Raw genomic sequence first — 72,089 nt, 5'->3', positions numbered from 1 at the left:
TATTAATGTGTTTTTAGGGGCATAAGATTCAAAACTAATGGGGTATCCATTAGTTGGGAATGACTGAAAAAATCATGACATATGAATGTAACAGAATAATACTGTATTGAAAGAAATTATAAAAGATACACTTTCAGATAAAAATAGGGGAAGACTGCAGTGTACTCAGGGGAATAGTTTATACGATAAAAACAACATTGTATATAATGACTTAAAAACTAATCAATGCAATAATCTATGATTATTCCAAAACATGTGTGTGGGATAGAGACCACTTCTAAATTAAAATATCCAGAGGCTAAGGTACTTAGAAGCAGAAAGGAGTTTATTACTTTCTCATGAGAAAGGACACTCCCCTCACGGCTCAGAGTAGCCAACAGATAGGGAGTGCCAATTAGTTACAGCAATCATAATCCTTTTATATCCTAACTCAAAGCCCCTGCCCCACACTCCTTATCCTCCTTGTGTGGAGTTCGGAGTTTATAATCTATTGTGGAAATCTCCAGTAGCCAAGGGTAATGGGAAATTACAAAACTTTACCCAGAGTCAAGGAAAAGGATGTCTTTTAAGAATCTTTCTGTTACATTCTAAAAAAAGACAGGAGGGGATGTGAGTGAGGTGAGAGGGTGAGGATGTCTGGGTGTGCAGTTTTTTCCACAATGTCAGTTATCTGCAGATGCAGTTTTGCAAGAATGTGCAGTTTCAGCAATTGTCTGGGGACACACAGGTAATCATTAATCCCCCGAGGAGACTTCATCCTTTAGAAATTATTCCTCACACATGCTAACCACTTTCTAGGAATAAGGTAATGAACTCCAAGTGCATAATGAAACACATATTCTCAACATGGCCAATGGAGATTTGTTTCTTTAACTCTGTGTATTTCATATAGGGGTTCTCACAATGGAGTTAGCAAAATGGGGAAAAAGAGGAAAAGAGGGTCACTGATACATTTTCAAGATGCACAGAGGAGAACAGAAGTACAGACAGTAGGAATCAAATAAATCATTTGAAGATCTTTGAAAATAGCTTATTAAATTTGTTTTATACCCAGAAGTATTCAAGGTATGGATGGAGGTTGCATGTGCAATCCTCTTTTTTTTTCTATTGTGCTTTTTATATCAAATGCTCATCTTATTTGGTGTTTGTTAAGTTGAGTTTAATGGGATTTTGGTGCATGTGCACATTACCTAAGATGGCATTGCCTGCATGGAAGACACTGGAGACATGCTTCCAGGAGATTGGAGGACTGAAGTATTTGTAGACATTCTGCATTGACCTATCATATAGTTGAGGATGCCTCTTCTGTTGTCCATATAACTGGAAAAGTTAACATCTTTAATGTCTCCGAGTCAGCAGTTCAGGTGGCTTTTTCCTGAATTCCCATTTGAGGGTGAAGGACTCCTTCACTTATATCACATGGTAAGGGAAGAGGTCCTGGGGGCTGTTTCCTTCTTATCCTTCCCTTTAGTCCAAGTGGCTCAAATAAATTGGTACAGGGTTATATTCTTTTCTGCATTTTTTTTTCTATTTTGTGTACAAGGAGTGGAATCTCCAACACAGGAGCTAGAGTCATGGGATTATAGGAATACAGGCTTTGTGTTACAGCCATCCCAAAAGGAATCTCCAAGAAGCAAGGGTCCTGAAATGCTAGGCCAATGAAACTTTGAACTTGAACTTGGTGGAATTAATACTATGAAGGAACTCAGTTAAAACATAAACCCTCTCTCCCCCAGAAACTAAGGAATAGGAGGCATTATGTCCCCAAGGTTATGGGAGAAATGTTTATACATTATTACTATACCTTTGAGGTAAATATTCTTTTATAAAAATGAATACAGTGTTGAATATTTAAATGAAACTGAGGTGTTAGTCACTTAACCCCTAAAATGGGGTGGGGGGAGGAATACAGTCAATGGAATTTTATATAATGGCAGAGAAAAGAGTCTCCAACTCCCCTTAAGCTATCAGAGAACATCAGGGAGGGGTAAAAAATTGGGGTGTGGGTAAAATGTAGAAGGCCCATCCCTCAGAAAGTACATCAGAATTAACCATGTTATAGCACAATAAAAATGATTTATAAAGCCTAAAATTTAGAGAAATTTAAATTATTTCTTTCATGTAATTTTATGCTCTGTTTTACAGCTGTGACTATCTTTCCCCCATAAATTTCAACCACCTTGAGGACAGCTGTATGTCCTTTATTTTCTTTCCTGTTTCCCCATACTTTACTCAGGCTTTTCTTTACAAGTAGCAGTATTTCCCCAAAGAACTCCTATTCTCTGAAGAAGAAAGAAAAGTGAGAAACTAGGACAGACCTTAAAGGTCCCTTGGCCAAGAAGAATGGGTGGGCTTTCTAAGACCACAGTTTGCACACCAGACACTAAACTCTATGACATTCAGATGGAATTCAGGATTAAAGAGGACCTTCTATAACTTTGGCCTTGCCTATTGGCAGGGGTGTTGAGTTTTTAATATAAACATTTTAGAATTAGAGATATAAAAATTAAGAAGGTGAGTTATAAAGGGGTGTAGCTTTAAGACGCCATTGCTGATACCATCTTTCCTAGATTACCATTGCAAGGAGGAAAATTCCTTTCTTGATTTTATGAGATTTAATTTTTCACCCTTTTATCAATCATTCAGCCAGCTAACCCTCGTGCATTATAAAAGTACCAGAAACTCTGAAGTACAGTTCAGATCCCTGAGCCAGCCACGTGGAAACCCCTGCTCCCAACAAGATGTGGCTGCTTTGTTTGGTCCTGTGCTCCATCAGCTCCATCACTGCTTTCCTAGTTGAGGGTAATGTATTTTATTCTCTTTCCAAAGAAATAATAGACATTAAAAGCTTTCTTCTTAGTATTTTTGGAGAAAATTAGTATTTTATTATGAACTTAATTTTAAATAAACGAAAGTACTTCAAAGAACAAATAACAAAACACAAACAAAAAAAGATTGTGTGTGAAACTGGGAACTTCTGTTTCATGAGGACTAGTCTGTGACAGAGTTGAAAATACCTAGTCATTTTCCTGTGGCTTTCTATGGGAAGAAGTGTTTTTGTGTGTGTATGTGTGTGCATGTTTGTGTGCATGTGTGTGTGTGTGTGTGTTTGTGTATGTGTGTGTTTTAATGCAGGATCAGGAGGAAGCTGACCCAGGCTGATGGATATCTTACTTAAAACAATCTTAAATGATTCTGTTTTTTTTTTTTTGAGTCCAATGAAGAGGTTCTTAACCAGAAGTCTGTTAACTAACTGGTTTTTAAAAAAATTTCAATAATTACACTTCAGTATATTTGGCTTCCTTTGTAATCTTGTGCATTTTATTTATATGCTTAAAAACACTATTCTGAGAAGGATTTCAGCTTTACCAGATTGCCAGAGGGGTCTAGGACACAAAATGGGCTAAGAACCATAGTTTAGCATACCCTGGGGAATGAGTCACTTAAAATGACACAGTAGTCTCCACTTAACATAATAGCAACATGATCCTCCTGGCAAAACAAACAAACAGGTAAATAAGTAAATAAATAAAGAAGATGGAACAACTATCTAGATAATGCAAGGCCAAAAGAAAAAAAAAAAACAAAGCAAACAAGCTTAAATTGCATAGTCTAAGTCCTGAAATGTCAGAGTTTGATGGAATCTTAAAAATAATTTATTTCACCACTCCCATTTTTTAGTGGAAACTTAGTTCAAAGGAGAAGGATAATTCAGTTGCAGAGACTGGGGGGCAGCTAGGTGGCACAGTGAGTAGAGCACTGGCCCTGGAGTCAGGAGGTATGTGAGTTCAAATCCAGTCTCAGACACTTGATACATGTACTAGCTGTGTGACCTTGGGCAAGGCACTTAACCCCAATTGCCGTGCCAAAAAAAAAAAAAAAAAAAAGGGAGACTGGACTAGAAACTAGGCAGCTTGTCTCATAGTTTTTTCATTATTATTCCATGCTGCTTCTCTGCAGAAATTATTTTAAGATTATACCTTTGGCCTATATTCCTAATGGATTGCAATGCTCAACTGTAGTAAAAAAAGTAGTGAGCTGAAAGCCATGGGGTCCTGCTGAGCTAGGCCAAGGAGTCCAGAGCAAAGAGAGAGTAAGTCTTAATAGAAAGCATGGGTGGGGTGTACAAGAGAGCTGGAGGAGGTTTCTTCTGCTAAACACTACATACTGTCTCGTGGGCAAAATAATTTACTCAATCAGAGTCAGAGTTGTATGTGAATGGAAAATTTAGGAAGTGAGCACAGCTGTTAGTACTAAAACTTCCCTGATAGATTAATCATGTGGGTAAGGTGGCAAAATGAGGTGACTTCCTAAACAACTCCGATTAAAAATAAGTTTGTAATTTGCTTACTTGGGTATTATCATTTCTGCATTTTCTATATGATTTAGTTCTTATTTGAAGTTTCAGCTCTTTCTTAATTATTCCCTTCCATCTTTTCTAATCTGAGGATCATTGTTGTGGGCAGAGAAGTTTTACCTTCTTAATATAGTCTATAATTGTCATCACATCCACACTGAGCAATGAATCTGTCCCTGCTTTCATATACATCTTTTTCTCCAATATAACTCAAAAGATCCTTTATGCTTTCCAAAGTGCATTCTTATTCATGATTTAATTTGACTTTTACCACAAGCCCAGAGTTGGAGTTAACATCCCATTTTACATACAAGCAAACAGTCTTAGAAATGTCAAGTGATTTGGCCAGGGTCACACAGCTACTTAGATGCAGAACAGACCATGAATTAAGGTATCCTTACAATTATTTACTATATTTTTTCCCACTTCACCACCACTAGTTTGAAGCAAGATTTCTCTCCCTTTTCCTATTGTCAATCTTACCCTGCTAAGCCACAATGTTGGATTACTCCTATCATTTCCTGTTCTTGCTTCTACATGAGTATTACTAAATGATGCTGGAGAAAATTTTAAAGGTTTGTTGACTGGATACACTACAAATTTTTGTTATGTAACCTCAAATGAGTCCTTACTGCAGCAAAGCAATCCTTTTAAACTTCTTCTAAGTTTGCAGCTACCTAGTGGAGAAGAAAGACCTAAAATTAAGGCCTTCTTATATGTAAGTAATATTTTCCCCTCAACTGCTGCACCACTTATTTCATGCAAGACCCCTCTCCCCACATATATGTAGAAAGAGACACTGGCAGAGTGGAAAGAATGTCAGAAATATAGTCAAAACTACGTGGGTTCAGAGCCTGGTGCTAATATTTACTAGCTATGTGACCATGACTAAGTCATTTAACCTTCCTGAGACTTAGGTAACATTCTAAAAGTATAAGTTAAAGAGTGTTGTGATCTATTCTGCATTTGGGTGAGAAAGATGCTGCACTGATGAGACCACAGAACAGGGGATGGGGGGAGAGTGAGAGAAGAAGATGCAGAAGAAGCAGCAGCAGCAGCAGCAGCAGGAGGAGGAGGAGGAGGAGGAAGAGGAGGAGGAGGAGGAGAAGAAGAAGAAGGAGGAGGAGGAGAAGGAGGAGGAGGAGGAGGAGGAGAAGAAGAAGAAGAAGAAGAAGAAGAAGAAGAAGAAGAAGAAGAAGAAGAAGAAGAAGAAGAAGAAGAAGAAGAAGAAGAAGAAGAAGAAGAAGAAGAAGAAGGAGGAGGAGGAGGAGGAGGAGGAGGAGGAGGAAGAGGAGGAGGAGGAGGAAGAGGAGGAGGAGGAGGAGGAGGAGGAAGAGGAGGAGGAGAGAAGGAGAAGAAAGAAAGAAAAAAGGATAGAAGAAAAAGGAGACAGAAGAAGAAGGAAGAAGAAGCAGTAGAGAAGGAGAAGAGAGAAGAGGAGGGAGGAAAAGACAGAAGAAGAGAGAAAGAAGAGAGAGGTTGATGGTGAGAAAGAGTGAGAGATCAAGATGAAGGGGGAAGGTGAGGGAGAGAGAGATAGACAAAGAGAGACAAAAAGAGAAGCAATGCCCCCTTAATTTTAGCAAACCCAGGAATTATACTCATCTACTAGCTATCCTCTTACCAAACCTTACTAACTCACTGTATTTTGCTCTTTTAATGCACTTGATGGAAATGAAGACAGGTAATATTATATTTTATGTCAAGAATTCTCTAAAAGTGGACTAGGCCAGGATTGAGTGGTTCCACTCCAGTGGAGCTCTTCAAGCAGTGGTTGAGTAAATACTTGTCAGCTAAGTTGTAGTGAGGATTCCTTTAAGGGATATAAATTGTACTGTATAGTTTTTGGAATCCCTTCAAACATTGAACTAATATGATTCTGGTATTTCTTAGTGTCTGTCATGAATATGGAAAGAAAAGGAAGAAGAGGGAGGAAAAAAGATACAGCAGAGTGATAATGGTAAAAGTACAATCCTGGAAAAAATATAAATAGAATGTGATAGTTTGGCTTAAGTCCTCCAAAAGATGACCAGATGGGATCCCACCCTCTTTCTTATTCATTCATTCATTTATCCATTGATTTAGTCAGTCAACAACCATTTTTAAGGGCCTACTATGAGCCAGGCACTTTGATAAGCACTGGGGATAAAGACAAAAGTGATACAGTGTTTGTCCTCAAGAATCCTTCAATCTAGCCTGGGTAGATAAATATCATGTACATGTATGCATGTATGCATGTGTGTATATGTATAGCAAGGGGGTACAGTGGATAAAGATACAGGCCTGGAGTCAGGAAGACTCACCTTCTTGAGTTTAAATCTGGCCTCAAACACTTAGTAGCTGTGTGAGCCTGGGAAAGACACTTAACCTTGTTTGCCTCTGTTTCCTCATCTCTAAAATGAGTTGGAGAAGTCAATCTAAACCACTCCAGCATCTTTGCCAAAAATATCCAAATTGGGCCATGAAGAGTCAGACATGACTGAAACGACTGAAAAACAATGATAACTGGGGGGGAGAAGGAGGAGACAGGAAAAGCCTTCATGTAGAAGGTGGCACCTGAATTCAGCCTTAAAAGAAACTAGGGATTCTTAGAGGTAGAGGCTAGGAAGGTGTGCATTCCAGTCATGAGGGGAATAGTCAGTGAAAAGGCCTGGAGAAGGACTATCAAAAATAAGAAGGCCAATTTGGCTTAACTCTAAAATGTGTCTATTTTAATGTCAGAAAGTTAGGTTGGGTCTAGGATTTAAATGCCAAACAGAGAATTCATATTTGATTATAGAGGTAATGGTGACTGGATCATTCTTTCAATCCTTATGTATATATTAAATACCAAATATGTATAATGCACTATGCTAGCTTCTAGGGGTGATAGTAAAATAAAAATCCATCCTTGGGAACTTAGGGTCTAGTAGGGGGAAAATAATTCTGTTAAAAAGGCAGAGTACAAGAAACACATAGGAAGGGAACTTGATGGTCATCTAGTCCAACTCATAACTGAAAATGAATCCCTGCTTCAATATACCCAACAACTGGTTAGGTAGGATAGGAAGTAGAAGAGAGAAGGAATCATATTAGTCTTAGCCCAGTGCCCAAGGATTCGCATCTCTGTTCATAAATAGTGAAATATTTGAGAATCTTGTACAGTATGTACTCTAATATTCCTTGTTCCCTGTCCTCTACTTCCACTTTTCCAGAGTATTCCTCGGAGTCCTCACAATTCGAGTCAAGTACTATTCCAAGGTAATGATTATTTCTTTTACCAGGCCAGACCTACTTATGGATACAGGTGAATTCTGAAAGCTAGGGCAGCGAGTCTTCATTCTGTCTGTGCCTATTGGATTTCTTTCACTCTTATCTTAGGGTTCTCTCATTCTCCTAAACAAGAGATCTAATATTACTTCTCCATTGTATCTCAAATAGCTACTAATATAGTAACAATTTTAATAGTTAATTGAACCAGAAATTTTAAAAAAATGTTAATAAAACTACAATGGAGTGCAATGGCTTTAGAAACTAAAGCCTTCCTACAATGATTTGTAGAAATAAGTTACAATCACAGTTTACACTTACATTCAAGTTGTGTCATGGACTTCCAAAAAGACATCTTAGAGAGGAGAGATTAGCATTACTCACATATGAATGAGATTTCTAAGTAAATGACTCATGAAGAAGCTTTATGAAAAGTTATGTTTGAGAATTATTATTCATAATGTACATGTATTGAAAGACTAGGTCCTGATTCCTTGCTGGGTAAAGTGAAGTAACAATTACCAGGCTTTTTGTCCTTCTCTAAACAGCCTTGGCTGTGTTATTTACAAAAACAAAAGAACAGAGGAATATAGTGGAGCAAGGTCAAAATCAGTTTCTTCCCTATAATTTCATTCTGGTACTTTTCAATTTGAGGAAATTGAAATAATTGGAAGTAAACTAGAAATAATTGCTATAGCTGGGGCAGGATGATAAAAAAAAGTAAGCAGCAAATTGGTTTCTGATCATAAATCAGATGAGAGCAAAACTGTGGGAATCAGAGGAGACCGTGCAGGAGGGTGAGTTCAAAGACATGATCTTAGCATAGGTAGTTTTCTGCTTTCTATGAGCAGTCTAGCCAACCAATTGATTAAAATTAAATTTGAAAATTAAAATTACTGAGTAGAGTAAACTGAAGCCCTGAAGTGGAAAGGCTCACTAACCCTAATACCTGTAGTGTGTGGTCCAGAAGGTTTAAAGATTTGGTTGACATTGGTTGTTTGAACCAATGCAGAAGGATGTGAGGAGAATTTATGTTATAATCATATTATTGAGAGATGAATAACTTTGAAAGACTTTGTAACTCTGATTAAAACAGTGACAAACCACAATTTCAGAGCACTGGTGATGAAGCTTGTTGCTCACCTCCTGGCAGAGAGGTGATGAACTCAAAGAGTAGATTCAGAATTTTTTTTACTCAAGGCCAATAGGAGAAATTTCCCCCGTACTTATACATATTTATAATGGATTTTGTTTTTCTTTCAGTCTCAATCAGGGCAGAGAGAGAAGATGGAAGAGAGAGAAGGCAGATTCCTAGTAATTTAAAAATTAAAATTTAATTAAAAACTTCTAGGGATTAGGAAAATTTTGAAGAGCTGGTTGCCAGAGCTGTTGCCTTCTGCTTTAGTGGAGAAGCTCAGGAACCACAGTAGGAAATAACAAAGTATCAGGCGACTCTAAAGATATCTGCCTAAATAAAGACTAGTGGCAGTGGAGAAGCTGCCCTTCATTGGCAAACAGCCTCAGAAGAGCAGGGTGATGATACCACCAAAATCATCAGTAGCTTTGTTTCATTAGGAGGGTAAGTTGCCCCTCCATGTGTGTGCTCTTTCTACATCTATTTTCTATGCACACTTCCTACACTTTCCATGGAGAACACGTGTATTTGTTTGAGAACAAACTCTAGGTTTATGGTGGAAAATATTCTCTTATTACATTTATTGCTACGCTATTTCATTAAATGCATTTACTTTGAACTTAGCATATTTTCTAGTTGACTAATGAAAGTCATGCACAAGTGCCTAAAACCTAGAGCAGTTTTCTAGGGGTTCATGTTTGAGTGGGACCATCAATCCCATATAAGGAACATAAACTAATGGAAAATCAGATAGCTATTTTTTTAAAAAAGCATTTTAAACATTGAGCTCATTGACTACCTGGATTTCTAAACACTGAACAAGGAAAATAAATCCATTCTTCCTCTATACTGTATTTGTTTTACCTCACTTACCCATCCAAAACCAGACTGATGTCGTTTTCAGCCAATCAGTATACCTGGTATATCTATAATTATACACGTCAAACTTCTCTTGGGTAGTTAAGGTCCTCACAAACAAGGGCTTCTTAGATCATTAGTGTATACTCCTCTATTGACTTCGTTCAATTTATTTCTCTGTAAAGAGCTGATAGGCAGAGTGTCACTTTTACACTCCAGAATTCTAACCTAAAGGGGAATTTGGTTTTGGAAATCCAATCATGAGTATGCTGGCATCCTGGGGAGATCTTTTTGGTTCAGCCAGTAACAAAGTGCATTATCTCCTTAGTTAGCAAATAGTAGTAAATAGTGGTATCCAAGTGTCACACACTTTCAGTTCCCTACAATAAGGAAATTTTATTTCTTTTTGATTGACTAATAAACCTTATTCTTGGTTTATCCCAGATTGTGGTTCCAGGTAGGGGCACACCCACATTTGCATATCACATGGGGCTACATCCTATCCTGAATGCTAGGACCTAGCTTCTCCCATGATATTGTATCCATCATTTCTTCCACTCTCTTCATGATTCCTTGTAATCTGACTTTCAGTCTCACTTTTAAACTGAAACGACTGTCTCTGGGATTTGAAATCAACTGTTAATTGGTAAATTAATGGTGTTTGTTAGCCTTTAGATTGCTTGAGTTATCTGCACCTTTGAAATGTCAAACACTTGCTTGTAGACATCTCCTCCCTTGGATTCTATCACATTGATTTATTGATTTTTCTTTCTTCTTATCATTATCCTTATATTTTAATTACAGATCCACAAATAGCCTTGAGTATTCATCAAATAATTCACTGGACATACTAGAAGTGAAGAATTTTCACAGAGAAATCTATTGGCCATGATCACACTGATCCATAAAAATTTAAGAAAAATATTTTAATATATATCACTGTATAAAATACTCATAGCTTCATAATTATTAAATTTAAAACTTTCAAAATGTAGAAGAGAAATTTACACAAATTTACATACATACATATATGTGTATGTCTATATCTCAATGCATAACCACATAAACACACAAAAATCGTGTGGGAATAAAATAAGGTACATATCATCCCTGTAGCAAAAGTCTGCTACTGGGAGACATCGCAAAGATGTTTCCAGTGAGCCTTTATAAGATCTTATATATCTTATATCCCCAATACTTTTATGAAAATACAAAAATCATTATAGTTTACCCTTGGATTCCTTGATATAGATGAATAATAACAGGATATCAATATCCCAGTGGAATTTGAATTTTGTTGGAAAGATGAGAATGATATAATTGTTTTCATTATTTTTGTTATAATTAGTACATTTGTATAGCCTTTTAAAGTTTGCAAAATCCTTTACAGTATATCAGCTCTCCTACCTGTTCAGACATTACTTAGTTTCCTTTACTAGATGTTACTTAGTTTCCTTTACTACAGTCTTCATACTGAGGATGAAAATTAACCCATGATTCTATCCTAGGCCGTCTACTCTTTTCTCTACCCTCATCAACAACTATGTATTAAATTCTTGTCTCTATTAAAAAGACTCTAATATTTGTCTCACTAGTCTTAACTTTAGTCTTGAACCTTGGTCTATAAAACCAACTACTTGTTGAACATATTTAAATGGATAACTTATGGGCATTTTTAACTTAATGCATCCTAAATGGAAGTTGATTCCTCAGCCAATATCCACAATTTAAAAATTTCCCCATTGCTGTTGAGGAACCCCCCATCTTTTTAGTTTTAGAATCCCCAGACCCAAAATTGAAACCATGATTCCAATGCTTGTACCTAGAACTGTATGGGTCAAATGAAACAGACCCAAACAAGCCTATTTCTTTGGGCCATTGGGCTTAAAAGGAGAGAGGTGAAGGTAGTCTTTCCTCTTAACATCCCTGTAAATGTAGATGAACTTGAACTTTCACCCTTTCTGGATGCAGCTGAAAAAGGTATCTAAAGTGTCCCCATATGGTTGTTTTAAAGAGGTACACTTTTTTAGCTAAGTATTCAATAGAAAGAGGCTCTGCCTATGCATGTAGTAAGGGAAGGCAGAATACTCTCCAAGAATCAGGTCCTTGCCATCTCCTATGTAGCTGCCTTCATATTAAGTGATCTGGGCATGCTCCAAAACTTTGTTACACTAGAAAAGGAAGCTAGGTAGTGTACAATGGATCAAGTAAATATGGTGCATATATTAAAGTGCCAGTAAGAGGATTTAGGTGACATAGTACTGTAGCCAATAGTTGTCTTATGTGAGGTTTCTGAACTTCTTAGCCCAGTCTATTACAATCTTTTCAGCCAGCATCTGAATTGTCCATAGATTGTGCTTCTTCCCTTCTTCACACCTTCTTAAAGACCCAGGGTACATGGGAGACTGGTCATCAATAAACAAAAATAGCATGTTTCAGGCAATCTATTTGGGAAAGCTCACCAAAACAAGTCACAGTGGTCCCTAGTGGAATTTAAAGTCTTTGGTCACAGCATCTTTATTATTATAATTATATAACCAATCAACCCCACTTTATTTTGACCAAATCTGCTACCCAGGAGTGGTTTTGAGAAGATTTGGCACCAGTGAAGATGTCAAGTGACTACATGACTGGAGGTTTATGCTTCTTGGCTCCATATCATAGCATAGTCTATGCTTCCCAATTTGAGGTGCATAACTCAGAATTCCAAAGCGAGAGAAAAATCCATCGCTAAGTCTCATTCATCTGGCACCCTTCAGTGCCAAGCACAATATAATGCTGACAATAGGTCCTCAATTAATGACTGTTGACTAAATGAACAAATCTACAGGTTTTCCGAAGAAGAAATAGAGGGTATGTGTATTAATATCAAACTATTTTCTTGTAGCACTTGTGGGATAGTGTAAAACGCACAGAACTTCTCTTTATCATACATTTACCAGCTATGCAGCCTTGGGCAGGTTACTTGACTCCTATGAGCCTACATTTGTCCGTCTATAAAATTCAAAGAACATCTACTACTTATTTTGACTAAGGGCTATGAGAAGAGTGTTTTGAAAACAGTAAAATCTTATAGAAATAGGACACACTTTTATTGTTACATCTTCTGAGCTATTTCATGCCCATTTTCTCCATTGAAATATGAATCAATCCAATAAATTGCCATTATTAACCTTAACTTAGAGGTGAGAAACATAAAGTCTAGAGAACTGAAGTCACTTTCCCAAGGTTGTCCTGCTAGAAGTGGGCAGAGTTGCCTGGGGCTCCTGATTCCTAGAGATTCAACTCAGTTCTGTTGCCTCCTCATCGAAACTAATTTCCCCTTTCTCATTGTGGCACAGGGCAACAGCAGCCTTCAATGCCGGTAGTGGACACTGAATATGGGAAAGTCCAAGGCAAACAAGTAACAGTGAAAGGACTTGACATACCTGTCAATGTTTTCTTGGGTGTTCCTTTTGCCAAACCTCCTCTTGGACCCCTGAGATTTCGACCACCCCAGCCTCCTGAGCCCTGGCACTATGTGAAGGACGCTACTACATTCCCACCTGGGTAAGCATCAGTCTTCAGCCTTTCTTTGGTGAAGAGACGGATGAAAATGGAGAAAAACATGAAGAATCATGTTCTTATTCCTGGATTAGTCAAACTAATTGTTTGAGAATCCTTCATTTTGCCCTCTCCTGGGAAATATTACTGTTTCTTCTAATTTTCAACCCCCTACCTCAATCCTTATCAGAGGCTGGAGGGTTTGTTGAAGAAGAGCTTCCCAGGTTTTCACATTGTGCTGCTCCTGAGATATGATGTGATTCACCAACTCTGGGAATTTAAGTCAAGTCAAAATGGATAAATGATGGACCTACTACATTATGCAAACTCAGATAGATGCTGTGTGCATTGGTTTCTTTGTTTCTTCATAGTCACATAAAGTCCTGGGCACATATTACCTGCAGAATGGCAAATGCGCTTTGCTTCCAGTTTTCAGTCCTGATAGGACCATCCCAAACTGAATGTTGTAAACTAAAAATAAAAATTCAATTTATAAAAAAAATAAAGAAAAAAAAACAGTCTCTTCATCGCCCTCAGGGTTCAGTGGATATGAATCAGGCAGTCTGGAACAAAAAGCCTTCAAATAAAGATGAGGATTCTAGCCCTGGCTCTGCTACTTTGTAGCTGTGATGCAGGGCCAATGACTGAACTTCTCTGTTTTTTTTCATTTCTACATTAGACATGAGAAAACTGCTCCAATTTTCCTACAAACTCACTGTGTAGATGAGACAAGGCACTGGCTTTTTTTTGTTAGAGTATAGCTAATAGTTACAATAAAGTATATAAGATGAAGGAAGTATGCATTTTGGTACAGTAGGGTGAGTATAGAGAGTGAGGGGCAGTCCACCTTGATTATGCCTAGGTACAACTTTGGAACCCTGATTTTGCATCTGGCTGCCCCTGGGGTTTGCCCAGTGTTTTGCAGGGCAGAATAATTTCTACAGTACCTCCACTTTTATATAAACCACCTCCCCCTTTTCCACTGTTGTTCTGAACACCAATAAATATTTCATCTGTAGATACTCAGAGTTGAAAGAGAACTTAGATATCTATTTCTACTCTCTCATTTTGCTGAAGAGAGAAATGAGGCTCAAGGTAGTTAAGCAATATGTTCAAAATCCAGTAGAAAGTTAGTGGGACAATAAATACACCAAAAGAAAATCAAAGAAACATTCAGTAATTTGTCAAATCTTCAGTACTGTTGAGGGGAAGCTAAGGGTAGAGGGATGATCTGAATTGTCTTCTTGTCTCTATTATTTATTTCCTATATGACCTTGGACAAACTATTTTCCATCTAAGGGTCTCAGTTTCCTCATTTGTAAAATAAGGATGTTTTACTAGGTGATCTCCAAGCTTTACAACCTCTGACAAGTGATCCTGTGACTCCAAATATACTTTACTGGGATGCTGCTGAAAAGAAATGATTTTCCCATGTTTCATTACACAGGTGTCCCCAGAAACTCAAGGCAATAAAGTTTTTTAGAAATGTTTTCTCCTTTTGGAATGAAAGCAGCTCTCCATTTAACAGGAAGCCACCTTCCGAAGATTGTTTGTACCTAAATATTTTCACATCAGCTAACCTGACAAAGAAATCCAACTTACCGGTAAGTAGACTAGGGCAGGGGTTGGTTATGATTTGGAATCAATAGATGAGTCATGGTTACCTCTTGTTTTGGCAACACAGGACAACAAGGAAGCAGCCCTTGGTCTGGATTGAGTAGCAAATAGATTGAGATCTTCCTTTGGTCAGATCTCCAATGGTTAGACTTCATGACCTTAAAAAGTTCATTTAGTTTTATCTGCTTCCCCTCAGTGTTCCTCAACCATAGCCTAGGATAGGTGGTGGAAGTGCACACCTATACCTGGGAACTCCCTTCAGAGCTCCATTCAGATGATGTCTCCTCCAACATGAGGTCTTTTCCTGATCCCCCAGTTTCTGTTTCACTTCTGAAATGATTGCCTTCAATCTGTATTATCCATATTTGCACAAATCTCTACTTATACATATATGTGTGATCTTGTCTTTCAGAATGTGAGCCTTTTAAGCACAGAAACTGGTTTTGTCCTCGTTTCCCCACCACAAGGCATGGTGTCTGACACATAGTATATGCTTAATAAATAGTTACTGATTGATTGGTTACTTTACTTTCACAAAGTACTTTCACAAATATAATTCCACTTATTAAATAAATGAATGCATGCATACATGAAAAAGCATTTCCATGGAGTACCATGGGATCAGAATGTCAGAGGGAGAGGCAAGTTTAAGGATTACAATCATTGTACCAATGGATAATTTAGGATTTAGAAAAGGGAAATTATTTGCTTTGGATCACAGAACAAGCTAGTGGTACAGTCAGACCTAGAATGTAGGTCACTTGATTCCTATTCCAGGGCCCTTTCTACTACAGCATACCTTTCCCCCCTAAAAAAGGGCGATAAAGCTTATTTGTTCTGGGAAGTTTATACATTCACTTTCCGAGGTTCCTTTCAATTCTGGGCTCTTTGATCCAAATAATTTACCTCCTTACTTCCCAGGTGATGGTGTTTATCCATGGAGGAGGGTTTGTGATAGGCGGGGCTTCAAGCTATAGTGGACTGGCCCTCTCGTCCCTTGAGAATGTGGTGGTAGTGTCCATTCAGTACCGCTTGGGAATCTTTGGGCTCTTCAGGTAAGATCTGCAGTCCAGGAATTCAAATGGCACCAATCAATGCCCTTGATATTCCCCCCACTCTCAAATTCTCTGATTCTTATGGAAACTGATCTTTGAAAAGTACGAATATAGTGAACTCACCCTGACAAAGAATACTTCTATTAGCTGCATTTACTTTCCTAGAAACTGGTATATATGTGGGCCTATTGTACTGCTTCTAAAATATAATCTTCTGGAGGTCACAAGGACTGTGGTGCCTGTTATACTGTGGGCATAAAATTAATTTCAATGTTAATGTCACCATGTAGTTGACCATATGTAGCCCAGAGGTATTAGTTGACATATGGCCAATTGATCAAGAATGCTTTGAAGGGCGGGGGGGAGCCAAGATGGAGTCTGGAAAGCAGGGTCTTCCCTAAAGCTCTCCCCCAGCACCCTCCAAACAGCCATGAAAATGGCTCTGAACAAATTCTAGAACTGCAGAACCCACAGAATAGCAGAGGGAAGCAGGGATCCAGCCCAGGTCAGCCTGGATGGTTGCTGGGTAGGGTCTATTGCATGGAGCTAGGAGCGGAGCGGAGCAGAGCCAAGCATGGGCTTGGAAGTAATCAAAAGCAAACACTTTGGAAAAGGGACAGGGTCAAGGGAGAAAATTGGATAAAGGGGGATAGGATAGGAAGGAGCAAAATATAGTTAGTCTTTCACAACATGAGTATTGTAGAAGGGTTTTGCATAATGATACACATGTGGCCTATATTGAATTGCTTGCCTTCTTAGGGAGGGGTTGTGGGGAGGGAACATGGGAGAAAAATTGGAACTCAAAGTTTTAAAAGCAGATGTTCAAAAAAAGTTTTTCCATGCAACTAGGAAGTAAGATATACAGGCAATGGGGCATAGAAATCTATTTTGCCCTACAAGAAAGTAAGGGAAAAGGGGATCAGGGGGAATCGGGTGACAGAAGGGAGGGCTGACTGGGGAATGGGGTAATGAGAATATATGCCACATTGGAGTTGGGGGGAAGGTAGAAATGGGGAGAAAATTTATAATTTAAACTCTTGTGAAAATCAATGCTGAAAACTAAAAATATTAAATAAATAAATAATGATTAAAAAAAGGATGGGTTGAAGACCCTTTATATGTTCACTCATTCCTTTTGTATATATTGAATACCTTCTACAGGCAAACTATACAATTAAAATTAACAAATACTTATTAAAATACCTAGTGTGTTCATGATTCAGGCTATGGTGGGAGAAGTTGTCAAAGCTAGACCTGGCAGCAATGTTACTTTCAAGAAGTTTACAATCTACTGGGAAGAAAGCTAAATAGACGCAAAGGTGTGATACAAGGGAAAGTAAGATAAATATAAATGGGAGGTATAGGTACACATCCTATGAGCAATTTGAGCAGGGAAAGTGCCGTTTCATCTATGAGGGAAGAATGTCCAGGGTAGGTTTGGGGAGGAGGTGGCACCTGCTTTGAGCTTTAAAAGAAAAGAAAGACTTGGATAGATAAGGTGGGAGAGGAAAGAATCCATTGCTTGCATGGGGGATGTGTGAATAAAGTCATGGAGAGAGGTGAAGCCAGGATGAGAAAGTGAGATATAGTCCAAACAAGTTGGACTGAATCAGAGAATATGTGAAGGGGAATAATTTGAGAAAAGTTTGTCTAGGTAGGCTGGAGTCAGTTTGTCCAGAGTCTTGAATGCCAGAATTAGGAGTTTATTTGTTAGGAAAAAAGGGAAATTTTTATAGAGGAGAGTTATAACCTTAGGGGATCATTAGAAAGATTATTCAGGCAGAGATGTAGGAGGTGAATGAGAAAGCGGATAGAGTGGAGTCAGGAAGAGTTTTGCATTTCACAGAATGGCCTGTACAAAAGGCCTTGAATACTTTTTTTTTAATTAAGTGCTAGTGGAACACAAGACCTGGCAATTTTGACTAAGAAAGAACAGCTCTGAGTATAGGTCCAAATATGTTGTCTTTCCTACATGGTCCAACCTGACTAAATTTGGGTAGAGTCTCAACAGATTGTTGGCCAGTTGGTGAACTATAGTTCAGATGGCTTGTAATCCATGTTTATGGAGAAACTACCCACATCTTTGGAAATAATGGTTTTTTTGAAATGCGGCTCCTCAGAGTACCACTTGTCTAATATTTGCATCCTTCTGACTAAGTCTATTCTAAATTCAATATAGGAACAGAAATTGACATAGAAAGTATCATGGTTTTGGAGTCAGAAGACATGATTTGAAACTACTTCTGCATACAAGTATGAACTCCTTCACTTACTTTCTGTGTAGCTTTGGGCAAAACAATTCACCTGTCTTTTCCTCAGTTTCCTCAATGGTAAAGTGAAGAGGTTGAACTAGTTGAGCTCTGAGTCTGTTTGTAACTCTAAATCAATGATTTAATTATCTTATTCCACAGGTTTGCAAGTACTCAAAGTTATAGCTCAAGAGCTCTCACTAATGTATTTACCTTTACTAGTCTAGTAAAGTAGAGGAAAGTTAATCTAAAAGAAAGGCATTTAATAAATAGATTACCTTGCTTCTTTCAAAGCTCACTTCAATTACCACCTCTACATGGTTACTTTCTTTATGTCTTCAGTCACTAATGTCTCTTTACTTCTCCAACATAAAATTTCATTTGATTTATATATCTTTTGTACTTCTATTTTACACGTGGGTTTAACTAATACAATTTAATTTCTTTGGGATCAAAAATGTTTGTTCTGGTGCCTCCTATATTGTATATACTTAACAACTGCTTATTGAATTATTAGATAGTGCATCTCTGTCAGGTGCTACGTTGTCTCTGCTGAGTGTTAGGTCTCTACTCTATGCTGGACTTAGTGTTATCTCTTCTTCATATCTCTTCCATGCTTATAGTTGCTGAACTGTATGTATTTTGCTATCATATACTGTGTTTCACCTCTTCAATGTCATATGTTGGGCTCCTCCCATCCACTAAGATGAAGTGGCTAGAAATTCTCTCCCTGACAAGGATATACTCACCCTCCTTATGTATATAGTCACAGTCAGCAAAAGCCAGCACAATATGCCTAGTCTAAGATTAATGTTATGATTAAGTGTTAGAAAGTCAATTAATCACCCCCCCTTTTTTTCTGCAGCAGATTTACAGCCTATTGTTCTGGATAATCTATAGAGAAGTTAGCAAGTTCTCTGTATATATTTCCAATATATGCCTGATTGAGTTACTGTGTCCCCCAAACATATCCCATGAACTATGCCCAAAATAATGACATAGGAGTGATGTTGAGGCTTGATGGATGAAGAATCTATGCTGTCAACATCCCATTTGACTGAAGAGTAGCTATACAAAGGAAGTGAATAAAATAAAAACAAGACAAATAAATAAAACAAAAGATCAAATGAAGCACTTGGGTCACATTCCTTCCAGGAAAAAATAATACTAGTTCTATTTGGTTTATCTCTGTCCAGTCCAAACAGGCTGCCTTTCTACATTGAATACCGACTACAAAGTTTATGCTAATTGCAAAATGAGAGGTATAGGGGATAATAGTTCTTAGCAATCGCTATGAGTCTGAGTGTCTAGGTTTTCTGGAGCAGATAGTATATGAACTAAACATTTTCAGATTAGCATAGGGGATGGGAAAATATTAATATTCTACAAATCACATGAGAAAAAAGCACTAACATGGCAACAGGAAGGATTTGGGCACCAAAAACCTGGGGATTTCATCCAGGACAAAATAGTTTGTTGGAGTAGTTGCCTTTAATTGGATATTCAAGGAATGAGGTGGGTCATGGACTTAACAGAAGAAATTAGAAGACCTGATTACTATTCTCATAATACTTACATCTAATACAGAAGGGAGAACTTATTTATAAAATATAAAAATAACAAGGTTGAAAGTTATACTGGATTTGCTGGAGATATGGAGGCTCATCATTATGCCCAATTCTTCCATGTAACTAGTTATTCCTAATAGTAACATCAATATTTTCAATGTTTTATATATGTTATCAAATCTGCCCCTTACCTCCCTTTAGGTTAGTGCTATTATTATCAATCTTATAGATTAGAAAAATAAGGCTTACATATATTAAGTTACTTGCCCATGAACAAATAGTTAAATATCAAAGGCCATATTTGAAACAAGGCTTCCTCATCAGTCAATTTTCTTTCTACTATACTACCTCTCATTTCTTGACACTAACTTCTGTCAGAAGGCCCACCCTTTGACAACCATTCCTGTTTTTCCATCTGTCCATCCATCCATCCATCCATCCATCCATCCATCCATCCCTCCATCCATCCATCTGTTCATCTATCCATCTCTTCTCCTCTCTCTTGCAGCACTGGAGATGAACATGCTTCAGGGAACTGGGGTTGTTTAGACCAAGTGGCAGCACTCCATTGGATCCAGAAGAATATTGCCAACTTTGGAGGAGACCCAAGCTCTGTGACCATCTTTGGTGATGATTCAGGAGGTTTTAGTGTTTCAGCACTGGTGAGATTTCAGAGTGGCATGCTTTGATTCAGAGGGTTCTGCCAATGTTTCTGAACTCAGGGTGGAAGCCCCAGCAACACAGAGATTTCTGGTATAAAAAAGAGACTTTGGTTCTTGCAACACTATGCAATGACTATATGTGATTCAAGACAGTGGATTTCTTTACTGACTAGATATATTGGAAATTAAGGTGGTACTTTTTTTACTGTTTTAGAATACTAAATTAATTAAGTGCCTTTGATTGAGCCTTTCTAGTTGCAAAGCACCAGGCCCAAACCCCTAATTACTAGGTGCTAAGCTGATGTGGATATGAAGCCTTCAGGCTCCTAAGGGGAGCTGCTAAGACCGGAGCCAACAGTATGTGCCTAAGTTCTGGTCCCTCAGATGACCCACTTGATGATGCCCAAAGACTGTATAAAAAGAGAGAACAGAGTTGCTTGCTTGAGGCTCTCACTCCTGGAGGAGTGTTGGCGTGGGACTCTGGGCAGCTACTCTAAGAGGCTTCCAGCTTGTCAACCCAGATGTTGATGGTTTTTTGGTAACTATGAATTGTGATTTGGTCTGTTTATATTGTGTATGTTTGTAATTTGTTTGTATTTGCTCTGAAGTTCAGGCTGCTGGCTTTTCCTCCTGAACTAAGTGAGTTTATATGTATATGTTGGATTAAAGTAAGATTGTTAACCCCTTAATGCTACTTTCCTTAGTAAAGTAGATTAAAAGAACCTGTGCTGGCAGCATTCTTGTTGGTCTTGTGTTGGGCTTTCACCCCCATAGAAGCTGCTAGCCAAATTGTTGAACACCAGATAGTAGAATATCTTTGACTTAAATACAGAACTGGCCATGCCCCAAGTATGATTTTAGACAGCCAAAGATCTATGGGGATATAGAATATACTCATTTTTCAAAATGGTGTCCTTTTATAATAACAATAACAACAAGTTATGTTTATGTAGTGCTTTAAAATCACTTTCCTCACAGATACTATATAAAGTAGGCAATATACACATTATTGCTCTTATTTTAAAGATAGAAAACTGAGATTCAGATGTAGTTTCTGTAGTATACCAACTGGGACTCAAACCCATATCTCTAGATTCCAAATCCAGTTTTCTTTCCATGTACACCAAGTATTTCAGAGTATCTTGAAAATCTCCATAATTTCTCCTTAAGGTAGCCCAATCAAACTTTATGATGCTAGAACACTCTTGACCACCAAGGTATAGATGTAGGGCTGGTCTTGACCTACTGGCAGCCACATGATACCTCTGCAGTGATTTCCCTAGCAATTAGTGACCCATCCTACATAATTTCTGTGGTTCCAAAATTAGAATTTCATTGCCTTACAGTTTGTTCCCCACTTATAATCCAAATTTCCCTTGGAAGGGTAGCATATTAAATCCAGCTGTCCACTGACATCTCCATCTGAACATATTTATCATATTTTTTCCTAAGAATATATTTTGATAGGGAGAAGAGAAGTCCTTAGAAAACCAGATTTTAGAAGAAAAGCATGGAAGTCAATGAGTGGGGAGAAAGAGAATAAATAGAGTGTCTAAGGGTTTCCTAGGGGAAAAAAATCAACTTCATAGTTTTGTCCAGCAGTTTTAATAAACTAGCCTGCTACACATTTCTGATTCAAGTAACTTATTCTTGTGTTAATAGTTTCCTCTTTTAGAAGTTTTCATTGAAAAACTAAATTCCAGATTCATGCATAACCATCAGTGGAAGTATCACTTCCAAAGGCCTAAGAAGAAAAAAAATACCTTTAATTCATTTATTATAGTCCCAGTCCAGTAAGGTGAACATCCCATGGTATTTTCTGAACATAAGTGTTCTTGCCTTGATCCATCTAACCAGGGCTCTTGAACCATAATGTAAAGAGCTATTTTGGCATTTGGGACAAGTAACATGAAACACATCTTTAAATCAATATTTAAAGATGAACTGGAGGGAAGGGAAGAAGACCCTGGTGACAAAAATCTCTGCAGAGGGAAAGATTCTAGTACACTTATGCCTTCATGCTATGAGCATTTGTTAAATTTAGGCTATGTACAAGATCTTGTGCTAAGCTCTGGGATGCAAAGACAAAAAAAAAGATCCTGCCTTCAAGAAGTTTCTATTCTGCTGGAGGGAAACAAAATGAATACAGATGAGTCAGAGCCTACTGACAGGAAAACCTCCACTCGGTGGAGTAGAAGTGCATGGCAGAGCTAAAAGTGTGAGAGCCAAGGGGAGGAAGTGTGTCTTCTGCTGATTTCTTATTTTGGTTACTTTTTAGGTAGATTCCAGGCAGTTCAAACCTGTGATTTCATTAGTAGTGAGAGCTCCTGATGAGAAAAAAGTAAATCTTTAATTTTTCTGCAATCTATAGTCTTAGAGAACTCCCTAAGAGGATTGATGAGTTGTCACTTGTCCACAATGACTTGTCCAGTCACATAACAAGTCGGTGTCAAGGAAAGCACTTGAACCTAGTTTTTCCAACTCCCAGTCTGGCTTGGAATACACTATACCAGACACTCTGTCTCTATTTTACTAATTATTTTAGTAACTAATTGCTAAGATTGTAGTACTTGGTTTTTTTAATTCTAGTGATGGAAGAGAAGGTATGTCAGCATCCTCTAAATTTCATGCCCTAGAGTAAAGTTGTGGTTATCCTACCCTAGTTACAGTTTTGCTCTTGAATTGTAATTTCATTTGCATCATTGTTCTCTCAGGTCTTGTCTCCTTTGACCAAGAATCTCTTCCACCGAGTCATTTTCCAGAGTGGAACTGTCTTTGCAAAAGCTCTGTTCAGTAACAATGTCAAACCAATTACTGAGGTAGGGTCCTTGCATTATGTGCCATTCCAAACAATTGACTTCATTTTTCACTTCTTTTTTATATTTTAATTAGATTTTTTATTTTTAGTTTACAGCTCTCAGTTCCACAACTTTTTGAGTTCCAAATTTTCTTTCTCTCTCTCCCTTCTCCCCTCCCTGCAAGACAGTATGGAATCTGATATATGTTCTACATATACCTTCACATTAAACTGATTTACATAATTGTGAAGTTGTAAAGAAGAATTATGACCAATGTGATGAATCATGAGAAAAAAACAAAACCAAAAAAAGAGGAAAAAGAAAAAAAGAGAGCAAATAGTTTGCCTCAATCTGCCTTCAGACTCTGTAGTTTTTTTCTCTGGATATAGATAGCTCTTTCCACCATGAGTCCTTTGGAGCTGTCTTTGAACCTTGTATTGCTGAGAAGAGCCAAGTCTATCAAAGATAGTCATCACAGAAGCAATATGACTATGGTTGTGTACAATGTTCTCCTGCTTCTGCTCCCCTCACTCAGCAACAGATCATGTAGGTCTTTCCAGACTATTATGAATTCTGTATCTTCCCCATTTCTTATAGCACAATACTATTCCATTACATTCATATACCACAACTTGTTTAGCCATTACCCGATTGATGGGTATCCCCTTGATTTCCAATTCTTTGCTACCACAAAAAGAGCTGCTATAAATATTTTTATACATATGGGTCCCTTTCCTACTTCTGTGATCTCTTTGGGATACAGTTCTAGAAGAGTGATATTGCTGGGTCAAAGGGTATACACATTTTTATAGCCCTTTGGGCATAGTTCTAAATTGCTTTCCAGAATGGCTGGATTTGTTCACAACTCCATGAACAATGTAACAGTGTTCCAATTTTCCCACTTCCTCTCCAGCATTTATCATTTTCCTGCTTTGTCATGTTAGCCAATCTGACAGGAGATATATGATACCTAAGAATTGTTTTGATTTGCATTTCTCTAATCTATAGTGATTTAGAGCATTTTTCATATGCCTATAGATATCTTTAATTTCTTCCTCTGAAAACTGCCTGTTCATATCTTTTGACCATTTCTTAATTGGGGAATGACTTGTATTCTTAAAAATTTGGCTCAGATCCCTGTATATTTTAGATATGAGGCCTTTATCAGAGACATTGGTTGTGAAGATTTTCTCCCAATTTTCTGCTTCCCTCCTAAACTTTGATGTATTGGCTTTGTTTATACAAAAAATTTTCAGTTTACTGTAATCAAATTTATCCATTTTGCATTTTATAATGCTTTCTCTCTCTCTTGTTGAGTCATGAATTCTTCCCTTTCCCATAAATCTGACAGGTAAACTATTCCCTGCTCTCCCAAATTGCTTATAGTATCAGCTTTTATTCCTAAATCATGTACCCATTTTGACTTTATTTCGGTATTTGGTGTAAGATATTGGTCTATGTCCTAGTTTCTGCTATACTATTTTCTGATTTTTCCCAGCAGTTTTTGTGAAACAGTGAGTTTTTAGCCCAGAAGCTGAATTCTCTGGGTTTATCAAAGACCACTTAGTGACTACTGTGTCTTGTGTACCTAATTTATTCCACTGATCCACCACACTGTTTCTTAGCCAGTACCAAGTAGTTTTGATGACTGCTGCTTTGTAGTACAGTTTAATATCTGGTATGGTTGGCTGCCTTCCCTAGTAATTTTTTTCACTAATTCCCTTGATATTTTGGAACTTTTGTTCTTCTAGATGAATTTTGTTATTATTTTATCCAGCTCTTTGACTTCATTTATATACTTAAGGTAGTCAAAGTTGGAGTGAGACATAAATTTAAAGAATCCACCCCAAATCTTCACATAGACTATTTGTGCTCAACCTGTGGTAGAACATTCTGAGCTCATATTGGTTTGATCAAGTACAGTTGGATGCACTGTAAATTGGCTATAACATAGTGATGTCATTTTGGTCCTCTTCAAGAATGAAGGACAATAAAACAAGGTGAAAGCTAGAAGGGACAGTAGAAGTCATCCATTTAGACCACTTCATTTTCCTTCAGAATGGAGGCCCTGAGTGAGGAAGTGACTTACCCATGTCACATAGGAAGAAAGGGGCAGAATCAAGATTTGAACCAAACTCCTCTGTCATCAGACTTAGCACATTATTCTCTATACCATGTTGTCACACATCTAGGTACATAGTGATTTTTCTAATATTCTACCCCAAGGACTTGTAGTAAAAAGTGTCGCCTGTTATATTTTATTGCAGACAATTGCAGCTATTGCTGGATGTAAAACAACCACATCAGCCATCCTGGTTCAGTGTATGAGGCAGAAGACAGAGGATGAGATCCTGATCATAAGTCTGAAGATGGTAGGTGGTCTTAGAGTCCTTACCACTTGCCCACTTAACAAATTTCGTTGCATATGGTCACTTCAACGTCTCACGTTCTCCCATGCAGTATAGATGTTTTCTCATGGCCAATATACTCTGATTTCTGGAATGGTAAGTAGCCATGTCTTTTTTAGGGAAAATACTTTTTGGCATAGTCACAGCTGCATTGTTTGAAGCACATGTCATGGTTGGTAAGAGGGCCAGGAAAGAATTCACCTTCTATACTACAACTAGTATATCATCTGGAAGCTTTCTATTTTTGCTAACTGGAACCTCGGTTTGGTTGTTTCTTTACTGAGGACTGAAAGCACTATAGGCAGTATCTATACTTTGGCATGGTGTGAAAATATGCTGCTTATCCTATCCTAGTTATAGTTCCAATTTTCACAAAGCTCCCTACTACACACCCTAGTTGACTTGACCACCACTTAAGTCATGATCCAGGAAATGGATTTCTGGGTTTTGTTTCTGATGTCCGCACATCTGAGTACAAGAGTCTAGGCCAGAAAACCATTTGAGGTTCCTCCCCACTCAATTCAAGTATCTTAGAGACTCTGTTCTTTTAAAGAAGCTGAGGGGGCCGAGCTAAGATGGCAGCATGAGAACAGGGACTCGCTTGAGCTCTCCCCCAAATCCCTGCAAACACCTATAAAAATGACTCTAAACAAATTCTAGAGCTACAGATCCCATGAAATGACAGAGTGAAACAAGTCTGTAGCCCAAGACAGCCTGGATGGTTGCTTGGAAGGGTGTATCACACCATGCTGGGAGTAGACCACAGCCTAACATGGCTTGTGCCAAGACAGACCAGGCTGGAATAGACCAGGTGGAGCAGGCCTCAGGGCACTGAATCACTGGCAACTGTGGCAGTTTCCAGACTTCTCCACCCACAAACCCCAAAGACAACTTAGCAGGTCATTCGGAAAACTGTTGGACCTGGGTGAGAGAACTGTTTGGTCTGGCCTTAGCCCTTGGGCATTCTTCCAGAGCTCCATGCCCACAGGGGGTGGGGTGAATTAGGTGGATCTCTTTGCTGGTGTTGAGGCAGTATTCTCTTGCTTTGCCCTGCTTGGATCTGGGTCGCAGTCCTTATTGTTTGTCCTTGGGGGAGGAGGAGCACTGATGTAGCAGAGCTTGTGGTGGTTGTGGAGAGTCCTCTTGGTAGTTACATGCAGAAAGGAGTACTTACACTCATAGACCAGAGCACAGGACAGGAGAGGAGTATCATACCACCTCAGAATAGAATTAGCTCTGAAAACATCAGCACAAACCCCCTGAAGCTTGGGACAGAGCACTCTCCAATCTGGAAGCAGTCACACCCTGACAAAGAGTTGAAAAGTGCAGTAACTGGCTGGAGAAATGAGGAAGGCCAAAGGAGAAAATTGAATAAAGGGGGACAGGATAGAATGGAGGGAAATACAGTTAGTCTTTCACAGCATAACTATTATGGCAGGGTTTTGCATGAAAATGAAAATGCAAAACTAAAAATAAATATAAAAAAGGGGAAACAAGAAGTCTAAGGCATGGGGACAGTGGCCTGTGTTACCTGTAGTTATACAGAAGCTGAAGTATTAGAAGAGAGGGATATTTACCATATGAGCTATCTGCTTTCTCATTGAAGTCAACCTGACCCTGAACTAAGATTATGTCCATGTGTGAAGGCAAAATGCAGCCTTGGCATGGTGATTTAGATCCTCTCAACTCCCAAGCATGTTGGGATGGTAAGTCAGACAAATGAATCCTAAGCAGTTTGTTAGGCCCAGAATGACTTGTATATTTGCTACAATTTTCTGCTTTGCATATGTGGTAACAGTTTGTCAACAACAACTGAGGAGTCTTGGGAGAATTCAGAGATTGCAGAGATGGAGAAAACAAGGGCCAGACTTGTTGAAAATGTTATGATGGGACTCCTGTTGCATGAGTTTCAGCAAGATTGGCATTTATTTGCACCAAATGCAATCTCTATTTTAGGATTATTAAATAAACAATGCTGTCCTCTTTTCTTCCCTTTCTCTCTTAAAATGGAAGTCAAGTATTGTATGTGATGGTGATGGGCTATGAAAGATTAGGCTTAATCAACAAATAGAGAAAAGATTGCCACCACACATTTCTTTTTGTTTTATATAATTTAACTTATTTAATATTTTTAGTTTTCAGAACTGATTTTTACAAGTTTGAATTACAAATTTTCTCCCCATTTCTACCCTCCCCCCACTCCAAGATGGCATATATTATGGTTGCCCCGTTTCCCAGTCAGCCCTCCCTTCTGTCACTCCACTCCCCCCGCCCATCCCCTTTTCCCTAACTTTCTTGTACAGCAAGATAAATTTCTATGCCCCACTGCCTGTGTATCTTATTTCCTAGTTACCTGCAAAAACTCTTTTTTGAACATCTTCTTTTAAAGCTTTGAGTTCCAAATTCTCTCCCCTTTTCCCTCCCCACCCACCCTGCCTAAGAAAGCAAGCAATTCAACATAGGCCACACATTTATCATTATGCAAAACCCTTCCACAATACCCATGTTGTGAAAGACTAACTAGTTTCCTCCTTCCTATCCTATCCCTCTTTATCCAGTTTTCTCCCTTGACCCTGTCCCTTTTCAAAAGTTTTTGCTTTTGATTAACTCCTCCCCCTATCTGCCCTCCCTTCTATCATACCCTCTTTTTATCTCCTTCCTCCTTCTTTCCTGTGGGGTGAGATACCCAACTGAGTGTGTTTGTTATTCACTCCTCAGGTCAAATCCTATGAGAGCAAGATTCACTCATTCCCCCTCACCTGCCCCCTCTTCCCTCCCAACAGAACTGCTATTTCTTGTCACTTTTATGTGAGATAATTAACTCCATTCTATCTCTCCCTTTCTCCCTCTCTCAATATATTCCTCTCTCATCCCTTAATTTGATTTAATTTTTTAGATATCATCCCTTCATATGCAACTCACCCTGTGTGTCTATATATATACATATATATACATACATATTCCCTTCAGCTACCCTAATATTGAGGTTTCATGAATTATAAACATCATCTTTCCATGTAGGAATGTAAACAAAACAGTTCAACTTTAGTAAGTCCCTTGTGATTTCTTTTTCTTGTTTACCTTTTCATGCTTCTCTTGATTCTTCTGTTTGAAAGTCAAATTTTCTATTCAGCTCTGGTATTTTCACTGAGAAAGCTTGAAAGTCCTCTATTTTATTGAAAATCCATATTTTGCTTTGGAGCATGATACTCAGTTTTGTTGGGTAGGTGATTCCTGGTTGTCATCCTAGCTCCATTGACCTCTGGAATATTATATTCCAAGCCCTTCGATCCCTTAGTGGTAGAAGCTGCAAGATCTTGTGTTATCCTGATTGTGTTTCCACAATACTCAAATTGTTTCTTTCTGGCTGTTTACAGTATTTTCTCCTTGATCTGGGAACTCTAATTTGGCGACAATATTCCTAGGAATTTTCTTTTTGGGATCTTTTTCAGGAGGCAATCGGTGGAGTCTTTCAATTTCTATTTTACCCTCTGGCTCTACAGTATCAGGGTAGTTCTCCTCGATAATTTCTTGAAAGATGATATCTAGGCTCTTTTCTGATCATGGCTTTCAGGTAGTCCAATAATTTTTAAATTATGTCTCCTGGATCTATTTTCTAGGTCAGTGGTTTTTCCAATGAGATATTTTACATTTTCTTCCATTTTTTTCATTCCTTTGGTTCTGTTTTACCATATCTTGATATCTCATAAAGTCACTAGCTTCCACTTGCTCCAATCACATTTTTTAAGGTAGTATTTTCTTCAGTGGTCTTTTGGACCTCCTTGTCCATTTGGCTAATTCTGCCTTTTAAGGCATTCTTCTCCTCATTAGCTTTTTGGAGCTCTTTTGCCATTTGAGTTAGTCCATTTTTTAAGTTGTTGTTTTCTTCAGTATTTTTTGGGTCTCCTTTAGCAAGTCATTAATTTGTTTTTAAGGTTTTCTCATATCCTTCTCATTTCTCTTCCCAATTTTTCTTTACTTCTCTAATTTGCTTTTCCAGATCCTTTTTGAGCTCTTCCATGGCCTGAGACCAGTTCATTTTTTTCTTAGAGGCTTTTGATGTAGGCTCTTTGACTTTGTTGACTTCTTCTGGCTGTATGTTTTGGTCTTCTTTGTCACCAAAGAAAGATTCCAAAGTCTGAGTCTGATTCTGAGTGTGTTTTCACTGCCTGGCCATGTTCCCAGCCACCTACTTGACCCTTGAGTTTTTGGTCCACTTATTACTGCTTGTAGAGTAGAGAGTACTTTGTTCCAAGCTTGAGGGGCTGTGCTGTTGTTTTCAGAGCTATTTCTCACAGCAAGCTCTGCCACACCAGCGCTCTTCCTCCCCCGAGAACTGCCAACCCAGACTTTGACTCACATCTTAAGCAGGATCTGCACTTCTGCTCTGATCCGCCACTTAATTCCTCCCACCAGGTGGGCCTAGGGCCAGTAGCAGCTGCAGCTCTAGTTCTGTAGCTGCCCCTCCTCCACTGCCCCTGGGGTGGTGGCTCAACTGCAAACTCCATTCATTCTGTCCCAGCTGCTATTCCCATCAACCTTCTCTGTTGTCTTTGGTGTTTGTGGGTTGAGAAGTCTGGTAACTGCCACAGCTCACTGATTCAGGTCACTAGGGTGTGTTCCGCCCGGCTCCCCATCTGGTTGGTCTGGTCCCATCCCATGCTGGGCTCTGTTCTGCTCTACTCTGAGCCCCATGTGCGATAGACCTTACCCAGTGACTGACCATCTAGGCTGTCCTGGGCTGGAGCCCTGCTTCCCTATGCTATTTTGTGGGTTCTGCAGTTCTAGAATTTGTTCAGAGTCATTTTATAGGTCTTTGGAGGGACCTGGTGGGTGTTCATGCAAGTCCCTGCTTTCCAGCTGCCATCCTGGCTCTGCCCCCCCATCACCACTCATTTGTAGGACAGTACTTCACTTGTATTTTTCTTCCAAAGGCCTAGCATGTGTTAGGGGTAAGAAGGAGGGAGAAGCACTTGAGGTAGTGGTTCTGAGCTTGATTTCGTAGAGGCCTTGTTACTCTTTGTGGCACTTACAGCTTGACTTTGCCAGGAGGTGTGGGAGACCAGAAGTCCTGTGCATTTCTTACATGAGCACCTTCTTGAGAACACTGTGAGAATGAATATGATTGTCAAGGGCATATTAGCAAGATCAGCTCTTTCTGGGAAATTTCTCTCATCCTTTCTTTTTTTTGCCTTCACAGAATTTATACCAATTGGATTTCACAGGAGATCCCATAGAGGTAAGTTATTTTTGTTATTTAAATTTTTAACTCTTGGTTCCTTTAAGTTAGTCAATCAGTCAGTTAATAAACATTTCATAAGCAGCTACTATGTGAGAGGCATTGTGATAAGCGGTAGAATTCTAGCTGCTAAGTTGTAGTTAAGTACAGAAAAGGCAATTGTCTCTGAATGGAATAATTCAATTCCATATCCTTTAAGAGGACCTTATCACACTCTTGGGATGCAATTATCCATCCCTGAAAATAAATTCCTCTTCAGGAATCCGGGACGGACTTTTTCAATTTGAGAGAAACTTCTAGACCAAGGATTCTTGATGTAATATGATGTGATTGTGTGTGTGTGTGTGTGTGTGTGTGTGTGTGTGCGTGTGTGATGGACTCCTTTGGCTGTTAGAAGGGTTTTCAATGTTTTAAAATTATAAAATAAAATACATAAAATTACAAGTGAAATCACTCGTGTTGAAAAACAGTTATGAAAATATAAAAAAAAACAACTTAAATTCATAGATACTCGTTTAAGACACCGTAGCTAAGACTTTACATAGCTTTCCCGCTATCATCCTAAAATCTCTGTCAAAATAGTTCTGTAGATGAGGATCCCAGAAATAAAGTATTTTTGAATCCATGTTAGACAATTTGAAGTAAAAACAAATTCTAGACTAGAGAAACTTTTTAGTTGAGTCAACGATGCTCTTCATGCTCTCAGATATGAGAGCAAGGCTTCAGGCAAATAAGGCTATTTTTGCCAATCTCTACCATCCCTCATATAACCTATGAAAACAATTGTAATTGCAATAGGAGCCTTTTGCTTTGGGCTAATTATTAAGTGGAAAGTATCTGAGGTTGACTGGCCATTTAACATTCCAAGCCTTGTTGACTCATTTCAGCAGTAATCAGGTACTCCCTAGCCCTAACTCTCTCATCATTTTTGCTATAAAGCTGTTTGTTCTCTTAGGTATATTAGTGTATGAAGAAGACATTAAAACTCCATCTTTTCTTCAATATTTTCATAAAATTCCACTTAGTCCAAGAAGTCCTATTGAATTAAGCAGAAGAGGCATTATGATAAATTCCCTTCAACTTCGCTATCTCTATGTATGCCCTTCTGAACCTTTCTAGCTCCTTGCCTCATGACTATACTGAAGCCCTGGTTTGTACACAATGTAAATATTTCCTTTCTTCTTGCTTCAGTTACTATATTCTATTGATACTCTACCTCTGCAGTCTGGTTTGCATTCATGGCAGTGTGCTATAGAGAAAAGTGTCCTGGATTAGAAATCAGGAAAACTGGAACTAGTCTATATGTCTGGGCTTTGCCACTCTCCCCTTAGAGCCTCAATTTCCTCATCTGTAAAAGAATGTCATGTAGAATTTCCTACTCTGTGGATTAACATAAAAGCTTCTTAAGGACAGGATTCCCTAGGTTCTAGTTTTGGAATCCATCTATCACTAGCACTTAGGTATAGAAATGTCCATAAGAAAGAATATTTGCTGAACAGGGGAGTTGGACTAAGTGATTCTGAAGATCCCTTCTAGCTCTAACCTCAGTTTTCATATCTGTATGATAATGCAGTATAATTGTCCTTCCACTGCCTACCTCATGAAATTGTCAGAACCAAATGATACAATAAATGTCTATGTGTTTTGTAAATGAGAAAGTGCTATATTTACACCATAGGCAATGTTATTCAAAGATTCATGGAACAATAGAATTTAAGCATAGGAAGGACCCTTATTGCACTTGTCTAGGTCAACTCATACCTGAAAGGACTCCCCACTACAACATACCTGACAAGTGATCATCAAACCTGTTCTTGAGGTCCTCCAGTAAGAGAGAAATCACTACCACTCAAGGAAGCCCATTCCAATTTTTGTTGTTGCTGTTGTTACTGTTCAGTTGTTTCAGTCGAGTTCTACTCTTTGTGTCCTGGTTTGGAGATCTAGCTACTGTGCACATATTGCAGTTTTGGACAGCTCTAATTAAGAGATTTTTTTTTACCTGACATGAAGCCCAAATGATTTCTTTTAAAAGTCCTAGACTTCTACCTGGCAGTCATTCACATTCTTGAACATGGCTGAAATTAGCTTACCCCTCCCCTCAAGTCTTCTGTTTTGCTGTATCTTCAATGGATTGTTCTATAATATGGATTTCAATCTCTTTACCATTTTGACTGCACTCTTCTGGGTGCCCCTCAATTTATCAATATTCTTTGTAAATTAAGGTATTCATAATTGAACAAAATACTTGGAATGATGTCTGACCAGGGCAAAGTACAGTGGGACTATCATCTTCTTATTCCTGGAAGTTATGCCCCTCTTAATGCAACCTAAGATAACATTAGCTTTTTTGGCTTCTACATCCTATTGCTGTCTCATGTTGTCTTTGTAAAAAGTCTCCAGATCTTTTTCAGACAAATTGCAGTCTAACCATATCTTTCCCATATTTTACTTAGTGGAATTTATTTTTGAATTCAAGTGTAAGATTTACCATTTATTCCCACAAATTTGATTTTGTCAGATTCAGCCCAATGCTCTTTTAAGACATTTTTGAATCTTGACTATCTTTCAGTGTGTTAGCTTGCCCTTCTATCTTTGGGTCATGTGCAAATTTGATATTCGTATAATATATGCCTTTATCAAAATCAGTGATAAAAAAGCTTAAATAGCACACAGCCAGGCATGGGTCCCTGGAATACGCCAATGGGGATCTCTCGCCTATCTGATACTGAATCATTGAGGGTGAAGGCCCTCTAGTTTATGCCAAAGGAGAATGAGATTAAGGAATGAGGCAGGTTTAGCCCAGAGAAGGGAAGAGAGAGGAAGGACATAGTAGCTGTGTTGAAGTAGTTGAAGAGTTGTCACAGAAGAAAGCAATTTGATTTTTTTCAGTTTGACTCTATAGAGCACCTGCTGGAGCTGCAGAGGCTTGGTATAAGAAAACTTTGTAATAATGAGCTAATTAAAAACACAGTAAGTTGACTGAGAAAGATATGTCATAGAAGGAATTCTAGTTCAGGTTTATGTTTGAACAGACAGCCTCTGAGCTCTCATGACTCTGACTCTAAGATTTTTAAATTCTGTGACAGGATAAAAAAAGCCAATCAAGCAAAATACAGTGAGTGCTAACTAGTCAATTGCATCTAAGGTGATATGCATGTGTATGTGTGTGGATATGTGTTTGTGTGGGTTTATATGTGGATATATATATACATATATGTATGTATGTATTTATGTCTGTATAAACATACACACATCCATTCATACACACATTTATATATTATACATATGTATAAAACAATGTGTTTTCTATGTCTGTATCTATAATATGTATATATTTACATATATAGTTATATGTCTATATATATTATATGAGTATGTATTTCTATAGGGTTTTATACATATGTGTATAATATATATTTCTATGTGTATATGTTATGATACTAACTTACAATTCTGTTTTTGAGTCCTTCCTAATTCTGTGAGAAATATATTAAAAGGACAATCCCATCTTACAGATAGAGAAATTGAGATATAGAGGTGGTCAGGAATTTGTCCAGTTAGTTGCTTAGAAATGTTAGAGCCATCGATCAAACTTTGGCCTTCTGGTTCCATGTTCTGGTGGTTTTTTCATGATTAAATAAATGTAAAGTGATTTTCAAAAAGGAAGAAATCTATATATGTTAGAATAACCTAGGGAAGACAACTTGAGAAAGTGGCACTTAAGCTTGGCCTCGAAAAGATGAGGAAACAACAAATTCCCATCCAATGATTTCTCTCCAGGATAATCCTTCACAATGAATTTGTTTTTATACAGTAATGCTTTTCTTCATTTTGACCATAAAACATTAAACTGTTTTTTTTTCCTGATGTTCTAATCTATTGTACTGAAATCAGCTGTAAGAATGCCAAAAGTAACCGATTCAAAAGTAGCAATTCAGTAGTTAGATAAAGACAGTGCCTACAACTGTCCTTGCAATTCAGACACCTAGAATAAAGTTTCAGGTCTTTTTCCCAGCTGACCTTACAAAGGATAAGGAGATGGTGTCTGCATAAATTACATAGAATTGACATAAAAATGAATCCATTCTGGTTTAGGAAAAAAAAACACCCCAGCTATATTACTATTTTCTTTTCTTCCAGAAATATGTGTTCCTACCTACAGTTGTGGATGGAGTATTTTTCCCCAAAAGTCCTAAAGAGCTCCTGGATGAAAAGCAATTTGGTGATATTTCCATCATGATGGGAATCACCAATGATGAATTTGGCTGTCATCTTCCAATCGTAAGAGCATTGTATATCTTCTGGAATCTTGTGTTCTTCTCCTTTTCTCTCCAGGACCAGAAATTCCAAATTTGGCAAATCTGAGAAATGACTTCATTCAGTGTGTTGGCCCTCCTCCATTGCTGATTCCCAGTTAACAGCCCTACACTTCTCTCTCTCAGCACAGGACTCCATTTCTAAGGAATTGCTTTAGGCAGTTGTTAAGTTTTTGTAGGAGTGAAACTGGTGTTTAGCACTCTCCTACTCAAATAATCTAGAACATAGGAACTGAAAGGCATAGAGTCCAAACCTTTCATTTCCCAGACGAGAAAACTAAGGCCTTTAAAATGGAAGAGACTGCCTCAGGTTGATGCACTGTGTTAATGTCAGGATAAGGATTAGAGTACAGATCTTCTCCCATTTTGTATTCTACCCCATGACCCAGAAAGTGTACGATGTTCTTGTTCTCCCTTGAGATTCCTTCCTATTAAAATTGGAAAAGTTTTCCATGAAATCTTGAATTTCACCCTTCCTATCTCCCTCAATGTGGAATTAATATGATACTGTTGGAAGTGTACCAGATTTGAGATCTGTAGCATGGGTTTGAATCCTGGTTCTGTCATTAGCTTTTATGTGGCCATATGTATATCACTTAAAGTTCTTCTGTGAACTTCAATTTCCATATCTGTGACATGAATTTATTGGACTAGATTAAGAGGTATTCAACTCTAAATCTTGTGGGAAATTAATTCACTAGGATATAAATGGTAGCTATTCATGTGTAAATGGTTCAAGATTACCTCTACCAGTGGGATCTACATTCTAAAATGTGACATCCAAGTAAACTAATGGAATATGGTTCTAGTATCAGTTATCTCCTCTTCAGGCTTATTGCTATGACAGGAAGCTGGAAGCTGCCCATTGACCAAACCTATGGGCACCATGGGAATCCAAGTTCTATCTTCCTGGAAGATATGGGGCAAATGTTGCTTTTAAAAGTTGAAAAAACATGCTGTTTTTCTAATCTTTTTACTTGTGTAGTTTCCTGGGACATTTAGTGAACTATATTATCCACTGAACTAACCCTACTCATCACAGAACTTTACTTCAAATTTGAAGAAAAAGTAAAATTGTTTTTCTCATTTGTGTTACATAGACAATTTAAATTTCTCTCATTAACAATTAATTCTTTATAAGAATCTTGGTTCTTTTCTTTTTTTCAGGTGATGGGATATCCTTTGTCAGAGGATGGATTGGACCAAGAGACAGCAACAGAACTATTATGGGACTCTTATCCACTTGTTGTAAGGAATTTAGAGACATAGAATATAAGATCTAGGTAGAACTAAAAACCTAGATGGCCAGAGTTAAAAAAAAATAGCTAAGAACATAGAATGTTAGAACTTAAGGGACCTTAAAGGCCATTGAACACAAAGCCCTCATTTAGTAGATGGGGACACTGAGGCCAAGAGCAGGGAAACAGTTCCTGAAAGGTCACACATCTAGCCTGTGACAGAACTGGGACTTAAACCAGGGTCTCTTGATGCCTGTTCCAGGGCAATTACCACAACACCATTATTCTTTCCATCTCAGGACAGACATGAAGTAATTAAAGTAGTTTAACTGATAGATATTCCTTTTCATTAGAAAACTGAAACTTTTTGTTTTGTTTTGTATTTTTAAAGCAAATCTTGACAGTTAAGTATTCCAGCATCATAAGTGTCAGGGGGCAAAATATTTTAAACCACAACATTCAAAAATTAATTTATTACAGAAAAAAGAGGTATGGTCCTCTCACTTGTAAAGGAAAACCAGTGAAAGAATGCATGTAGTGGATTCATCGTATCCTCTCTAACCACTCTAACCACTCAGTTTGGAAGTATTCTTGCCCATCTTGGAAGCTGTGCAATAACATATTGTTTATATCTTTTTAGTCATTTATCCAAATATACATTATGTTATACTTATGTGTTGCTGTTCTAGCTCCCTCTTAGTTTATAGGTTCTAGGAGAGCAGGATGGGGGTAGGACTTGACCTGTGATTTCATTGGAAATTCCTGATGAGAAAAATTCTGCTACCAATTCAGGTTGGCCACTTCTCAGCAAGTTACAGTTTTAGATAAGAGCCCTTAGCATGAAGACACTAAGTGACTTGTCCAGAGTCACAAAGCCAGTGTATGTCCAGAGGCAGGATTTGAGCCCAAGTCCAACTCCCTATCTACCATGTCATGCAGTAGGAATACTGTCTTTTTCAACTCTATATTCTGATATATATCTAGCACAGGGACCCAGCACAAAGTCATACTCATTAAAAGAGGCATCTTCCTCGAAATGTGAGTAGTTAAATAACAAACAATGCTACGAATAAATTATTGGCTTAAACAATTATGACAGGATTTTGTAACATTATGGACTTGTTTATAATGCATTCATAATGTTCTGAAAGATGTGATTTGGAGCAACTTAAAGTAAGATATCAAGTCAATGGAGGGAGGAAATGATGGATAAATGGTAAAAATCAATGAATGTGTTCTTAATCATGTTTCACTCCTTGCTTCATTGACCATTTCAGGAAATCCCTAAAAACCTTACTTCTGTGGTAACTCAGGAGTATCTTGGAGTGACAGATGATCCTGTCAAAAAGAAAAGACTTTTTCTGGATATGCTAGGAGACCTGACTTCTGGAATCCCAACTGTGATTTTGGCTCGGCATTACAGGGGTAAGTTTCTGAGGAATATGAAGGAGAATGGTGGTGATGCAGCATGGTATATCTCTTCCAACTTTTAGTCAAAGATGTTAGCTCACTCCATAGCTACTTGGAACAGACCCTGCCCAGAGATATTATAGACACTTGCCTATGTAATAAAAGGGGTTTTGGAATTTGAAGACCTGAATTCAAATCCTTGCATGAATATTTCCTCAAAGGAAATGCATAATATAAGGACATGAAGTTTATCATGGAGGAGATAGGAGCAGATTGTGAGAAAGGGGCATTGATTAACCTAGATTAGGGACATTGGTTATCTTGGAAGTAGGAGCACTCTCGACAGCATCCCAACCTTGACCATGGTTGGTTGATAAATATTGACTATATGGTATACAGTTATGTATCATATCATATGTATCACGTCACAACTTTCCCTGCCATGCTTTTGATGTATCATATGTTGACATAAGAAATTAAATGGGAATTTTGGGGGAGTTTTGAAGAAGCTGCAGATGAAACAGGAAAAGTTTAGAAACTCGAAAATAAATAAAATATATGTATAGTATTGTAAAATATCAATCCAAATTTTACCATAAGGTACTATAAATACCATATATAAGAAAAAAAAATATTCTGACTTATTTTCTGGTGAGAAGGGAGGGCCAAAAATGCAGATTTTTCTAGATCATGGGGAAGCCATACTCCTAACCTCCATGAAGTGGAAGAGATAACTGTATAAGATTTTATAGTTGTTAGGACTCATCTAGTTGAGCTCCTTCCCTTTAGTATTTGGCAAGCTGAGAGCCAAAGAGGAGTTTACATGACCTTCACAAAATTATACCTGTTGTGTGAAAAACTAGCTCAGGCTGCCTTCATCAAGCACTGGTTAGATGATTGTGTTGAGATGATACCAAGGGGATTTCTACAGGATATAGAAGTCTGAAAAAGATGGCCTCAATGCTCATAGCCAAATCTAAGATTCTACATCATTAAGGCAGGGCTCAGGCATTAAATGAATTACTCTGGGATAAACAACAAGTTTAGAAATGACATACTTTATTCAATGTAGACCTTTATTCTGCATGCCTCTATTAGCACTTCCAGTCATATTATGTGACCTGGATCTAGGCTTTCTGATTACTTAAAATAGCTAAATGTCCCAGAGCATAAACTTTTTTTTTTAAACTCCTCAAAGGGAGTTTCAGGAGTTCCAATCATGATAAAATACTGTAGAATTTCCCACTACTTTCTTTCCTTTCAGATTCAGGTGTACCCACCTACCTGTGTGAATTTCAGTATCGGCCAAGGATTTGGAGAAACATGAAACCAGCTACAGTCAGGGCAGACCATGGGGATGAGCTCTTCTTTATTTTTGGATCTCCATTTTTAAGAGGTAATGGATCTTTGTTTGCTACATAAGCTCCATAAAAATATTACCTACTGGCCTTCTGGAAAATAACCTTTAGTCCTTACATGTGTTCAAACCCTTTAGGTTACCAAAGTTCCTTCTTGTCCTTTATCTCATTTGGTCCTCATAATACCCCTGTGGAGTAGAAAGGATGATTTATTATCCCAAAATTATAAATGAGAAAACCAAAGGGCAGAGAGTGAATTGACTTGAGAGTAAAGTTAGTGTTAGAACTGGAACTAGAACAAACAACTGGCTCTTCACCGGAAGTCTTCGAGCAGAGGCTAGATAACCACTTGTTGGGAAGGTGGATGATGTTCTTGTTTTGGGTGGGTTGCTTTAGAGGACATCCGATGTCACTTCTGAGATTCTCTGATTTTGAGCAGAATGCCACAAGCATTCAAGACAGTTCTGCTCCAGGAGTTTGATTTCCTTTAATGGCTGCCCTGCTTTAGGAGATGCTGGTAATCAGGTCAGGAAAGCAGAGTCTCTGTCCTTCAAAATCAAAGAATCCATCAGTGATGTTGAGGTTCATTCTGTGCCCATGTGGCTTCATCTCCTTCCATTTAGAGCTTTTGCCTCTAAACTTTTCTCCAATTTTCTGTTCAGGTATGGCAGGATCTAATTGGCTTCATGGAACTACCTAAGGATTCCTAAGTATTTCCCACTCAGAAAAATATACCTGAGCCCATTTTGCTTTTGATTTTACTTTTCCATTGTGAGTACCATGAGTAGCCTTCAGATAGAATTTTAATACTACTGATATCCAGGTTTTAGATGCCCAGCTGGAACTTGATATAATGGCAAGAACAATGGATTTGAAGTCTTAGAATTTGGGTTCAATTCCTAGCTCTGTTACTTATATGATCTTGGGAAGTTTATGTAACCTCCTCTTTGACTCTCATTTTCCCAAACTGTAAAGGGAAGAGGCTCAACTAGATGAGTCCTACCAGCTTTAAAATCATATATATCATACAATCAATATTTGTCAATCATGGTTAAAGTTAAGGTGCTGTCCAGGCAGAGCACCCAGGAAAGAAACATTGGGGAAAGGAGAGGTCCAGAAGTCTGGGAAGAGGAGAGAGCTCCCAAAAGGCAATAAGATATGAAAGCAAAGAAAGTAGAGATTAGAAAGTAGAAGATAAATTTTGCAGTTCTGCTCATCGACAACTTCTAGTGCCATTCTAACACCTATAATTCTCATTTTCAGATGGTTTCTCAGAAGAGGAAAAGCAACTTAGCAGGAGGGTGATGAAATATTGGGGCAACTTTGCTTGGAATGGGTGAGATTCATAACATTGAAAAGGAAAATATTTAAAAATATTTCTTGATATCTTTTGCTATTTTATCACCTATTCTTCCCAATATATCCCTCCCAAAGAACTTTCTGTGATAATAAAGAATCAAAAAAGTGGTGAGAGGACAGTTCAGCAAAATTACCCAACTCATGAAACTTATCTGACATTAAATGATTAAATGCCTATTCATGGTCCCCCCACTTCTGCAAAATAAGAAAGGGGGAAGGAAATTTTTTACATCTTTTCTTTGAGACCAAACTTGGCCATTACAATGTCATTAAATTAATTAATTTATTTTGATTACAACATTCAGTTCCACAAGCCGTTGAATTCCAAATTTTCTCCCCCTTCCTACCTTCCCCCCTTCAAAATATCGCATGCAATCTGATATATGGTCTACATAATACATTCATATTAAACACATTTTCACATTAGTCATGTTGCAAAGAAGAATTATAACCAATGGAATGAACCACAATAAAGAAGAAACAAAACAAAACAAAAAAGAGAGAGCATATAGTATGCTTTGATCTGCTTTCACACTCAGTAATTCTTTCTCTGGATGTAGATAGAAAGCATGAGCCTTTCAGAGTTGTCTTAGAACCTTGCATTGATGAGAAGAGCCAAGTCTATCAAAGTTGATCATTACACAATGTGGCTGCAACTGTGTACAATGTTCTCCTGGCTCTGCTCCCCTCACTCAGCATTGGTTCATATGAGTCTTTCCAGGTTTTTCTGAAGTCTGCCTGCTCATCATTTCTTATAACACAATAGTATTGCATTACATTCACATACCACAGCTTGTTTAGCCATTCCCTAATTGATGAGCATCCCCTAATTTCCAGTTCTTGGCTACCACAAAAAGAACTGCTATAAATAATTTTGTAGATGTGGGTTCCTCTTCCATTTGTATCATCTCTTTGGGATACAGCCCTAGAAGTGGTATTGCAGGGTCAAAGGGCATGCACATTTTTATAATCTTTTGTGCATAGTTACAAATTGCTCTCCAAAATGGTTGCATCAGTTCACAACTCCACCAACAATGCAATAGTATATTCCAATTTTCCCACATCCTCTCCATTATTTATTATTTTCCTGTTTTGTCATTTTAGCTGATCTGACAGGAGAGATGCGGTACTTAAGAGTTCTTTTGATTTGCATTTCTCTAATCAAAAGTGATTTTTTTATATGACTATATATATGTTAAATTTCTCCCTTTGAAAACTGCCTGTTCATATCCTTTGACTGTTTATCAATTGGGGAATGACTTGTATTCTTATAAATTTGACACAGTTCTCTATATATTTTAGAAATGAGGCCTTTATCAGAGACACTGGTTGTAAAAATTCTTTCCCATTTTTCTGCTTCCCTCCTAATGTTGTTTGCATTGACTTTGTTTGTAGAAAAACTTTTCAATTTAATGTAATCAAAATCATCCATTTTGCATTTCATAATGTTCTGTAACCCTTGTTTGGTTATAAATTCTTCCATTCTCCATAAATATGACAGGTAAACTATTCCATGATCTCCTAATTTGCTTATAGTATCAGGCTTTATATCTATATTGTTTACCCATTTGGATTTTATTTTCATATACCATGTAAGATGTTGGTTTATGCCTAGTTTATGCCATACTATATTCTAGTTTTTCCAGCAGTTTTTGTCAAATTTTGTCAAATGGTGAGTTCTTTTTAAATTTTTTTTCTATTTATTTTACAACACTCAGTTCCGCAAGTTCCACTGATCTATTAGAGAATAACTTTTTATTTTTATAAATTTGTGTTAGATCGCTATGTATAAAAAATTTATCTGAGATATTTGAGAAAGAAAATATTATTTACATAAATCTGTGATACACTCACTCATAAGTGCATGTGGCATTTATATGGAGAATCAGCATACATTTGGAGTATGATTGTAGAAAATTAGGGAAATATATTGTCAAGGCCAATCATTGCACTAGTATAGTTAGGCTTCCATGTCCCTTTTCTCATTTGGAGTCCTCATAAGTCTCCCACCCTAGGCACTGTATCTCTGCTGGGTGTATTGCTGAATTGGAGTCCAAGGTGGACCTTTCCCTGCTGAATGACTCTTGATTGCCAGAGCTAGTTCTCTCTTGACTCCCTAGATAGCTCTTTTATTTTCCTCTTAGAGATACTACCACATGAGTGACTGTAGTTCTGGATCTGCTTACATCTGGAGATTGTATGCATTTGCTCCTTCAATTGGGCTTCAAACTCTTTTCAAGTAACTCTACAACTGCTGCATTGATTTCTACTTCTGGACAATTAGCCCTTCTGTTAGATAACATTTCCAAAATGGGAAGCATTAAGAAATCTCTTTCTGTCCCCAGGCAGAAATCTCTTTCTGTCCCCACTCAAGGGCTAGGTTCTTCCTTAAAGGACTGCAGAGCTAGCCCCTTAACTTTAAAAAGCCCTAACATTTTTTGTCAGTAAATGATTGCTTCTTCTAATTCAATTAAAAATCAATGTTCACACTTTATAAAGGGATCACCCAATTGTTCCCATTTTATTAACAAGTTGTCATCTGAGATTGCATCTTCTTCATGAGTCATCTGAAGGGGAGATGGAAGAAAGAGCCAACCTTCTCCTCTGTCACCCCCTCCCCCACAACAACTTTGTCAAATATGCTTATCCAAGTATTTTATGTTCTTGAGTTTATCAAACACTGGATTATTGAGTTCATTTGCTTGTCATTCTTCCTTGTCTAGTCTGTTCACTGATTTATAATTTTGTTTTTTAACCGATACAAAATAGTTTTGATGATCATTGCTTTATTACATGAAGTCTTGAAGTGCTATTGAAAGGAGGAAATTTAATAATGCCCAAATATTAGAAAATATGTATCTGCATACTTAGTGGATTCCTCACTCCTTCCTGCCTTTTATCATGACCATCACCAGTAATTAAATGGCAATCATCTAAAAAAAATCTTTGTTACATTTACAGAAACCCCAATGGTGAAGGGTTGCTGAATTGGACTCAGTACGATCAGAATGAAGAGTATCTCCAAATTAACATCACCTCCAAAATAGCCAAGAAGTTGAAGGAGAAGGAAGTGGCATTTTTCACTGAGCTCTTGGCAAAGGAACCAAATGAAGAATATAGAAATCATATGTAGACATCATCTGGACAGGTCAACTGCCTGGCCTTCAAAATAAGTCTCAGTGCACTTGGGAAAGAAGAAATTTTTGCCTTGGCATCAGTGTCTAGCTTTGGTGGCAGGGGAGTTCTCATTATGAAAATGGAGGGGCAGCATGGTATTAGGGAGAAATGCAAAAAGTCATACATCAACACCATGGGTGTGAGGGTAAGGGGCCCCGCAGCTTTGACACCCCTTGTCCATGAGGAGTCTAGAATCTGCAATATGTTCTTCTTCTCATGAATCTCCAAGGATTCAACATTCAATGGGTGTGGTTGGCTGGGGTTGTATTAAATAAAATTTTTCTTTTGTGATTCTTGATACTTGTACCAGAATTTTAGTCTTTGTTATGGGGATAAATCAACCTTTGAAATAACCACGATTAGCTCTTGCATTTGAATTACATGAGAGTTTTTCTCTGTAATATTCCCTAGAAAGGAATTAGTGTTACAGTACAAAATGAGATATTTAGATGTTGCACCAAAGAAGCTTTATTTTCCAATGTGACTTTGCTTACCAAAACGAGCAGGGAAGCCTGTAACTCACAATCTAACCGAAATCCCTGGAGGTTATGTAGTAATTCTTATACCTTCCTTCTACCATCTGTCTATCCTGCCCTCTGAAACCTCCTGCCTACAGAGTCAGATTCATGATATCACAATCTATATCAATTCCTATAATATCTGTGGCATGAATCATACTGAAGATTCTTCTTCTTCTTCTTCTTCATCTCCTCCTCCTCCTCCTCCTCCTCTTCCTCCTTCTCCTTCTTCCTATTTTCTTCCTTTATTATTTTTCCTCTTCTTGTTTTCTTCCTCCTTTTCCTTTTAATATTCTTCCTACTTCTTTGCTTTCTCTTTTTTCATTTAATCAACATTTATTAAGTTCTTGCAATTTGTAAGTACCTACTATGCTAGGTGCTGTGCATACAAACATATGAGAGAGACAGCCCTGTCCCAGAAGAAGCTTATATTGGAATAGTATATACATTATTTACAGGAAGTGGTGTTTTGATCCGGGGACTGCAAGAAGAAATATAGGGCAGGTGACTGTCATGTCCCATTCCAGTAGCAATAGTGGTATTGGTTTAGTTCTATTCCAGTGTGTGAGGGGTAAAGAGAGAAAGTGGGAGGAGGGACTGTGGTTATCCACTAAATGGCAAAACCCTGGATAGTCTCTGGTGTCATGTTAGATAGCTAGTGGAATGTGAAGCATGGTCTGAAGTCAGATAAGTATATTGGGTTGAAGTGAAACAATAAACTTGTTTCTTACTCCTTTTCTTCTCTACTCACCTTTTTCTTCCTCTCTCTCCTCTTCCTTTCTCTTCCCCTCTTTTACCTTTTAAATCCTTTCTCCTTTAACACCTATTTCTCAATTCTACAAAAATATGAAATATTGGACTAACTTTTCTTGGAAATAAAAGATCCAATTAGTGCTCCTACACAAATGGAGCAGTTGAAGGTTTGAAATGAGTTTAACTTGAATCCTGAATACTGTCACTTCAGAAACCCTAAAATGAGGGCTCCTCGTTTGAATTTCAGGCCCTGAGAGAATGCTTTACATTTTAGACTTTCTTCCTGTTCTTCTCTTTGGTTTTTATTTCTCTTCTTTATTTTCTTTCATCCTTCCTTAGGAAGGCATTTTGTTGCCTTACCTTTTTTTTGCATGGGGAATACAGAGAAAGCCATCTGGCTCATCTATAGTGTGGGAGGAAGAGCAAGACAATGAGTCTAGGAAGATAGTTTGGGGCCAGGTTGTATAGAAATATGGGCAATTGGAAGCAACTGAAATTTTATTTGGGGTGGGGGTAGGAGAGTCATATGTTCACATTGGTACTCAAATTAATTATTTGACAGCAGTATATAGGATGGTCTGGAGTGATGAGAGACTTGAGACAGGGATGTCAATTAAGAGGTTATTGTAATAACCTAGATAAGTGGTAATCTAGACAGGGCCTGAAGAAAGGTGATAGTTATAGTATTGGAGAGAAGTAGATCATGGGGGAGAGATATGGAGGTAGAAAAAAATCAAGATTTGAGAAGTGATTGGATATGTGCGCTGAGGAAGAATAATCACAGGATAACAGTTGAGATAATAAACCTAGAAACATGCTCTAGAAAGAAGTAGGAACTAACCAAACAACTCTTAGGAGTGGTTTATGCTACATGCTTTCCCAAAGATGAGTTTCAGGGTTTCCAGTTCCCATAAAAGTAGACATGATAATAAACATATATTGGGTACCACCCTCTATTTCAAACAAGTGCTGCTGATGAAAAGAGCTTATAGTAGTCATTAAACAGATCTTAAAGATATGTCATTTAATGGGCTCAAAGGAATCTATAAGATAAAGAAAATGAATAAAGCACTCAGATGCCCATTAACTTTTCCATAGAAAACAATGGTATTTCGGGGTTGTTGAACAAGCAACATGCCCTCCCACTGGACCTCTGCAATTTGAATCACTTACTATAACAGAGGAAAGGTACAGGCTTCTTGTTTTGCCAAGTCACAGGTCTTCTTTGCTGCTCTTCTAGTTTCAGGTAATTGGGTAATTTTTATATCTCCAAGAAGCAATACAGGTCAGGACATCCTTTTTTTCTCTCTGTAAGTTCTAATTCTTGAACTCTCAAGCCCAGGAACTCTTGTCCTTGAACTTACTCATGGGGTGACTGTTAGGGTCACTGCTCTTGCTACCCAGGAAATCTTTCTTCTTTAGCTGAAAGGCTAAATTCTGGTATCAAACTCTCTAGTAAATACACAGGAGACTTTGGTTCAGGAATACTATCCATGAGCTAAGCTTTTAGGCCATGTAGGTCAAGACATGTCTGTCTCTTCTATGGCCATCTTGAGGACCTGTCTTTATTATAACACAGTGGTTTCCATCTCTTGGTTTGGAAAAGGCCACTCTCAGGTTGACTGTCCTTTTAGACCAAGGGCCTAGAAAAATGTGGGCCAGCATACTCTTATATGTTACGTGGTACATGTGTGTGTGTATGTGTGCTTGCATGTGTGTATATATATGCCTACACACATGCATACACATACACATATACATAATCATATACACATGCATATATGTGTATCTGTGTGTATATACATGAGAGTATGGAATATTTTACCTGTCAGACCTATGGATAAGGAAAGAATTTATGACCAAACAAGAGACAGAGAGCATTACAAGAAGTAAAATGAATGATTTTGATTATACTAAAATTAAAAAGTTTTGCAGAAACACAATCAATGTAGCTCTGATCAGAAGGAGAGCAGAAATCTGGGAATAGTGGTTTTTTACAGTGGGTGTCTTTGATAAAGACCTAATTTCTCAAATATATAGAGAATTGAGTCAAAGTTATAAGAAATTCAGTCATCCCCTAATTGATTAATGGTCAAAAAATATGAAAAATAAGTTTTCAGAAGAAGAAATCAAAGCTATCTATAGTCACATACACACTCACAAACACACACACATCACAACTCCCGAATCACTATTGATTAGAAAAATGCTAGGTAAAATAATTGGGAGGTACTACTTCACACCTATCATATTGGGTAATATAACAGAAAAGGAAAATAATAAATGTGGGAAGGGATGTGGGAAAATTGGAACAGTAATGTGTGTTGATGGAGTTGTAAACTGATCCAACCATTCTGTAGAGCAATTTGGAACTATGTTCGAAGGGTTGTAAAACTACGCATACCATTTGACCAAGCGATACCACTACTAGGTCTATAACCCAAAGAGATTTTAAAATTGAAAAGGATTCATCTGTACAAAAATATTTAGAGCAGTTCTTTTTGTAGAGGTAAAGAATTAGAAATTGAGGGAATTCTTACTAACTGGGGAATGGCTGAACAAAGTTGTGACGTGATTTCGATGCAATACTATTGTGCTATAGGAAATTATAAGCAGGCCATTTTTAGACAAACTGGAAAGACTTACATGAAGTGATGCAAAGTGAAGCAAGCAGAACCAGGAGAATATTGTACATAACAACAGCAATATTATATAGTTATCAGCTGTGAATGACAACTATCCTCTGCACAATTCCAAAGGACTAATAATTAAAAATGCCATGTAGCTCCAGAGAAATAACTGATGAGGTCTGAATGCAGATCAAAGCACTATTTTTAACTTATTTTTTTTCTTTTTTTTTTTGGTCTGTGTTTTTTTTCGCTGCATGGCTAATATGAAAACAGGTTTTGCATGATTACTATATATATATATGTATATGTATATATATATATACATATATATATATTAATCATGTAAAACCTATTTTCATTTACCTATATAAAGTTGCTTGCTATCTTAAGGAGGTAGGATGGCATGAAAGGAGGGATAGAATTGGGAACTTGAAATAAAATTTAAAAATGTTAAAAATTGTTTTATATGTAATTGGAAAAATAAAATATTAATTTTAAAAATTTATTTTTCTCAATAACATGTTAAACATTTTTTTTTCAGCCAAAGGAAAAGATGAAGTTTATTAGGGATTCATCACCACCTTTTGTGATACCTATTTTCACAAGCAGGCCAGATTCAATCTACTGAGCTAGATTGAATCTGAGCACCTTCATGGAGGCAAGATGGAGATTATATACACAAAGATTGTGGGAGGGATTGAGGGGTGGTCTGGGGTGACTAGAGGAGGGGTTTAGTGAGGGTCTTGAGGAGGAGTCTAAGGAGGAGCTTGATGGGACCCACATGAAGTCAGACTCCAGGAACCAAGAGAATGCGATTAAGGGTGGGAAGTAGCTGAAGGCATGGATATTTATAGTATCAAGGCTGGGAAGTAGCTGGACAATAAAGGGCAAGGCTAGGTAGAGATTTGGGCCTAATGATAATGTAAGGCTTATGGCTTTAGCAGAAGGCCAGATCTAGTTGGAAGATTCAAGAATTCAAGGGGGATCCCAGAGACTGTATTCTAGATTCAAGGGGGTTCCCAGAGACTGTGCCCTCATCATTCCCCCCTCAAACAAATAGGACCCAAATTCTTTTGGGGTAAGGGATGAAGGTCTCAGCTTCTGAGACTGCTTCCTCCTGGCAAGGGGCATAAAGATGTCCCTGCTTTGATGGGTCCAGTTCAGGGTGTACATAGTCTGAGTAGTCATCTAGAAGTTGATGGCTTGGAGCCTGGTGGAGAGAAACCTGGCAAGGAGGTTAAGCAAACAACCAGACAGACACTATAGGAGTATAGAGGGAATTAAAGATGAGCATTTCATACCTAGCTCCCCTAATCACTTGTTCTGTGTACCACACTGCTTCGGGGTTCAGGAGTGTGTGGCACACCCGAAGAATTAGGTCAGGGGTATCTAAGAACAAGAGTTGATATTTGGTGAGCCTGTGGTTAGCTAGCCACTGGTGGCTGTCTGCTTCTAGGATGCTCTGGACTCTATGGGGAGTCAAAGCTTCTAAAGGCTGGTCTGCTAGAGGTTTAGAAGCTTCCTCAATTAGAGTGCCTGTAGCAGCCATGGAGTCTAACTGTTTTGAAAAACAGGCAACTTGCCTGGGGTCAGGTCCTAAGGACTGGGTTAGGACTCCCAAAGCCTGTCCTCTCCTTTCAACAACATACCAAGTGAAAGGTTTTTCTAGATTAGGTAGAGCTAATGCTGGACTGGTGGTAAGTTTAGTTTTCAAAACCTTAAAAGCTTTTGCTTGGTAGGGGCCCCACTTTAGAGGGAGTGAGTCAGGACCTTGATCCAATTAATGGTTGCAGTTCCTCCCAAGCCTTGGGCTTAATTGGATATTGAAGACAATGGAAGGGAACTATGGCTGGGGTGGCAGAAGTACCTTCGCCATGAATTCCCTGATCCCAAACAATTGGCTCAACCCTCTCCCACACCTCTGAGGAAACATGGGGAAGTCTGGTAAACAGAGGGAAAAGGGAGTTATGAGGTTTAACTAGAGAAAATTGGCTTCCCAATTTCACCATCAGGTCCCTTCCCAACAAGGGGGCAGGGCCAGAGGAGACTGTAAGGAAGGAGTGTTCAAACACTTGATGCCCATGACCTGATGAGTTGAGGGGCGGATAGGGCCAAGGCAATTAGTTAAAACAAGAGAACATAGCCATGATAAAGTGGGTAACCTTACCTTCAGCCTTGATTTTGCCCAGGGTTCCAGGAGAGAGGTGGAAAAAGTGGGGGCACTGCCAAACCCCAGGCTTTCCCCTCCTTCCGAGTCTTGAGAAGACTGGAGGACAGGGTACTGGGAGGAGGCTCTACCACTTTTCCAACCTTGGGGATAATCCTTCCTCCAATGTCCCTCTTGGTTACATGCTGGGCATGGTCCTGGAGGTGTGTATCCTGGGGGCTGCCTCCAGGGGGGTGCCCTAGAGGGGCACTCCTTGGACCAGTGATCCTCCTTGTGGCATCGAAATCAGGTTTCCTCACTGCCTAAGTTGCAGGGCTTCCTCCAAGGGAGCACCCTGGAGGGGCGCTCCTTGAGTCTTTTCCTGGCCATGGCAGCAGCCAAGAATTGAGCATGTTCTCTGTCTCTAGCTCTTTCCCTGTGTTTTCTTTCCTCTGCTGCAACCAGGTCTCTATTGTTGAAAACTCCGAAGGCGTTGTTTAGTAATTGGGCCTGAGGTGTTTGTGGTCCTATTGCCAATTTCTGTAGTTTCCTCCTAATATCTGGGGCAGACTGATTAATGAAATACATGTTAAGTATTGCTGCCCCTTCAATAGAATCAGGATCCAAATTTGTATGCTTCTTAATAGCTTCTACTAGCCGGGCTTGGAAAAGAGCAGGATTTTCCTTTTCTCTCTGAGTAATCTCCCTAAGTTTTTGAAAATTTATTTGCTTTCCAAATGCTGTTCTTAGGCCTTATAACAGGCAAATTACCATATGATCTCTTTTTCCTCTGTCCTCACTCCTTTGATAATTCCATCCTGGGTCACTAGTGGGAACAGCAGCTCTACCTGGGGGATATTTTATGGGGTTATTGCTAGCCAAACTGTCCCCAAATTTTTGGGCTTGTTTCCAGATTCTCCTCTTCTCCTCAGTGATACAACAGGTAGAGAAAAGGATATGCAAACCACACCAAGAAAGTTCCAATTGTAGGGACAGATCCCTAAAACCCTCAGTAAACTTAGTGGGGTCTTCTGAGAATCTCCCCAGTTTTTCTTTAATTTGAATGAGAGCTGAAATGGAGAATGGAACATGCATTCTCCTTTTCCCGATAGGGGTGGCAGGCACTTCCCTCAGGGGAAAAAGCCTTGAAGGTGCCATGAGACCTGGAGCTTGGAGAGGGATATAGGAAGTCCCACTTCTGGTGAGGGAGGGGCTGGGGAGTTCCGGCTGATCTAGATTAGACTGCAAGGCCAGGGCGTCTGGCTGGCAAGGGAGATCAGCCGGTACCTGAGGAAGGGTAGGAGTCAGAGGCAGAGGTACCCCAGAGACCTGGGTGGGTGCCACCTCAGAGAGATGGGCTAGGGAAGGAGATATTGCCTTGGGGGCAGGGCTTGAGGCTGGAACCTGAGTAGGGGTTGCCTTGGGGGTAGGGCCCATGGCGGTAGATACTGCAGGGCCTAAAATAGGGGCAGGCCATGAGGCCAGAACCTGAGTAGGGGCCCCTTCAGGGGAAGGGGCTACAGAGGGAGGCACCTCAACCAGACCCTTGGCTGGGACCTGAGAAGGGGTCACTCACTAAGGGGGGAGGGACCATGGGAGGAGATGCAGGGTAGGAGACTTGAACCATGAAGGAAGCAGGAAAAGAGAGGGGTGGCACCACAGGAAACCAAGAGAAAGAGGGGATGGCCATGGTCGGGGGAGTACGGGAAACAAGGATGCTCCGGGGAGGTTGGGGAGCAGGAGGAGGGGCTGGGGCTGAAGCCCTGGGGGCCATAAGGAGGGGGTTATACAAAATGTCTTGTTGACCCCCATTTCCCCTTTGTGGGGGGCTCTAGCTATGAGCATCTTACAATCTTTTCTGAGAATGGGGTTCCAAGAGAGCTCCACGAAGGTCATTATGTAAGGAATTTCTGTCCATTTTCCTTCTCACTGACAATATAATTCTTTTTTTTTAATTTATTTTTATTTTTAGTTTACAACAGACGGTTCTACATAATTTTTAGTTCCAGATTTTCTCCCCTCCCTCCCCCCTCCCTCCCAAAGACGGCATGGAATCTCATATAACTACCACGAATGACTTCGCATTGAATTAATTTATACATTAGTCAAGTTGTGGAGAAGAATTACGACCAATGGAATGAATAATGAGAAAGAAGAAACAGAACCAAAAAAAAAACAACCCAAAAACAAAAACAAAAGAGAAGAGAAAAAGGCGAGCATGAAGTGTGCCTCAATCTGCATTCAAACTTCATGGTTCTTTCTCTGGATGTAGATAGCATTCTCCATCATGAGTCCTTTGGAGTTGTGCCTGCACCTTGTATTACTGAGAGGAGCGAAGTCTGTCAGGGTGGGTCCTCACAGAATCCATATATCTGTGGTTGTGTACAGTGTTGTCCTGACTCTGCTCCACTCATTCAGCATTATGTTGTGTAGGTTTTTCCAGGTTGTTATGAAGTCCGTATCATCACCATTTCTTATGGCACAATAGTATTCCATTACCTTCATATACCACAGCTTGTTCAGCCATTCCCCAATTGATGCACATCCCTTTGATTTCCAATTCTTGGCTACCACAAAAAGAGCCACTATAAATATCCTTGTACATATGGGTCCTTTTCCCGCTTGTGTGATTTCTTTGGGATACAACCCTAGAAGTGGTATTGCTGGGTCAAAGGGTATGAACATTTTTATAGCCCTTTGGGCATAGTTCCAAATTGCTCTCCAAAATGGCTGGATCAGCTCACAACTCCACCAGCAATGTAACAATGTTCCAATTTTCCCACATCCTTTCCAGCATTTATCATTTTCCTGTTTTGTTCTATTAGCCAATCTGACAGGAGAGATGTGGTATCTAAGAGTTGTTTTGATTTGCATTTCTCTAATCAGTAGTGATTTAGAGCATTTTTTCATATGCCTATAGATAGCTTAATTTCTTCCTCTGAAAACTGCCTGTTCATATCCTTTGACCATTTCTCAATTGGGGAATGGTTTGTATTCCTATATATTTGGCTCAGTACCCTGTATATTTTAGAAATGATGCCTTTATCAGAGATAGTAGTTGTAAAGATTTTCTCCCAATTTTCTGCTTCCCTCCTAATTTTTGTTGCATTGGCTTTTTTTTTTACAAAAACATTTCAATTTAACATAATCAAAATTATCCATTTTGCATTTTGTAATGCTCTCTATCTCTTATTGGGTCATGAATTCTTTTCTTTTTCATAAATCTGATAAGTAAACTATTCCTTGCTCTCCCAAATTACTTATAGTATCAGCCTTTACTCCTAAATCATGAACCCATTTTGACTTTATTTTGGTATATGGTGTAAGATATTGGTCTATGCCCAGTTTCTGTCCTACCGTTTTCCAATTTTCCCATCAGTTTTTGTGAAATAGTGAATTATTAGCCCAGAAGCTGGCCTCTTTGGGTTTATCAGAGAGTAGATTGCTATAGTTGTTGACATCTCCATCTTGTATTCCTATCCTATTCCACTGATCCACACCTCTGTTTCTTAGCCAGTACCAGGCAGTTTTGATGACTGCTGCTCTGTAGTACAGTTTAATATCTGGTATGGCTAGGCCACCTTCTTTAGCATTTCTTTTCATTAATACCCTAGAACTTCTACTATTTGACCACTGAAGCCCCACTACTTTCTGCTCAGTTCCAGTGTTCTTTTTTTTTCTGAGGAATTTTCTGGGTGGGGAGGAGAGGGATTAGAGCCGTTTACCTGGCCATTGTGTCTCCCGGAAGTTCAAGAATCCAAGTTTCTGGGCTGCAAGCGTCAGGAGTTGGTATTTCCCAGCCGGTGGCGTTGCGCTGCCTCTCCTCGCTTCCACAGACTGCCATCCTGTGTTGGGAGTCCTGGGGATCTCCGCCAGTTTCGGGCGCCCAGCTTTCTCCCAGTCTGTCTCCCACGTGGATTTCCCGGCCAGCCGCTTCCACTTTGGTCTGGAGCAGCTCCGCACTGAGCACTCTCCGAGCCTACAGGCTCGTGCCTTCGGCCTTTCAGACTCACCTGGCTCGGAGATTTGCCCCATGCAGACTGCTCGCGGTTTCTAACTCTCTCAAATCTGCTCAAATTCACTTTTTTATAGGAATCTGACAGACCTTGTGAGAGAGCTCCGGTAAGATGCTGCCTTCATGTGGCCATTTTGACTCTGCCCTGACAATACAGTTCTAACTGTAAAAGAGTATTATATTGTAAAGTCCCCAAAATAGGCCAGTCTTCATGGCCTTCTAGGTGATATTGTGGCCAAGCAGTTTTGCACAGGTATACCCTCTTTTTCTTTTTAAGTTCTTTAGAGAACTTAAATTTTTTCCAATGTTGTAAAAGACAGCCCAAGGGTGAATTTTTGGGCATTGAGAAGGACTGACCCATTGTGGGGGGGGCTGGAAGTCCCTTCCTCTGCAAGGAGGATGTGGGAGTAAGCGTCAAAAAGGAACAAAGAAAGACAGAAAAAAATAAACCCAAATTGTACCTGAGGTTTTCCCATTCCCTAGTGCTGAGAGAACTGAGAAAATTGGGGGCACACTTCTGGATAGGGTGTCGGTCCTTGTCCTCTGTGCTTCAGAAGGTGTGCCAGGTCTATGGCCTTGAACATAAACCACTGGACCGAGAACCTGAGAGCATCGGGCTGAGTCTGAGACAGCGAGCAGCTGTCTGACCTACTGGGCACCTGGGGAGTCAGGCCCGAAAAGCACCTCCAAAATGCTTGGAGAGCAAGAAGGGAATTGGGATAAAGAGAGGCTTACCTTCCAGTCTTGGCCGGAGAAGAACTTGAGATGAACAGTATTCCTGGTCTCAGGGAACCAAAAAAAAAAAGAAATGAAGAGGTATAAGAAAACTGATGATGGGTAGGTAACTATAGGTTTCTAGGGGTGCTCGAGACCCCAAAATACCTACATGCTGGCTCCTGCCAAAAGAATTCGACTCAAGCTTTCTCAGCCAAGGAAAAAGACAAGGTTTATTAGGGATTCACCATAATGGGTTGTTTTAAGAAATCCCACCCTTTGTGACCTCTGTTTTCATAAGCAGGCCAGATTCAATCTACTTAGCTAAATTGAATCTGAGCCATGTAAAACTTTTAAAACAAATTTTAAACATTTTTGAGTTCCAAATTTTCTCTCACCCCCCATCCCCCGCTTTGAGAAGGCAAGCAATTTGATATAGGTTATGCATGTGCCGTCATGAAAAACATATTTTCATGTTAGTCGTGTTGTGAAAGAAAACAGAACAAAAAACCCCCAAGAAAAATTTTATAAAAGTAAAGAAAAAAGTATGCTTTGATTTGCTTTCAGACTCTATCACTTCTTTCTCTGAAGATGGATAGCATTTTTCATCATAAATCCTTCAGAATTGTCTTGGATCATTGTATTGCTGAGAGTAATTAAGTCATTCACTATTAATCATTGTATAATATTGCCATTACTATGTGTAATCTTCTTCTGCTTCTGCTCATTTTACTTTGCATCAATTCATGTAAGTCTTTCCAGGTTTTTCTGACAGTATCTTGCTGTCCATTTCTTGTAGCACAAGAATTCAATTACAATCATATATCACGACTTGTTCAGCCATTCACCATGGATGGGCATCCCCTCAGTTTCCAATTCTTTGCCACCACTAAAAGAGCTGCTATAAATATTTTTGTACATATAAGTAGTTTTTCTTTTTTATGTCTTTGGGATACAGATCTAGTGGTGATATTGTTTGATCAAAGGGTATCCTTGGTTTTGCATCCCTTTGGGCATAGTTCCAAATTGCTCTACAGAATGATTGAATCAGTACACAATTTCATCAACAATGTATAGTGAATCAATTTTCCCACATCCCTTCCAACGTTTGTCATTTTCTTTTTCCATAATATTGCCCAATCTGAAAGGTGTCGGTTGGTAGCTCAGAATTGTTTTAATTTGAATTTCACTAATCAATAGTGAGTTAAAGCATTTTTTTTCCTGACTATAGATAGCTCTATTTACTTGATCTGAAAATTGTCTATTCACATCTTTTGACCACTTATCAATTGAGGAATTCCTCTTATGTCTATAAATGAGAATCAGTTCTCTATATATTTGAGAAATGAGGTCTTTATCAGAGAAACTTTCTGTAAACATTTTTTCAGTCATGGTTACTATGAATTTCATTCATCTTTTCCCCCCCTGTTTATCTTACTTTCTCTCCTTTCACAAGTGCATTCTCAAAAGTGTTTTGCTTCTGACTTTTAGCTCTCCCAATATATATTCCCTTCTATCCTTCCCCCTCTTTCTTCTTATCCCCTTCTCCTCCTACTTTCCTATATGGTAAATAGATTTCTATATCCAACTGAATGTGTATGTTATTCCCTCATTGAGCCAATTATGATGAGAGGAAGGTTCATGTGATCCCCATCTCTCATGTTTCCCATATTTCTCTCTACTCCAAAAGTTCTTTCATGCCTCTTTCACATCAGGTAATTTAGCACATTCTTCCTCTCCATTTTCCTTCTCCCAGTGCACTCCTCTTTTTCATTCCTTAATTTTACCTTTTATATAGTCATCACTTCATGTTCAAGTCACACCCATATGTACATTCCTTCTAACTGCCCTAATAATGAGAATATTTTAGGAGTTACAAGTATCATTTTCCCATGTAGAAATGTAAGCACTTTAACCTTATTGAATTCCTTATGATTTCTCTTTCCTCTTTACCTTTTTGTGTTTCTCATGAATCTTGTATTTAAGTCAAATTATCTATCCAGCTCTGATGCTTTCTTCAGGAATGGTTGAAAGTTCTTTATTTTATTGAATATCTGTTTTTCCCCTGGGGGATTATACTTCGTTTTGCTGGGTAAATGATTCTTGGTTGTAGTCTTAGCTCTTTTGCCCTCCACAATATCATATTCTGAGCCCTCTAATCCTTTAATGTAGAAACTGTTAAATATGATGTTTCCTGACTGTAGCTCCACAATATTTGATTTATTTCTTTTTGGGTGCTTGCAACACTTTCTCCATGACCTGTGAGCTCTGGTATTTATCAATAGTCTTCCTGCAAGCCTTCATTTTCGGATGTCTTTCTACAGGTGCTCAGTGGATTCCTTCAATTTCTATTTTACCCTCTGGCTCTAGAATATCAGGGCAGTTCTCCTAGATAATTTCTTGAAAGATGATGTCTAGGCTCTTTTTTTGATCATGGCTTCCAGGTAGTCCAATAATTTTAAAATTATCTCTCCTGGATCTATTTTCCAGGTCAGTGGTTTTTCCAATGAGATATTTCACATTGTCTTCCACTTTTTCATTCCTTTGGTTCTGTTTTATAATATCTTGATTTCTCATAAAGTCACTAGCTTCCACTTGCTCCAATCTAATTTTTAAGGTAGTATTTTCTTCAGTGGTCTTTTGGACCTCCTTTTCCATTTGGCTAATTCTGCCTTTCAAGGCATTCTTCTCCTCATTGGCTTTTTGGAGCTCTTTTGCCAGTTGAGTTAGTCTATTTTTTTAAGGTGTTTTTTTCTGCAGTATTTTTTTGGGTCTCCTTTAGGAAGTCATTGACTTGCTTTTCATGGTTTTCTCGCATCATTCTCCTTTCTCTTCCCAATTTTTCCTCTACTTCTCTAACTTGTTTTACCAAATCCTTTTTGAGCTCTTCCATGGCATGAGACCAGCTCACGTTTTTCTTGGAGGCTTTTGATGTAGGCTCTTTGACTTTGTTGACTTCTTTTGGCTGTATGTTTTGGTCTTCTTTGTCACCAAAGAAAGATTCTGAAGTCTGAGACTGAATCTGGGTGAGTTTTCGCTGCCTGGTCATGTTCCCAGCCATCTTACTTGACTCTAGAGCTTTTCGTCAGGGTATGACTGCTTGTAGAGTACAGAGTACTATGTTCCAAGCTTGAAGGGATGTGTTTTCAGAGCTATTACAGCCAGCTCTGCCACACCAGCACTCCTCCTTCCCCAAGAACCCCCAACCTGGACTGAACTCAGATCTTATGCAGGCTCTGTACTCCTGCTGTGATCTGCCACTTAATTCCTCCCACCAGGTGGGCCTGGGGCCCAGAAGCGACTGCAGCTGTAGTTCTGTAGGTGCCCCACCTCCTCTGTCCTCAGGGCGGTGGCCGAACCTCGAACTCCTTCTTTCACTCTGTCCCCAGCAGCTTTTCCCACTAACCTTCTCTGTTGTCTTTGGTTTTTGTGGGTTGAGAAGTCTGGTAAGTGCCACAGCTCACTGATTTAGGGCGCTAGGGCCCACTCCGCCTGGCTCCTGGTCTGATTGGTCCCCATAGCCCATGCTGAGCTCTGCTCCACTTCGCTCCCCTCCCAGCGCGGTGAGCTATAGACCTTACCCAGAGGCCATCCAAGTTGTCCTGGGCTGAAGCCCTGCTTCCCTCCGCTATTTTGTGGGTTCTGCAGTTCTCCTCTGTTGTCTTTGGTGTTTGTGGGTTGAGAAGTCTGGTAACTGCCACAGCTCACTGATTCAGGGTGCTAGGACCCACTCCACCTGGCTCCTGGTCTGGTTGGTCCTCGCGGCCAAGGCTGGGCTCTGCTCTGCTCCACTCTCCTCCCAGCTCTGTGCGCAATAGACCTCACCCAGCAACCATCCAGGATGTCCTGGGCTGGAGCCCTGCTTCACTCTGCTATTTTGTGGGTTCTGCAGTTCTAGAATTGGTTCAAAGCCATTTTTATAGGTTTTTGGAGGGACTTGGCGGGGAGGTCATGGTAGTCCCTGCTTTCCAGCCACCATCTTATCTCCACCCCCACAAGACAGATTTCTATACCCTATTGCCTGTACATCTTATTTCCCAGCTGCATGTAAAAACAATTTTTGACATTTGTTTTTAGAACTTTGAGTTCCAAATTCTCTCCTTTTTCCCCTCCCCAGCCACCCTCCTTCAGAAGCCAAGCCATTCAATATAGGTTATACATGTATTGTTATGCAAAACACTTTCATAATAGTCACATTGTGAAAGACTAACTATATTTCCCTCCTTCCTATCCCATCCCCCATTTATTCTATTTTGTCCTCTGACCTTGTCCCTTTTCAAAAGTCTTTGTTTCTGACTGCCCCCTCTCCCAATCTATCCTCCCTTCTATCATCCGCACCTTCTTGTGCCCTTCCCCAGAGAGAATCCTCATTAACATGGATGGCACATTGCATGAAAGAATTGTAATGGGAAGAGGGCCTGAAAAGTCAGAAGGATAAGGTGAACTTCATGGGAAAGTTTTAATAGTGATCACAGCAAAGTTCTTCATGTATGCCAGAAAAAAATAATCAATTCCACAAGTACAGAGTACAGGGCACTTAGTTAGATAGAACAGCTTCTACTTCAATGACTGTGCATTTTCCAGACTCTTTTGTTAGTATTCGTCAGCAGTATGATGTGGAGGCTAAAAAAGGGGATGTTATGCTAGGCTACATTAAAGAGGCACAGCAGGAAGAGTTAGTGATATAGTAGGCAGCTAGGTGGTACAGTGGATAAAGTGCTAGGCCTGGAGTCATGAGGAACTGAATTCAAATATAACCTCAAATACTTGCTAGTTGTGTGACCCAGGGGGAGTCAGTTACTTACTTTCTGCCCCAGTTTTGTCAACTGGAAAATAAGGATTGTAATCTGAGGCCCAAATTGAAAAATTAAAAAGCTCTTGGCACTGTGTCTGACTCACTGTAGGCACTTCCTTATGTCATTCTCTTTCCCCAGTAGTTACCCTCCAACTCTGCCAAGGTCAAATAGGGTACTTCTTTAGCATCCTGTGTACTTTTATGTACCATATTTTAAGAAAGACATAAATAAATGAGTGTACTCAGAAGAGAATGAAGATTCAAAAGTATTTCCTATGAGGATCCATCAAAGGAGTTGGAGATGTTTAGAATGAAGAGTAGAATGAAGGTGGAGGAGTGGAAAGATGTTGTTCTTCAGGTATCTGAAGAACTTTCATATGGAAGAGGGATTATAATATTGCTGGTTGGCCTCAGAAATAGAACTAGGTTTAATGGATGGAAGCAACAGAGCGGCAGTTTTAGGTTTGATATAATTAAAAATTCTGTAAAAATTATAACTAGCCAAAGTAAATATGCTATATCAGGCAGAAATAAGATGGTGGAGTAGAGGCAGGGAATTGATTGAGACCTCCCAAATTCCCTCCAAACACAATTAAATTAATTTATTAAAATGAATTCTGGAATGGCAGAACCAATAAAAAGATGGGGTAAAATAATTTTACAATTCAAGACAACTTATAAGGTTGGCTAGAAAGGCCTGTCTTACTGGGGGGATGTATAAATAATGCAAGATTCATGACCTTAAAGATGACCATGAACATGCCTGTATGGTTTGGAATCTCAAAGTATGAAAAACTCTCTAGGCAGAAGGCAGGGAAAGTATAACATTCATTTAGACACCAGAGGATCATATCCCAAGACCAATAACTCCAATTCAATATAGCAGTAATTATACTCTAAAACCAGTAAGCCCACCTCAATGTAGCAACCAGGAAGTTATAACACAGTATTATAGAAAGGAACCAAGTCATCCTATCAACTTCTTCCCTGCTGGCGCCTCCCCATAAACACTCATGAATCCTGTCTGATTGCCTTTGTTCTCTCCCCGTCTCAGTTCTCTGGTCTCCAAAGCTCCCTGGTTTCCACTCCACCCTCTGCTCTGCACTCTTTCTGCAGCTCTGTCATCTCAGAGTTTTTACTTCTCTTGGCTCTGGATTCTGAATTCTCAATTCTGACTTCTGACTTCTAATTATCAGTTCTCATTGGCTACCTTCTGTGCATATATGTTCTTTTCAGGGCCAGAAGGCTTCACTCCCAATCAGCCAAAGGATGTGGGCCTGAGGCTTAGTGCCTACTTAGTAAAGGCCTGCTTAGAAACAAACATCTAATCAAGCTTACATTAATAGGCCCCACCTGAGGCCTATTGAGTGGACAGGAAATATCTTTAATCACTGATTGGAGTCACAGATGTGAGTGGAATGCATCTAGCACAGGCTTCCTAGGTAAACCAACAGCAAGGCCCCACTACCAGTACAAGCCATCATTGGGGCTTAGCACAATCAGATTTCAGAGTTCTCAGCTCACAGATGGTAAAAGGGGTTAAACAACTGGTCGGAAAGAAATTATAGGAAATCTTTTTGTGGTGCTGGGTGCAGAATTTGGTTGCATTCTTACATTGGAAGATTATGCTTTTTAACACTTAGCAGGAGTACACGTAGGCAGAGGGCAGGGGTGTGAGCTTCCCATGATGGGATGATAATACTCCACAAAACTAAGGAGTAAGAAAAAGGGATACACTGAAAGAAGGAGAAAAGGAGAGGTATAATGGGGCAAATTATCTGACATGAAAGAAGCACAAAAGAGCTTTTACAGTGGAGAAGATGGGAGGTGGTGGTGGGTAATGTTTGAACTGTAGGCTCATTAGCACTGGCTCAAAAAAGGAATAATATATACATTCAACTGGGTATATAAATCTGTCTCATCCTACAGGGATTTACAGGTACAAGGGGGTAAAATCATCATCATGACTATGAATGTGAATAGGATGAACTCACCCGTAAAAGGAAAAGAGAAAGCAGAGTGGATTAAATACCTTAATCTTAAAATATGTTGTTCACAAGAAACACACTTAAAATAATGAGACACATACAGGGTAAAGGGCTAGAGGAGAATCTATTATGCTTCGGCTGAAGTACAAACAAATAAACAAGCAGACAAACAGGATTAGCAATTATGGTCTCAGACAAAGCAAAAGCAGAAATAGATCTAATTAAAAGAGATAAGGAAGGGGATTACATATTGCTAAAATGTACCACAGATATTGAAGTAATAGCAATACTAAACATATATGCATCAAATTGTATACCATCCAAATTCTTAAAGAAAAAATTGAATGAGTTCTAGGAGGAAGTAGCTAAAAAAACTATAATAGTGGAGCACCTTAACTTTCCCTTCTCAGAACCAGAAAAATCTAACCACAAAATAAAACAAGACAAAAAGTGAAGAAAATGAAAAAAAATTATAAAAGTTATATACGATAGACCTCTAGAGAAAGTTGAAACGGAATAGAAAGTAATATGCCTTTTCCACAGCTGTACATGGCACCTTCGCAAAAGTTGACTATGTATTAAGGCATAAAAACCTCATCCACTTGCCTTCTAATCTATGCTCCATTCTCATAGGGTCTTTCTCACTAAGTTTTCTAGTAAATTGGAGATATTTAGTGTGCACCCTTCCCCATGGGATATCTGCATTTTCACCAGAGACTCTTGAAACCCAGAAAACCATTAAGTCTCCAAAATAATGAATTCCCACTAGGGCAATTTCTGGCAAACTGAAGAAGAGATAGAAGTCTTTTCTATGGGAGACTGAGAGTGGGAGGGAACTTTTTGGTACCTGCCAAGTTAAATTAAATATTCCTTTATAGTAGTGATGGAGTTAACTCTTGTCTGAGATTTGGGAAATCAGGGTTCTGTATTTGGTTTAGCCATTCACTTGTGTGCCCTTGGGAGAGTTATTTCCCCTTTTTAGGTCTCATCTTCCCTCCAGGTGAAATAAAGGAGATAGACTAGATGCATCTGAAAGGACCTTTCCACCTCTAAGATTCTATTATCTTTTATTAAATGTTGTCTCTGGTCATAAGGAGAAACATTTTCTCTGGTTTCTGATATGATTAGATGCAAATCAACATGCAACATGCAACATGAGTCTAAATCTCCTGCAGCCTACTGAGTAAGAGGAAGAGGGAGAGCATGATTCTCTTGGATAAGTGGAATGATTTGTATCTGCTCCTTCCTTGTACTGTTCATTGCTTGGACAACCTGAAAATTTAAGTATTGTGGTGTGGTGCTGGTATGTGACCTCCCTAAGAAGCTCCATTATTGGCACTGTTCTTTCTTTCCCCAAGAGGAAAGGAAGTCTATTTCAGGATAAGTTTCTGGGGATACTTACAGAGGATCTGTGTTCCCTAGTTCACAGGGCTCTATTCCTGGATATGTATTTAAGTGGAAAGCTCCACTACTATTAATCCTTCAAGGGGAAAACTTTGTCATATGCCAATATCTAACTAATCCCTAAGTTCCTTTTCTTTACAACTAACCCTATAGACTAATCTCTTTTAATTCTCTGCAGCTGGTCTTACTTTGGACTTGTTTGGCCTAGGCCAAGGTATATGCCTGTGTGTGTGCATGTGCATGTGTGTGTGTGTGTGTGTATGCTCCTGCACAAACATCTAATTCATAAATGCATAGATGAATATATACATGCAATACATACATAAATATGTAGCTGAATGATAATATAAATGTGTATGTATGTATTCTGACATGGAACAGACTGGAGGCCAGGAAATGCCTTGAATCAAGGTCAGTTCTGCCAACCAGGGCAGTTATAAATGCTTTCCTCTTCTTTCTTCTGGGCCTCCTCTGAGCCCCACTAGGAATGTCTCTAAGTAATAAATCTGTGCCTTTCCCTGATTTTTAGAGCAACTCCTTTGTGAGTGGGCTGGCCTTGCTGAGTCTGGCCATAGAAGTTTGATGGTAGACAGCATGCTCCCCTGGTCAGAAAAGAGTTTAAGGTGATACAAGCATAGATTTGGAGCTGGAATAGGCCTTGGTCATCTGATTTAAGCCTCTTATTTTAAAGATTTGGAAACTGAGTCTCAGAGAAGAGAAATGACTTACCCAAGTCACGCAGGTAGTACTTATTCAATTTAATTCATAAGTATCTATTTATTTATTTTTTAATTTAATTTTTTATTTTCAGTTTACAACACTCAGTTCCACAGGTTTTTGAGTTCCAAATTTTCTTTCCCTCCCTCCCATCCTCCCTCTCCACAAGACAGCATGGAATCCGATATATGTTCTACATATACCTTCGCATTAAACATATTTACACAGTAGTCAAATCATAAAGAAGAACCATGATCAATGGAGTGAGTCATAAGAAAGAAGAAACAAAACCAAAAAAAAACATATAGAGAAAAAAAGATAGAGCAGATAGTTTCCTTCAATCTGCATTCATACTCCATAGTTATTTGTCTGGATGTAGACAGTTCTCTCCATCATGAGACCTTTGGGGCTGTCTTGGAGCCTTGTATTACTGATAAGAGCCAAGTCTATCAAAGTTAGTCGTCATAGAATCAATATGTCTGTGGTTGTGTACAATGTTCTCCTGGTTCTGCTTCTCTCACTCCGCATCATATCATGTATGTCTTTCCAGGTTATTATAAATTCTGTATCTTCCTCATTTCTTACGGCAAAATAATATTTCAGTAACTTCCTCTACCATAAGTTGTTTAGCCATTCCCAATTGATGGGCATCACTTTGATTTCCAATTGTTTGCTAACAAAAAAGAGCTGCTATAAATATTTTTGTACATACTGGTTCCTTTTCCCCTCGTGTGATATCTTTAGGGTACAGCCCTAGAAGTGGTATTACTGGGTCAAAGGCTATGCACATTTTTGTGGCCCTTCGGCCTTAGTTCCAAATTGCTCTCCAAAATGGCTGGATCTGTTCATGACTCCAACAACAATTTAACAATGTTCCAATTTTCCCCCATCCTCTCCAGTATTTATCATTTTTCTCTTTTGTCATTTTAGCCAATCAGACAGGAGAGATGTGGTACCTAAGAGTTGTTTTGATTTGCATTTCTCTGATCAATAGTGATTTAGAGCATTTTTTTTCATATGCCTATAGACAACTTTAGTTTCTTCCTCTGAAAACTGCCTGTTCATATCCTTTGACTATTTCTTAATTGGGGAATGACTTGTAAATGTGGCTCATTTCCCTGTATATTTTACACATGAGGCCTTTATCAGAGCACTAGTTGTAAAGATTTTCTCCCAATTTTCTGCTCCCCTCCTAATACATATATAAAACAATATAATACTATATATGGATATAAATAGTTTGCCCTTATTGATTAATGAGGTTCCCCCATTTACTCTTTCAACAATCTGGCTAGCAGCTATTGTGGAGGTGAAAGACCAACACAAGCCCAACAACAAGAATGCTGCCAAAGCTCAGGTTCTTTTGATCTGCTTTACTAAGGAAAGCAATGTTAAGGGGTTAACAAGCTTACTTTAATTCAGCATACAAATACCATTCACTTAGCTCAGGGGAAAAATCCAGCACCCTGAACTTCAGAGCAAAATACAAACAAATTACAGACATTGACAGACAGACCAAATACAATTCATAGTTACCAACATTTACATTCAGTCCAGGAGCTCATAACAAGGGCTGGTCCAGAGTTATGCATGCCACCACTGCTGTGGGTAAGAGCTCCGAAAAATAGAAAGCCAACCCCTGGTTTTATATCTTTTTCAGGGTCAAGGGTGAGTCACACATGCAACTCACCCACGTGACTTAAAATTGTCACAAAGAGGCAACTTAAACCCACGTTGTCTAAAAGCCTCTGATGTCTCAAACATGTCACTCAAACTCATGTGTAAACTAGGACCTCCCGTGAGGCAAAGAGGTCACCAAGGACTCTCAATCTAATCAAGGAAACAAAGGCCAAACTCTCCAAGGGCACTTGGTTGAACTGAGTGCTAAGAGCCCATTTGGTTTACCAACACATTACCTTTTTATGTCTCTTTTGAGTTTTGTATTTGAAGATCAAATTTTCCATTGAGCTCTTGCCTTTTCATCAGGAAGATCTGGAATTCTCTTATTTCATTGATTGACCATCTCCTTGCCTGAAAAATTAGGCTCAATTTAGCTGGGTAGTTGATCCTTGGTTCTAGTCCAACCTCCTTTGCCTTATGGAATATCATATTCCAATTTCTCCTGTCATTTGAAGTAGAAGCTGAAAGATGCTGTGTGATCCTGACTGTAGTTCCACAATATTTGAATTGTTTCTTTCTGGCTGCCAGCAGTATTTTCTCCTTGACCTGTAAATTCTGTAATTTGATTATTATATTTCTTGGAGTTTTCAATTTGAGATCTCTTTCAGGGGGTGACCAGTGGATTCTTTTGATGACTATTTTGCCCTTTGGCTCTAGGGCCTTTGGGCAGTTGTCCTTAATAATTTCTTGGAATATACTGTCCAGGTTCTTTATTTCATCATGGCATTCCAGTAGACCAATAATTCTTAGATTGTCTTGCCTGGATCTATTTTTCAGCTCAATTGTTTTTCCAATTAGATAGTTCACATTTTCTTCCATTTTTTTCATTCCATAGATTTTGTTTGAATGACTCTTGATGCCTCATGTAGTCATTAGCTTCTACTTGCTCAATTTTAATTTTTAATGAATTGTTGTCTTCTTTTTGATTCTGGGTCTCCTTTTCCATTTGGTTTATTTTACTTTTCAGAGTGTCATTTTCTCTAACTAGATTCTGAATCTCCTTAGCCATTTCACCAATTTTGCTCTTTAAAGTTTTGTTTTCATCAGTATATTTTTTCCCATTTTTTCTTTTATCTTTCTAACATGATTTTTAAAATCCTCCTTGAGCTCTTCCAGGAATGCTTTTTGGGCTTGAGACCAGTTCACATTCCCTTTTGAGGTTTCAGATGTGGGTATAGTGTCCATGGTATCCTCTTCCGAATTGGTATTTTGATCTTCCTTGTCTCCATAAAAAAGAATCAATGGTCCTTGGTTTCCTATAGTTCTTCTTCATGTTGGTTAACTTTTTTCTGGCTTTAAAGTGGATTTCTGCTTCTGCGGTTCAGGGTGATCTGTCCCAAGCTTCTTGTTCTGGGAATCATGGGCATAGTCATTGGTTTCGTGTGTTATGGCCTCTGGTTTCCCTAGGTGTGGTTGAGGGCTGGTTTGGCTGCTGTAAGCCTCATCTTCCCTTAGTGCTGTTGTACAGCATTTTTCTGTGCTGATGTCTGATGTCTGCCACTTCCCCTGGCTGTGCAAAGGCATGTCTGGGGTCCTGATGTTGATGATTGCTGGCTCCACCCTCCTGAGGCTCAAGAATTCCCACTATGCTGCTGAGGTGGGGCCTGCTGGGACACTTCTCTTCCCACACTAGTCTTCTTCCACTACCATAAGGGCCCTCTCCACAACGTCTCAAGCTAAAAGGCTACTGAAGCCCCACTTCTGGCTCTTCTATCTCAAAGTTTCTCCTGAAGGAGTATGTATTATCTGGGTTAGGGAGGAAGGCATGAGAGCTGTTTTAGCTGGCCATTATAGCTCCTGGAAGTTCAAGAAGGTGTGTTTCAAACCTTTAGACTGCTAGTTGCAAGCCTCTGGAGTAGTTGTTCTCGAGGCCTCAGGCCCTGCCCTGCTTCCTCCTGTAGTTCCAACAGACTCATGTCTTGGGCTGGGTGGCGTGGGGATCACCACCAGTTTAACGTGTCCAGTGTTTTTCCAGCCTGAATGGCTGGCTGCTTTCCACAGGTGCTTCAGCTTTGGTGTGGTCTGGTGCAGCTCCATGCACTGGGCACTCTCCCAGCTTACAGATCCATCCTGTTGACCCTCACTCTCCTGGCTTGGAAATTTGCCACACTCAGTGTACTAGTGGCTTCTCTCTCAAATCTGCTCAGATTCACATTTTTAGATATATCTGACAGAATTTGTGTGAGACCTCCTGTAAGACACTGTTTTCACATGGCCATCTTGGCTTTACCCCCCCTCCCATAAGTATTTATTAAAGGTGATATGTGCAAAGTACAGGAGATACAAAGGTAATCATGACATAGATCTTGATGTAGTAGGAAGAATGCTGGACTTGAAATCAAGAAGACTGGATACAAATCCTGTTTCTGATATTTGTGTGATCCTGGGCTAATCGCTTTACTTCTCCAGGCCTCAGTTTCCCCATATGTAAAATGATGGCCTCGGACTAGATAATCTTAAAGGCAGATCTATATCTATATCTATATCTATATGATCTATAGATCTAAACATACCACCCTATGATCCCTGCATCTGTACCACTTCGTCTTACTATGTGCTTTACTGCACTCTACAGACCATTCTGTCTTTCCATTGGCCATATAACTGAATTTTTCTTTATATGTCATCTCCCCCTATAAGAATATGAGGGGCTTGAGAGCTGGGGCTATTATGTTCTTGCCTTTCTTTGTATTATCAATGCTTAGCCCAATGCCTGGTACATATTCTGCACTTAATAAAATACTGGTTGATAAATTGATTAATTGACGACCAACACTTTGAGAAAATAGTATTCACATTTGAACCAAACCAATTCATTTATTTTTAACCAATACCACATCAGTGGTGTGAGTGGGAGTCCACTGATGTGGTACTGTGGTACTTCTAGTCTTTTTCCTGGCCACACAATGGCTGTATTGACAATTCTTTTTTTTAAAAAAATTATTCCTGTTTTTTAAAAAAATTATTATTATTTATTTAATATTTTCAGTTTTCAACATTGATTTCCACAAGATTTTGAGACACAAATTTTCTTCTCATTTCTATTCTCCTGCCCACTCCAAGATGGCATAAATTCTGGTTGCCCCTTTCCCCAGTCTGCCCTCCCTTCTGTCACCCCACTACCCACCCCCCTATCCCCTTTCCCCTTACTTTCTTTAGGGCAAGATAGATTTCAATACCTCATTGCCTGTATATCTTATTTCCCAGTTGCATGTAAAAAAACCTTTTTTTTGAATATTTGTTTTTAGAACTTTGAGTTCCAAATTCTCTACCTTCTTCCCTCCCCACCCACCCTCCTTGGGAGCACAAGCAATTCAACATAGGCCACAAATATATCATTATGAAAAATACTTCCATAATAGTCATGTTGTGAAAGCCTAACTGTATTTCCCTCCATCCTATCCTGTCCCCCTTTATTCAATTTTCTGCCTTTATCCTGTCCCTTTTTAAAAGTGTTTGCTTTTGATTACCTCCTCCCCCAATCTGCCCTCCCTTCTATTGTCCCCCCTCTCTTATCCCTTTCCCCCCTACTTTCCTGTGGGGTAAGATACCCAATTGAGTGTGTATGTTATTCCCTCCTCAGGTCAAATCCTGTGAGAGCAAGATTCACTCATTCCCCCTTATCAGCTCTCTCTTCCCTTCCAATAGAAATATTTTTTTCTTGCTACTTTTATGTGAGATAATTTACCCCATTCTATCTCTCCCTTTCTCCTCCCAGTATATTCCTCTCTCACCCCTTAATTTTTTTTAAGATATCATCCCTTCATATTCAACTCACCCTGTGTGCTCTCTCCCTCTCTCTCTCTCTCTCTCTCCATACATATGTATATATATGTATATATGTATGTGGATGTATGTGAGTATGTATATTCCCTCCAACTACCATAATATTGAGAAAGGTTTCATGAGATACAAATATTATCTTTCCATGTAGGAATTTAAGCAAAACAGTTCAACTTTGGTGAGGCCCTTATGACTTCTCTCTCCTGTTTATCCATTTATGCTTCTCTTGATTCTTGTATTTAAAAGTCACATTTTCTATTCAGCTCTGGTCTTTTCATTGAGAAAGCTTGAACATCCTCTATTTTATTGAAAATCCATATTTTGCCTTGGAGTATTATGCTCAGTTTTGCTGGGTAGGTGATTGTTGGTTTTAATCCTAGCTCCTTTGACCTCTGGAATATTATACGCCAAACACATCTGATCCCTTCATGTAGAAGCTGCTAGATCTTGTGTTATGCTGATTGTGTTTTCACAATACTCAAATTGTTTCTTTCTTGCTGCTTGCAATATTTTCTCCTTGACCTGGGAAATCTGGGATTTGGCTACAATATACCTAGGAGTTTTCTTTTTGTCATGTTTTTCGAGAGGCAGTTGGTGGATTCTTTCAGTTTCTATTTTACCCTCTGGTTCTAGAAAAAAGTATAGAATTCTTCACGAATTTGCATGTCATCCTTGTGCAGGGGCCATGCTAATCTTCTCTGTATCATTTCGATTTTAGTATATGTGCTGCCAAAGTGAGCACTGTATTGATAAGTCTAAAGCCCAGATGTGGTCTTGTTGATGATGACATGCTGAAGAAACAAGAAAGCCTAGTTCACATGTGTTTGAGTAGCATGGCTGTGATGCCCTCTGACCCTGAAGAAGCATATATATTCAGAGGTTAGCATTTTGCTTTTCAAAGAGTGTTAGTGTGGAGTCTCTGAGCAGCCATTAAGGAGACCCCCAGCTTTCAAAACTCAGATATTGATGCTTCTCTCTCTGGTAACTATGTATGCATAGCTTTTGTCAGACAACTAGAAGCCTGGCTGTTGATTTGTGTTATTTGCCCTGTTTACATCTTCTGTGTTTGTAATTTTTGTTTGCATTTGTTCTGAAGTTCAGGGTGCTGAATTTTTCCCCTGAACTAAGTGAATGATATATGAATGTTTAATTAAAGTAAGATTGTAAACCCTTTAAAGTTGCTTTCCATAGAAAAGCAGATCAAAGAGCCTATCCTAGCAGCCCTCCTATGTCCTGGTGTTATTGTCTTTATGCAGCCACAGTAACTGCAAGCAACATGGTTGTTACAGTTGGATGTAGCATTTATGAGCTTAGAATATTGGGAGGCACTAGAACATGTGAGACATGGGTTCTTTGGAGAAAGGCACTTCCCGTTTTGTTTCCTTCACAATCTTCCCCCCAAAATATTCAGGTTTGTTGCTGGCACTCATTTTTTTTTTTAACAAATCAGAATGATTTTTGTCTCTAAATAATTTAGACTCCCTGATGGTCAGGCAACTCATGTCCATTCTATTGATGAGAAAAGAATAGTGACAAGAAGTTAGGAGGCTTCTTCAAGGTCACCAAGACAGACAGTGTGGGTGAGCCTTAAGGTAGACCCAAGACTTATTTAAGCTTTCAGTCTGTATCCTTGGAATTCATCACCTCTTATACCAAGCTATGTGATTGACTATGCTCACCCTTGAGAGAAGTAGAAAAGTAAGATTGTAGTTAAGGTTAAAATTTACTTAATGTAATTTTCACCATAATGAGTTAGTCACTTGAGCATTTTGGGGATGGAGCCAAGCAGATGCAAAGGATGGGTTATTTACAGGGATTCCAAACACCAACACTTCCTAATAAAAGAACAATATTTGTAAGGGGATAAATTCACTTATTGTTTTTGTCTGATTTGCTTTTGCCTTTTTGTCAGTCAGACAGCATTTGTGAAGCTCTTCAAAGCAGGGAACCACCAGCAACTCTCAAGGGCAACTTTAATTCCTACACCAGGCTGTAATGCCAATCAGGGCAGCACACTAGAGGACTGCAGCAGTGAATAGCTTTAAGGGTCTAATCACATAGTATAATGAATTCTCTATTTATTCAGAAATAACATTGTTCAATTAACTAAATCATAACATTCATAGCAACATCGTTAAACAAAACATATCATTCAATATATATCTTATAATACTCAGCATGTTATATGACACTTGGCATATATCATTGCATACAGAAACATTCCCCAAAACACTTGTTCACACAAGAAGGATGTCCCAGTCCAGGGTCTTCCCTAGCACAATGTATCATTCTTAAGGCCTAGCAGAAAATACAAATACCGTCCACCCCTAGGTCACAGTAAGTTACAATCTCCTCAATCAATACAGAATGTCCAAGTAAAGTATTCTTTCATCTTGACTCAAGGTTACCTTCCAAGTGCCATGGCTCTTCCTCTGTAAACTGACTGCTCCCAGCTCTTGCCTGGGTTCACACACAGGAGGCTCTCTGATCCTGCTCTTTGTCTCAGCTCACAGCAATGGTTCCATTCTAAGCAATTCTTCCTCCTGCCTGACAGCAGGCTCCAGGGGCTCCTCCACAGCTTCTGTTTCTAGGAGAACAACACTTAAGAGGGATACAACAATATTTGCACACATTCCTGTCATCTCAATTCGCTCATATAGACCAACATATAGGGCTTCTGTCTGAGAAATTAACACACACCAACAGACAGAGTGCAGGCATCACAAACATTCTTCCTGTTAGGCCTCCTCACAAACAAGTTCCCCTAGCCTGTTCCCTCTTGTTTCTCTCTCAGCGCTGCTTCTCTCTTCACCCCACTCTCCCTCCAAGTGACCCAATATATGCTGTTTCCAATCAAAGACTCTTGATTCTATCACTGTTTCCAATCAAAGATTCTTGGTTCAATCAAAGGTAAGACTCAATCAAAGGCACTGGATTAGCTTAATGCTGAGAACCTTAGAGGTCAGCACTTAATTGTATTAATGGTTAATTAAATTAACCTTACATTAAGCGCTTAATATGTGACAGAAATTTAACTACAAAAGAAAAAAAACTCAAAAAATCCCACTTTGCTTGCCCTTACACAAGCATGTGGGAAAGCATTTCTCTTGATATGATGTGGTTTTCCATGGTCTTGTTTCCCTGCCTTGCTTTACCAAATTGGGTTAAGTTTTTTTTTTTTACCCCTACATACCTACAGCAGTAACTGAGGGCTTTGGATATTACCCTGGAAGAAAACTAGGCAAGGCCTGGGATATCTGATAGGGTTCAGAGCCAGAATCCACCTTCCTGTAGCTTTCCATGAAAAGAGGTTTGCAATTTTATTAAAGCAGCAGCATCTCTCTTTGCTA

At 38.9% G+C, this 72,089-nt stretch overlaps 1 protein-coding gene and 1 non-coding gene across 2 annotated transcripts; one reads left to right on the top strand and one right to left on the bottom strand.

Annotated features, from left to right (window-relative positions):
• Window positions 1–12,966: 12,966 nt before the first annotated feature.
• Window positions 12,967–43,552, top strand: LOC118842265 (carboxylesterase 1D-like). The gene is made up of 14 exons (XM_036749849.1): window positions 12,967–13,148; window positions 14,590–14,616; window positions 14,653–14,746; window positions 15,681–15,814; window positions 20,140–20,293; window positions 23,008–23,112; window positions 25,359–25,463; window positions 30,700–30,738; window positions 34,879–35,019; window positions 36,222–36,302; window positions 37,570–37,717; window positions 38,967–39,098; window positions 40,324–40,396; window positions 43,381–43,552. Exons 4-14 carry the CDS (start codon window positions 15,684–15,686, stop codon window positions 43,550–43,552), a joined length of 1,281 nt encoding a protein of 426 aa, XP_036605744.1. The 5' UTR covers window positions 12,967–13,148; window positions 14,590–14,616; window positions 14,653–14,746; window positions 15,681–15,683.
• A 25,822-nt stretch (window positions 43,553–69,374) lies between these two features.
• LOC118845239 lies at window positions 69,375–69,481 on the bottom strand. The gene has a single exon (XR_005010097.1). It is a non-coding gene; the product is annotated as a U6 spliceosomal RNA (small nuclear RNA).
• Between the last annotated feature and the right edge of the window lie 2,608 nt (window positions 69,482–72,089).

Source organism: Trichosurus vulpecula, chromosome 3 (assembly GCF_011100635.1).
Source record: "Trichosurus vulpecula isolate mTriVul1 chromosome 3, mTriVul1.pri, whole genome shotgun sequence".
NCBI lineage: Eukaryota > Metazoa > Chordata > Mammalia > Diprotodontia > Phalangeridae > Trichosurus > Trichosurus vulpecula.
The sequence above is the reverse complement of the archived record's forward strand: the minus strand, read 5'-3'. Positions and strand labels throughout refer to the sequence as shown.

Excerpts from the sequence above, each read along its gene's own strand:
- LOC118842265 (XM_036749849.1), top strand. The coding sequence starts at position 15,684 with ATGGTGTTTATCCATGGAGGAGGGTTTGTGATAGGCGGGGCTTCAAGC. Across the intron at positions 36,303-37,569 it reads GGGACTCTTATCCACTTGTT|GAAATCCCTAAAAACCTTAC; the intron begins GTAAGGAATTTA and ends TGACCATTTCAG. Across the intron at positions 37,718-38,966 it reads TTTGGCTCGGCATTACAGGG|ATTCAGGTGTACCCACCTAC; the intron begins GTAAGTTTCTGA and ends CTTTCCTTTCAG.